The sequence below is a fragment of the Salminus brasiliensis genome, chromosome 4 (genome assembly GCF_030463535.1).
Source record: "Salminus brasiliensis chromosome 4, fSalBra1.hap2, whole genome shotgun sequence".
NCBI classification, from domain to species: Eukaryota; Metazoa; Chordata; class Actinopteri; order Characiformes; family Bryconidae; genus Salminus; species Salminus brasiliensis.
In genome coordinates this window covers 41,290,010-41,361,715 of record NC_132881.1, presented here as the reverse complement: position 1 = coordinate 41,361,715, position 71,706 = coordinate 41,290,010, and the positions used below count along the sequence as shown (strand labels likewise).

The 71,706-nt window shown below is 39.4% G+C and overlaps 4 protein-coding genes and 2 non-coding genes across 6 annotated transcripts; 4 read left to right on the top strand and 2 right to left on the bottom strand.

The window, feature by feature from the left end:
- The first annotated feature begins 16,761 nt into the window (after positions 1–16,761).
- On the top strand, positions 16,762–23,961 carry paip2b (poly(A) binding protein interacting protein 2B). The gene is made up of 4 exons (XM_072677098.1): positions 16,762–16,907; positions 19,695–19,852; positions 20,850–21,023; positions 23,239–23,961. The coding sequence occupies exons 1-4, from the start codon at positions 16,901–16,903 to the stop codon at positions 23,293–23,295; spliced, it is 396 nt and encodes a 131-aa protein (XP_072533199.1). The 5' UTR covers positions 16,762–16,900; the 3' UTR covers positions 23,296–23,961.
- A 4,002-nt stretch (positions 23,962–27,963) lies between these two features.
- dok1a (docking protein 1a) lies at positions 27,964–36,917 on the top strand. Its single transcript, XM_072677097.1, has 5 exons — positions 27,964–28,060; positions 31,540–31,839; positions 32,045–32,117; positions 33,199–33,371; positions 35,945–36,917. The coding sequence occupies exons 1-5, from the start codon at positions 28,004–28,006 to the stop codon at positions 36,713–36,715; spliced, it is 1,374 nt and encodes a 457-aa protein (XP_072533198.1). The 5' UTR covers positions 27,964–28,003; the 3' UTR covers positions 36,716–36,917.
- A 6,973-nt stretch (positions 36,918–43,890) lies between these two features.
- Positions 43,891–53,868, top strand: LOC140554316 (uncharacterized). The gene is made up of 8 exons (XM_072677200.1): positions 43,891–44,362; positions 44,449–44,573; positions 45,654–45,753; positions 45,875–46,800; positions 48,315–48,423; positions 49,570–49,655; positions 49,806–49,899; positions 52,449–53,868. Exons 1-8 carry the CDS (start codon positions 44,059–44,061, stop codon positions 53,378–53,380), a joined length of 2,676 nt encoding a protein of 891 aa, XP_072533301.1. The 5' UTR covers positions 43,891–44,058; the 3' UTR covers positions 53,381–53,868.
- A 510-nt stretch (positions 53,869–54,378) lies between these two features.
- trnak-cuu (transfer RNA lysine (anticodon CUU)) lies at positions 54,379–54,451 on the top strand. The gene has a single exon. It is a non-coding gene; the product is annotated as a tRNA-Lys (tRNA).
- An 828-nt stretch (positions 54,452–55,279) lies between these two features.
- trnae-cuc (transfer RNA glutamic acid (anticodon CUC)) lies at positions 55,280–55,351 on the bottom strand. Its single transcript has one exon. It is a non-coding gene; the product is annotated as a tRNA-Glu (tRNA).
- Positions 55,352–56,989: 1,638 nt separating this feature from the next.
- On the bottom strand, positions 56,990–69,350 carry tmem132a (transmembrane protein 132A). Its single transcript, XM_072677096.1, has 11 exons — positions 69,269–69,350; positions 67,375–67,589; positions 66,118–66,327; positions 63,748–64,259; positions 63,512–63,664; positions 61,405–61,600; positions 60,921–61,064; positions 59,960–60,162; positions 59,322–59,547; positions 57,910–58,101; positions 56,990–57,820 (listed from the first exon to the last, which is right to left on the bottom strand). The coding sequence occupies exons 1-11, from the start codon at positions 69,348–69,350 to the stop codon at positions 56,993–56,995; spliced, it is 2,961 nt and encodes a 986-aa protein (XP_072533197.1). The 3' UTR covers positions 56,990–56,992.
- Between the last annotated feature and the right edge of the window lie 2,356 nt (positions 69,351–71,706).

Here is a 71,706-nt window from a genome sequence, read left to right as displayed (position 1 = left end):
TTATGCTGAAGCGCCTCAGTGCATCCTCAGTAAAGCACCAATCATGTCACTGCCTCAGCCGGGAAATACATAATAACCGCAAATCAGTGCCCACCATCCACACAAGTTAGCTGAGCATGCTAAAATGACACAGTTGTTGGACTCCAGGAGAAGAGGGTATGTTCTACAGTACCTGGTCGATTGGGGGAGACATGGGTTTTGCATTTCTAGCAATCTTATGAGCATCCAGATCTCAACTTGACCTCCACCATTCCTGATAACAGTAATTTCTAAATTACTTTACAAATGGAAGAAACAGCTACCTGAAATGCTTTGTTTTTGGGGGCATGTTTTCTTTTTTATTTTCAGCTAGGTAACTGCTAAGTAGAGGCAGTGGCTGCTGATTGAGGTTTGAGGAGTATTAATAAAGCTTTATAATGAGCAACATCTGGTCTTTCCTTAAACGACAACAAGGAAGCCATAGCCCAGCAAGCTACAAGCTACACTAGTACTAAAACGTAGTTTGTCTGTTCAACCTAAACAATTGCTTGATGTAATAACAATGCAGTAGCAGTTGAACTGAGTTTATTCAACTCAAATAAATACATTGAAAGAACCATGATGTGAGTTAAATAAATCCAGTTCAATTGCATGATATCATTTGGATTCATTTGTTTAAGTTAAATGGGAAAAACACTTTTTACAATCACCTAAGGTCTGAGACCTTAGAGTTCAAATCTCTTCAGTGTGCCAAAACATTTGCATGGTGATCTATTCTTTTTTTTGTACCTAATAAAAATCCTGCTTAATCCTGCTGTACCTTATACTTCTTTAGTTGAACTAGAGTTCTACTTCCTTAAAACCAACAGACATTTTGACTGAGTTGCTCAAACCTTTGCATGCCTCTGTGTATTTATATTAACTGAAAATCAAAAATCATAACACATCTTAATGCATTCACTGTGGCATATTTCCAAGTGAAACACAAAGTCTGTTACAGTCAACCTGAGGCCAGAAACCCTATCCCCAGTACAGTAAAATACACAAGCAACTCAAGGTAGCTTAGTCAACCCTGGCTGATCAACCAACAAACTTAAATATTAAAAAAACTAAAATAAATAAATAAATAGTTTGCATTTAAGCATTTTTTATCTTAACTCAGATTATCTTCAGGAACATAAGAAATTAATTTAATTATTTTACCCATTTGTTTTTAGCAAACTAGCTAAACCATCTATATGATCAATTCTGAGCTGCCACGTTTTCAGTTATGGACATTGATTCTTTGTTAAACTCTTTTTATTTTGTTGATTTTCTCTATAGAATAAGTCGAATAAGTTTCACTGATTGAAGCTTGTTTTTCATTTTGGATTGGCGCATACAATGTGTTTGAGGTTAGATTTAGGAAAACGTTTAAGGTTAATTTAAGAAATTATGAATATAATAGATATTTAGTTGAATTTAAGACTCAGTATTTAATTATATCTTGCAGGAATCCAAATAAAGTGTTAAAAAGCATTTTAATCAAACAGGGTTTCAAATTAGGATGTTTTCTGCATACAACAAAATATCTTGATTTATAGATTTCCTTCATTTGCATATTAAATGCAGCTGCCAGCTAAAATAAAATGATGTGTTATCCAGCCTTCATTTTTACACAGATTAGCTGAGCAAACACAGGTCTGACACCATCCAGGTTTGACATTTGACATTTTTCTAAAAGTTTTCTTTGTTGGAAAATCTGTCTGGTTATAAATATATATGCTGAAACCACATGTCATAATGTAATTAATGTATAATAAATGTATTATGTGGATATTTATAACCTTTGTCATTTATCATGAAAAAAATTGTAATATATGAATTATGATTTTTTTGTGACGTGAATTGGGAGAATGATATATGATATATATATATATATATATATATATATATATATATATATATATATATATATATATGTCGTCACCTGACTTGTGCTACCCTGTAAAAAGTAATTTGTCCATTCAACTTGACAAAAATAACTTTATGTGACAACTAGCAATTGATCTGGGTTTATTCAACAGTTGAAATACTTTGAATGAACCATTTCTTAAATCAAAGTATTTATTTCAGTTGAATAAACCCAGTTCATTTGCTAGTTACCACGTGAACCACTTACAGTTACAGTGCATCGTGCTGTAAATCATGGTTTCCGAAGTTTTCTCTCTTATTTTTTCATAGTGAAAAGTCATTCACACACTGTGCTCCAGTATGAGGAACAGAAAAAGTTATCTTGTAAGACATCTTAGATTAATCATTAGAACAATGGCCAGTGTTCAAAATTGGGAAAGTGAGTTGCAATGCAGACAGATAACACTGGAGCCAAGCAGCCCTCCAAATCATTGTGGAATATTTCATAAATTGAATTGAATATCATTATTGAGGTAAAGATATAACCTTCAAGAGTTAAACATTATCAGTTCATTCCTTCTTTTGTTTCCTTCCTATGTCAGCTTCTCCAATATGGCATCGGCAACACAGACCCCAGAAACAGCTGTGAATTTTTCTCTTGCACCAGTGTCCATCCAAAATGAAACTTTTACTTCTGTCATACTTCAGAACAATGCTTTGGCCGGTCTCTACATAATCAACCTCATTCTGAGTCTACCGTCCAACATGTACGTTGTGTGGCTGATCACAACTGTTTCAGGGAATGGAGTAGCCTCCGAGTTCTTCTCTCTCAACCTCTCAGTGTATGAGATTACTGTCTGCTTCACTTCCTTGTCTTGTATATTATATGTTTTAAGCAATGTTGCTTGTATGAAATGTTTCCTCTATCACACTGTTATATTCTTCTCAGTTCTACTGGATATGGGCCGTCCCCTCTTCCAGTGCTGTGTCTGTGTGGAGCGTTATGTGGCAGTAGTCCATCCTGTCACCTTCCTGAAATACAAACCTTTGAGATACCGACTGGCATTTTCAGCTGTAGCCTGGTTCACACTGCTTGGAGTCTGCATAATGAATATATTAATATTTAAAGACAGTAATTGGTTGTATTATATATTACTGCCATACTACTTAGTTCTGTTCTTCGTTAAAGCTCTTTGCTGTGTCGCAGTGCTTAAGGTCTTAAGGCAGCCTGGTCCAGGATGGGGCATAAGAAATGCAGAGGTCAACCCCATGAAGAAAAAGGCTTTTCGGCTGATGATGGTCCTTTTGGTTACTATAGTAATTAACCGCTGTCCTGCAATGTTTTTAATATTTTTGTTCAGTGTCTTGTCGGAAACACAGAAAGTGAAAGGAGCAGCAATTGTCTCTGCTGCAATGGTGTTGACTGGATTTATGCATCCACTTATGTACTTTCACAGGTCTGGAAAACTCTCTTTTAGCCAACACTAATAATACAGGACTGACACCATAATCAGATATTCCTTTATCACATAACCTTTTATTTAAATACATTAATTTGATCAATCCTGTTTAGGAGTTTGCCACAGTGAACAGAATCAGAGCAATTTTTTCTAAGTTTTCTAACATTGTACATAAGATTTACAAGGCTTCCTTTTATTGTTGTATGCATTGTTGTTTGTTTCTAAGCAAGCATGGAAGAGCACAGAGCGCAGACTGGTAATTGCCAATACAGATACAGTTAAAACATGATTGCAATGTGAAGTGCGTTTCTATTGATGTGTGAGGAATTGCATTGAAGTCTGAAAAAAATGGGGTATTTCTATTTAAACAGTAAAGAGTTGTGATAATGAGTGGAGATAGACAAACAAGACATTGATGGACTTGATGGGACAATTACGTCACTTGTGTCACTGTGTCATGACATCAGGAGTAGACAGGAGTAGAAATTATTTAAAAATTTAGTAAAAGACAGAAACGGCCTTCTTGGACTGTCCAACCTACAAACAGAACACTTTTCTGTAACAATTTCTATTGGAGTTTTGAATGTTTAGTCTCCACAAATATGGCTGAGATTTCCTTTATTCCTTGATATGCATTGTTTAAAGTGTTTTCAATTGATTGCACTTGTGTCTTGTTGATAATCAGTTGTGTTTATGGGTTAAGAGGGTTCAGTGTTTGTTTTGAAATCACTGCTTGCTTTATGAATAAAGGTTTAAACTGATGTGTTTGCTTTTCCCATTAAGAGATACATCTTTGGTCAATTTAGTTTCTTAATTTTCAGGTTTTGAAAAAATAGTGTTATTCTCCTAAGTCAAACTGAGTCAAAAGATAACTGAGAGATTAATTGATCTAAAGTCATGTTTAAAAAATAAAAATGTTTTAATCTTATGTTTGCTTTGTGTTTATCCTTGTCTTCGATGAGCAAAATAATTTCAGTGTAGTTACTGCCTTATAAAGTAAGTATCAGAATCAGAATCAGAATCAGAATCAGAATCTCTTTATTTCACCAAGTATGTTACACATACAAGGAATTTGTCTTGGTGAGAGCAACACGTATGACAAGTAACAAAAAACACAGAACACAGTCTTAAACTAAAGGAAAATGACACTAAACAATAAATAGGGTAGGGGATAAATTAAAAAAGTAAGAAGTACTAAAGGTAATAAAGAGCTGAAAAATATATTTACAGAAAAGAACATCTGTACAGGTGTGCAAATAGTCATAGTGCAAATAGGCAGAGTGCAAAATAGCTGTTCAGTCCGGTTTGGTACAGTTCAGTTTTATGTTTTGAGGTTTACAGTGGGAGGTGACCACTGTGGTTGAGGAGCGCTACAGCTCTGGGGAAGAAGCTGTTAGCATGGCGTGTTGTGCTGGTTTTGATGGATCACAGTCTTCTACCAGAGGGGAGTGTCTGGAAGAGGGGGTGTCCAGGATGTGAGGGGTCAGATGTAATCTTGCCAGCCCGCTTCCTCACCCTGCTGGTGTAGATCTGCTGAAGTGATGGCAGGTTACATCCGATGATCCTCTCTGCTGTCCTGATGATGCGCTGGAGTTTGGTTGTTTCTAGTGAGGTGGAGGAACCAAACCAGACAGTTATGGAGGCTGTGATAATGGACTCGATGATCGCTGTGTAGAACTGGATCATCAGGGTCTGTGGCAGGTTGAATTTCTTGAGCTGTCTCAAGAAGAACATTCTTTGTTGAGTTTTCTTGATGATGGAGATGGTGTTTTTCTCCCATTTCAAGTCTCTGGAGATGGTGGTGCCCAGGAACTTGAGTGACTCCACCATTGATACTGCAGTGTTGTTGATGTAGAGGGGGGGGAGGGTGGGTGGATTGCGTCGGAAGTCCACCACCATCTCTACAGTCTTTTCTGTGTTTAGCAGCAGGTGGTTGTTGCTGCACCAGGACACCAGCTGCTCAATTTCCTTTCTGTAGGCAGACTCATCACCATTGGCTATGAGGCCCACCAGAGTGGAGTCATCTGCAAATTTCAGGATCTTTACAGCTGGATCTTTGGAGACACAGTCATTAGTGTAGAGACTGAAGAGAAGGGGTGAAAGAACACAACCCTGAGGGACTCCAGTACTGAGTGTCCGGAGGTCTGAAGTGTGCTTCCCCAGCCGCACCTGCTGTAGTTATAGTCTCTCTAAAAGTTACTTATAAATATATGGCTCCCTACAGTTAGGGCATACATGGACAATAAATATAATATAACTTGTAATGTTATTTATTTGTTTGTGCTGTGCTGTGTGGGTCGACCTAAGGCAGATGGGTTCCTCGGACTGAGTCTTTCTCCCAAGGTTTCTTCCTCTTACTATAAGGAGTTTTTCCTTGTCACTGTCGCTACGACCTCCACTGTGGTGCTTGCTCATAAGAGGCGTGGACCTGGATCTCTGTAAAGTGCTTCGTGATAACATTTGTTGTGAAAGGCGCCATATAAATATATTTTGAATTTAATTGAATTGATAATATGACAAACTAAACTGGAGAAACTAAGTGAGAATCTTAGGCCCGCAAAAATGATTGTTAAACCCAGTAAGTCTAGAAGTGTGTCAATTGTGAAAGGAAAACCTGTGCCAGAAAATTTCATGATGGATGGAGAAACGATATCTTACATTTACATTTACATTTACATTTAAGGCATTTAGCAGATGCCCTTATCCAGAGCGACTTACAAAAGTGCTTTACTATTTACCCAAGAAAAACCTCAGCGAGTTTAAATAGGCTAAAAATTAAAAGATAATCTCTAAGTTTAGACATTACGAAACACAAGTCAGTAAGGTGACCACTCTACTATTCGCCCAGGTACTCTCTGAAGAGGTGGGTCTTCAGTCTGCATTTGATAACAGTTAGCAACTCTGCCGTTCGGACACCCAGGGGAAGCTCGTTCCACCACTTTGGTGCCAGGACATAAAAAAGCCTGGACACTTGTCTTCCATGGATTTTGAGGGATGGCGGGTCAAGCCGAGACATACCTGAAGATTGAAGGGCTCTTGGTGCGAATCGGCTTTTGACCATTGCCATCAAGTACGGAGGGGCTGGTCCAGCCTTGGCTTTGTAGGCCAGCGTCAGAGTTTTGAATCTGATGCGGGCAGAATTGCAGCATTGAGTGATAAAGAGCATGTTGTAGGGTTTAAGGAGGGAAATAATAGAGGCATTGACAAGTCTTTTCTGCCAGGCAAATTTAAATTGTTGTTTCTGCAGTTTGGTTTGCTGTCTCATGTAAGATGGCCCCTGATGGTTAATGAGATTCCAATTACTGAGGTGCAAAGGCTAGAAAGGGTTATAAATAAGGCTATAGGGAAGTGGCTGGGCATTGGATGCGAGTCGTACCAAGTTTCTACTGGGAGCTAATGGATTTAGGGGGCACATGTAGGTAGCCATGAAGGACTTGTCAGAGGTAAGAGATCTAGTCAGTGGTTCTGGATAAGAAGGGCTAAAGTGGGGTAGGGACTGGGGATTGTGTGACTGAAGGTGTTGTATGATGGGAGTTATAGACTGCAGTGTGCGTTTTCTGTTGGTGTAGCATTCTTGAAGTTGTGAGCAATCTGGCAAAGTCCTGAGAAGTGAGCTTGGAAGAGAGAGAATGGTGTGTGGGTGAAGAAAAGGTATTGGTCCCTCAACATCAGCTCCACAGCCAAGAGAGCCCAGTTGCCTTTACTCCCTGAGGAGTCTGAGAAAAGCTCATCTTCCTCCGCTCACCCTCACCATGTTCACTAGAGGGACCGTGGAGAGCATGCTGAGCAGCTACATGACTGACTGTTTTGAGCTACGTCTCTGTCCCAAGAACATAAATTGAATAGTGAAGACAACTGAAAAGGTCATTATGGTCTCTCTCCCCTCCATCATGGACATTCACACAACACACTCACAGACTCTTTTCACTGCTGCTGTCTGGCAGAAGGTTCCAGAGCAGCATTGCCAGACTCTGCAATAGCTTCTACCCCCAGTCCATCAGACTTCTCAACACACAAGGACTCCTTCTCACCTCATGTGCACTCACACACACTCATAATGCATGCTCACACACACATACTACATAAGCACATCCCCTGTACCTTCATGTCAGATTACTTGTTGCTAAGTACTGTATTCCAAAAGAACTGATCTCTTCTACATCAGTAACTACTGTGTTCAGGTATGTTATTAGCTGATGGTGTATATATACAGTGGGGCAAACAATTATTTAGTCAGCCACTGATTGTGCAAGTTCTCCTACTTAGAAAGATGAGAGAGGTCTGTAATTTCATCATAGGTACACTTCAACAAAATGAGAAAAAAATAAGGCAAGCAGGTCGGTGTAAATAAATCAACTGTGGAAGCAATTGTAAGAAAATGGAAGACATACAAGACTATTGCTAAACTCCCTCGATCTGGGGTCCTACGCAAGATCTCATCCCATAGGGTCAAAATGATCATGAGAATGGTAAACAAAAATCCCAGAACTACACAGAGGGACCTGATAAAGGACCTGCTGAGAGCTGGGACCAAAGTAACAAAGGCTACCATCAGTAACAAACTACGCCGAAAGGGACTCAAACCCTGAAGTGCCAGGCGTGTCCCCCTGCTAAAGCCAGTACATGTCCAGGCCCGTCTGAAGTTTGCCAGAGAGCATATGGATGATCCAGAAGAGGATTGGGAGAATATGATGTGGTCAGATGAAACCAAAATATAACTTTTTGATAAAAACTCAACTCGTCGTATTTGGAGGAAGAGGAATGTTGCATCCCAAGAACACCATACCTCCTGTGAAGCATGGGGGTGGAGATATCATGCTTTGGGGCTGATTTTCTGCAAAGGATACAGGACGACTGATCCGTGTTAAGGTAAGAATGAACAGGGCCATGTATCCTGAGATTTTAAGCCAAAACCTTCTTCTATCAGTGAGAACATTGAAGATGGAATGTGGCTGGGTCTTTCAGCATGACAATGATCCCAAACACACTGCTCAGGCAAAGAAGGAGTGGCTTTGTGAAAAGCATTTCAAGGTCCTGGAGTGGCGTGGCCAGTCTCCAGACCTCAACCCCAGAGAAAATTTGTGGAGGGAGTTGAGAGTCTGTGTTGCCCAGCGACAGCCCCAAAACATCACTGCTCTAGAGGAGATCTGCATGGAGGAATGGGCCAAAATACCAGCTACAGTGTGTGCAAATCTGGTAAGAGACTTACAGAAAAATGTTTGACCCCTGACCTATTTACTGTGTCTAATGTCTGTTGTATTTATCATATTTATTGTATTGTTCTGATTCCATGTTTGCACATTTATATTTGCATGTTATGTTTCTGTGCTGTATTGTTTGCTCCACCATGTACTTGTACTTAGATGGAATGACAATAAAACCTATTGACTAGACTTGTTGATATTCTCCATGTACTGATAGTTGTTTCACTTGTTGTAGCTTGTTTTCCATTTTGACTTTATACAAATGTATTTGAGGTTAAGTTAAGGACAAGGTGATCTTCCTTCATTTGTATATTATATGTCAGCTGAAATAAAATCATGACATACTAATGTGTGTGTTATCCAGCCTTGATTTGTGCACAGGTGAGTTAGACAAAACGCCACTCCAGGTCAGACTTTTTTTTTTGCCCTATGTGTTGAACAAATCTGGTCAGTTCTGGAAATTAATTTTTTTTTATGTTAATTAATTAATTCAGTTTCATCTGACATTGTATTAACTCAAACTGTAAGACTGCATTACCTTAAACTTGTCCACAGTCAATGCGGTCAAGTTAGCTAAATAAGTGAACAAACAGCCAAATAATGTCAGATTGGTAGTGTTGATCCTCTTTGTATTTTGGGAGTAAATTAAAATATGATGTGGAATTCTGGAGTAAAATGTAAAGTCATGGCACAGAAAAAATAAATCCTCTCAAACTCTGATGTGTGTCTTATCCTGCCTTGATTTGTGCCCAGGTGAGTCGGACAAACACGCCACTCCAGGTCTGAATTATAATTTTTTTTTATTGCTTTATGTGTTGGAAAATCTAGACAGTTATGGAGATATTAATTCATTATGTGTGTAGTTGATTTCCGTTCCTTATTTTGCAATACACGTATTAGCTATAGCTCAAGTGTCATCACTGAAGGCTTGATCAAATGTATTCTTTGTAATATCTGTGGTTAACAGTTAGTGGCAATTTGTGCAAAATATCCAATTAATTAGCCCATAGCCAAATCATGATGGTGAGGTAGCAAACTCTTTAAAATTAACACAATTAAATCTAGTTCTTTCAACTTATTAAAAAAAATGTAATTATTAAGGACTAGAACTGGGTATATTTAACTTAAATGCTAAGCTATGCATCACTTTAATGACAACAACTCAAACTCTAAGACTGCATTACCTATTAAACCTGTCCACAGTCAATGCAGTCAAATTAGCTAAATAAGTGAACAAACAGCCAAATAATGTCAGATTGGTAGTGTTGGGCTTCATTGTATTTTGGGAGTTAATGAAAATATGATGTGGAGTTTTAGAGCGAAATGTAGAGTGAAGGCACAGAGGCTTATTTGCTAGTTAGCTCACCAGCAAATAGGTACATTTAACTTAAATGCTAAGCTATGCATTATCACTTTAATTAACATAGTATAGATTAAAGTAATATAATAAATTTAAAAGTACCAAAGAATGCATTTTTTTAATACATTTTGAGAGTATTTTAAGTTCTTTGATGAATAAATAGTAAATATGTGACTTTCTTTGGAGCAAAAAAGTTCAGGTATAATTTAACAAGTCTTTTTACAACCGTGTTTTTGCCTGAAACATGAAACAATGAAACATGATTTTTTTTTTTTTTGTACAGTGGTCCTTTGGAGAAAAAAAACTATTGGCAGCTGCCCACAGGAGCCACATATTATAGCATAGTTTTAACACTAATAAACGAACACTGTAATTATGCCTGAGTCTTACTGGACAGTGTATTAACTCAAACTGTAAGACTGCATCAACCATTAAACCTATCCACAGTCTATGTGATCAAGTTAGCTAAGCAAAGAAATAAACAACTTAATTTCACTGGATTTTGGGAGTAAATGAAAATATGTAGAGCTTTAGAGTAAAACGTAAAGTGATGGCACAGAGGTTAGTTTGCTGGAACACTGGAAGCATTTAACCGAACGTGGTGAACACAAACACACATTTTTTATTTATTTTTTTTAGCTTCTCCAATATGGCATCAGCAACACAGACCCCAGAAACAGCTGTGAATTTTTCTCTTGCACCAGTGTCCATCCAAAATGAAACTTTTACTTCTGTCATACTTCAGAACAATGCTTTGGCCGGTCTCTACATAATCAACCTTATCCTGAGTCTACCGTCCAACATGTACGTTGTGTGGCTGATCACAACTGTTTCAGGGAATGGAGTAGCCTCAGAGTTCTTCACTCTCAACCTCTCAGTGTATGAGATTACTGTCTGCTTCACTTCCTTGTCTTGTATATTATATGTTTTAGGCAATGTTGCTTGTATGAAATGTTTCCTCTATCACACTGTTATATTCTTCTCAGTTCTACTGGATATGGGCCGTCCCCTCTTCCAGTGCTGTGTCTGTGTGGAGCGTTATGTGGCAGTAGTCCATCCTGTCACCTTCCTGAAATACAAACCTTTGAGATACCGACTGGCATTTTCAGCTGTAGCCTGGTTCACACTGCTTGGAGTCTGCATAATGAATATATTAATATTTAAAGACAGTAATTGGTTGTATTATGCATTACTGCCATACTACTTAGTTCTGTTCTTCGTTAAAGCTCTTTGCTGTGTCGCAGTGCTTAAGGTCTTAAGGCAGCCTGGTCCAGGATGGGGTGAGAGAGATGTAGAGGTCAACCCCATGAAGAAAAAGGCTTTCTGGTTGATGATGGTCCTTTTGGTCACTTTAGTTATTAATTGGTGTCCTGCAATGTTTTTAATATTTATGTATAGCGTCTTGTCTGAAGCACAGAGAGTGAAAGGATCAGCAATTGTATTTTCTTCAATGATGTTGACTGGGTTTGTGCATCCACTTATGTACCTTCACAGGTCTGGAAAACTCTCTTTTATCCAACACTAATAATACAGGACTGACACCATAACCATGTATTTATTCATCTTTCATATTATGTTTGTTTAAGGAGACCTACATTAGCTGTATCAAAGCTGTTTGAGTTCTGCATCGTGCATATGATTGTTAGTTATGTTAGCTTTCTGTCTGAGTCTAAGTTTCCTATCACTGAATAAAAGATTTACAATGTTTTTGATCATGTTGGATGCATGTTTTTCTTAGCAAGCATGCTAGTTGGGCTTAATGAGCTCTTATTATTGATAATAGTACTAATTTGACATGACTGTTGTGTGAAGTACTTTTTTTACTGATATGTGAAGAGTTGTGATTGTGATTGTGTCTCAATAAAATGTGATTCAATGGTATTTCTTGTAAAACAAAAATCAAACAGACAAGCATCATCACAACAAATTAAGAACCTCCTGCACAGACATGTAGGAGGCATTCAGATTGGCGTAGGAGTGACATGCCCATCCTTCTCACAGCAAAGTGAGTTTAGTTATTGTCCAGGGACTAGTCGATGTGTAGGTATGTATGTTCAACTTCAAGTTTACTGAGGGCAGTAAGAAGTTGCTGCCTAAAACATTGGTCCGTTCACAGTTGTCAAGAGAAGTATTGATGTTACTTGGGCAGTGGTGGCTCAGTGGTTAGAGCGCCGGGCTATCGATAACAGGTTATGGGTTCGATACCCGGGCTTGGCACTGCTGCCACTGTTGGGCCACTGTGTGTGTGTTCACTACCACAGATGGGTTAAATGTGGAGGTTGTACAGTGACAAATACGTGCACCTTTACCATTAAGCATGATTTACCTGTTCAGCATTACAGCTTGTCCATGCCTTCCATGTCTCCTTTAACACTCCTGTAGTTCAGAGTCCATTGGACGAAGTGTCAGGAGAAGGGGTGTTCCACAGTATCTGTTCAATTGGGAAGGCTATGGTGGGGAGGAACACAGCTGGGTCCCTGAAGGGATATCTTGAATCTAAGTGGATCTTAAATGGCATTGTTCGAAGAACAATTTGAAGACGCTTTATTTATCAGGCACAACATCATCACAGAAAAAAGGAAAACGAACCAAAAGAATAAACAGACCATTTTAATTCATGACAAACTGCATGGATTTGCTGAGTTTAATGACATCATTTAATTCTTTTAAATAATGACTAGAACTGAATGATCTCTCCTTGATCTATATTTGTTTTTCTTCTGAGTGGCTACTTTAAGTTAGGTTGTTGGAAAACACTTCTCAAGTTTATCTTAATCTATCATCAATGCTTGTCATGATGCTCAATCTAAACAGTTTAAAATGAGCTTTTTTCATTTACAAATATTGCTTAAGCAGAGTGTGTATATGTGCATTAAGCCTGTGTGACCAACATGTTTAAACACATCACAGAAAAGATAAATCAGTTTTAGTGGTCGGTTTGCTGTCGGACCCTTCTATGAAACGTTTTAATGTGTGGTGTTGGTGTGGCATTACTAACTTTACAAGTAAATGAGGGAAAAGGGGTGATAGGGGCAGATATCGTACCAATAATAAAACATGACAGTAATCTGTATGAGTGAGCGAATGCATTACTATGACGCTGACAACCGTTCATTTAGCAATGCATTTCATGAATATGGTCTAATATCTAATAACCATTTTACTTACAGCCAAGTTAGATAATAAATTTTTAATAGTCTGTATCATATTAAACTTAGTCTCTCTGTACTTACTGTATTTAGCCAGTTATTATCCTTCCTTCTAATATGACTAAACACAGTTTTTTACCTGGTAAATATTACTGAGTGGTGCATTTTAATGGTAGAGTTTTTCACTACAAACATACAGTATATTATGTTATATTTAATGATATTGCTCCCCTGTTCCACTAATAATCTGTCCATTTGTTTTTCTTCCCAGCCACACAGCACAGCTGGACTGATTGTACTATTAATGCATGAATTTGCCTGTACCATGCAAAGGAGTATACTAAATTTTTTCATGTTGTAAATGTTGTTTTTATTGTCATGAACACTGCATTGGAAAAAGAATGACACCCTGACACGAATGATTATTTACATAATGAATTTATACAACTCCACAGGACAATAGTAGCAGACCCAGAACTCAGCACGATTGGAACTGATACTAGCTTTCTCTCTTCTTGGTCTTGGGTTGACTGGTTAGTGCTTGAATTCAACAATAAGTTAAAAGATGTAAATTGATATTAATCTAAATTTGCTGACTTTGAATTCCTTTCTAATGTGTCTTCTGGTCTGTTTCTCTCAGTGACATTACTGCAGGTGTTACTGTGTGAGGAGATGAATGACTCTTCAAGTTTATCCAGCTATTCAAACTCAACAAGAGGGGAAAGCCAGCCGCCCTACATCTTTACTGCCATATTCGTCGCAAACTTTGCGTTTGGTCTCCCGGCCAACTTCTATGCCCTTTGGCTCAGTGTCAAACAGAGACTACTAAACGAGATTTTCTTTTTCAGCCTGTCACTGAGTGAGATGATCTTTTGCTTCGGCTCTGTTTTGATTCTACTAAATATCTATCTGGGCTTCGAATATTCTAGGCAAGTTACGTTTTTTGGAGAATTACTCCAAGTAGGTCGACCGCTGTTCCAGTGCTGCATCTGTGTGGAGCGCTATGTTGCTGTGGTCCATCCCATCATCTTCCTGAAGTACAAGGCACTGAGATACAAGATTGTGGCCACAGCTGCAGTCTGGGTCTTCATTCTTAGCAACAACATAGTCTTTATGTTCACAAATGATGTATATTTGAATTACTATTTACTTCTAGGACTGTATGTAGTTATATTTCCCCTGAAGGTATTTTGCTGTCTGATGGTGCTCAGGGTTTTGAAGCAGCCTGGGCCAAGTGAGAGAAATAAGGATATGAAAGGCATTCAAAAGTCTAAGGTAAAAGCTTTTAAGATTATTTCCATGGTTTTAATATCTTCACTCCTCACCTATATTCCCACAGTTTCATCTCTAACACTCATAAATATTCTAGATGCTGACAAATTTAAAAGAGCCTGGTGCATTTCACTGTATATCGTAATTATAGCTGGGTTTCTACAGCCTCTTATCTACAGTGCCTCCAAGTAGTATTCAACCCCATTTTGCAAATGTAACAAGTTGCAAATATGTTAGAGGCTTCAAACTTAGAACGGTGGTGGTGTATAAACAGATGCCTAAATATTATAAACAGCAAATATAAGTTATAATATGTTTAATATTTTGTGGAATAACCCTTGTTAATTACAGCTATTAGTCCTTTTTTTGTAAGACCTGATCAGGTTGGCACAGGTCTCTGGAGTAATCTTGGTCCATTCCTCCATGCAGACCATTTTTCTAAGTTGTCCAGGTTCTTTAGGCATCTCTTGTGGACTTTGATCTTTAGCTCTTTCCACAAATGATTAATTAGGTTAAGGGTCAGGAGACTGACTAGGACACTGCAACACATTGATCTTTTCCCCCTTTAACCAAGCCTTGGTTTTCTTGGCCGTGTACTTGGGGTTGTTGTCCTGTTGGAAGATGAACAAAACAGAGAGAACATAAAACACCTTCTACAGAACCGTTACACTGGCTGCCTGTCTCCCTGGATTATTTTCATCCTTGCTCTTTGTGGGTAATATTTAATCTTTAGTAAGTCGTCAGTTCCACTTGGAAACTGCAATTTATACTTTGTAAACTAAAAAAGTGTATATGTTTGTTTCTGCTTCAATGTAATAATTTGAGACTAATTCTCTTATAAACAACAACTCTTAATGTGTCAGTGTCAGTGAAATGGATATCTGAGCCATTCTGTTCTGTTTTTGGTTGTAGTTTGTTTTCAGGAGTGCACCATTTCTGCATGTTTGTCTTATGAGAAATTAAAAATCTAAATATGCAGCAAATTCCTCTTTTGAAAGTTAACAAAAATTTTGCAACAATATATTTCTTAGTTAACCTGTTAGTTAGTTGGTTGGTTACTTTAATGGTTAATTAGTATTAGACTTTAGTATTATACTTTTACATGGTTACCATTCATGAATATTCATTCTCATTCACTGCCTAGAGACCTGAAAAGTGTTTGTGGTTGCAAAAATCACAGACATATACCTACACTCACACTTAACTATAGAAATAAAGTACCTTCAATGTAACATTACAATGTGCAATATTTGTCTATTTCCATTGTGCAATTAATGGTCAATGTGTAAATATTATTGTTCTTCAATTGTTTGACTTTTATTGCTTATATTGTATAAATGTGTTGTATATTTGTAACAGAGTGTCTTGCTACCCATTTGCTGCTGTGACACTGCGAATTCACCCCAATGTGGGAATAATAAAGGATTATCTTATATACATACATACATACACAAACTATATGCACAAAAGTATTGGGACACCTGTTAATTCTTTGTTTATTTCAAAATTTCAAGAGTATTAAAAAGAGTTTCTCCTGCTTTTGTTGGAGTAATCATCTCTACTGTCCAGAGAAGCAGGCTTTCTACTAGATTTCAGAGCATTGCTGTGGGAATTGGACTGCAGTTAGAGACAAAGTCCACCTCATCCCTAACTCTGCAACTCATCCCAAAAGTACTGGATGGATCACCATCATCATTCCAGAGAACACAGTTTCACAGCTCCACAGCTCAAGCCCTCTATCCCACACTTGACACTGGCAGTAGGTCTCTACGAGACTAGCCAAGCTGTGCGTGCATTTACACATCTGTATCAATGGGTGCAACTTAAAGTGGTAGGGTGTCCACAAACATTTAGATGTTTAGTGTATGCGTGTCTGAACTCCTCGTGCCTGTCTGTCTGTCTGTATGTATGTATGTATGTATGTATGTCTGTCTATGTGTATGTCTGTCTGTCTGTCTGTCTGTATGTATGTATGTCTGTCTGTCTATGTGTATGTCTGTCTGTCTGTCTGTATGTATGTCTGTCTGTATGTATGTCTGTATGTATATATATATATATATATATATATGTGTGTATGTATGTATGTATGTCTGTATGTATGTATGTATGTCTGTATGTCTGTATGTATGTATGTCTGTCTGTCTGTATGTATGTCTGTATGTATGTATGTATGTATGTCTGTATATATATATATATATATATATATATGTATGTATGTATGTATGTATGTTTGTATGTATGTATATATATATATATATGTATGTATGTATGTATGTTTGTATGTCTGTATATATATATATATATATATGTATGTCTGTCTGTCTGTCTGTCTGTCTGTCTGTCTGTATGTATGTCTGTCTGTATGTATGTCTGTCTGTCTGTCTGTCTGTCTGTATGTGTCCTGGGCGCTGTTTTACACAGGGCCAGCAGGGGGCGCTCACCCGTTTGTTTGAAAGGCCCCGCACATGAACGGACTGACGTAGTATTGAAATCTGGCCAGGTAACAGTGTTGCTGCAAATAGGCCAAATTTCCTCTATCGCTGGAGTTTTGTTGGAATTATTAAGGAGAGCCGTGTCGTTAAAATGCCTGGTGAGTGAAATTAGACAAACTCGTCCACTGTTTTAGTAGCGCGTCGCTCTGCGAGCCCCTTTGCGTTTGTGCCTAAACCAAGTAACGTGCACTGCTAAGTAGCCATTTTGCTAACGTTAGCCAAGTGGCGAGTGGTAGCGTTAGCGGTCTGCGCAGTCGTTTGAAGACTTTAGTTGATTGTTTTGTGAACCCCGCTAGACTTGTGACCTAAAGCAGAGCGCTAACAGACAGCTCTGGTGCAGAAAATGTTGTTTAATGAGCTGAAAGGCAGTGCAGTGAGGGCCTTGTGTCCCACGACGGCCTGCACGCTTAATGTGGCAGTATCGCAGATCTCCAAGCCATCGCTCACTGCTAATGTGCCTCGTGGATTGTACGCATATCGCTTGTTTTCCTCACAAAGTCTCCGTTACTCAAGCATGCGCCAAATGTTGCCTCGCAGTTTGTTTATTTGACTGCTGGAGCTCTTTAGTATATGTCCCCTTTATTTAAAAGTCTTGCTAACCTCGTGTAAGACTTGCTAAGGTGGCAGTATGAACATGGCGAAGCGTGGTGAAACGTGCGGACAGGCAACGGAACGGAAACGAGCGAAGGCTGTAGCTAGCGCAACTAGCTAATGCTAACTATGCTACCTTTTGTGTTGGGGGCTTTAACGTTAGCCAGTCGTGGGTTTTTCTACGTCTTTTATGAGAACTGTAGACAGAAAAGGCTTCACTATAATCTGGAGCAAATATTTAAAGATATTAGCAGTAATATCAGCCGAGAATTGGAGGGGAATTCCGCTAACTGTATCAAATGCTCAGCGTTGTTGATGTAAACAAAGTCCTCCATAGTGGTTTACTAGAGTTATAGCTACTATAGTTCACTATAAAGAGACCTAATAACCCTAATCACTTCTTTATTGTGGTGGTATTTGGACCCAGGGATCATGATTTTGTTTTATTTATTAAATATGTTTATATAATTTACATTTTTAAGCTTTTACCTCCCCCAGAAGTGAACTGACACGTGTCTTCTGCCCTTTATATGCAGTGTTGATACTAGGCTCAGTTTTGTCTCTGCATGTACTTCCCTCCACCATGTATCATCCACACCAATATTAATCCACACTTATTTCAGCTTTATCTAAAACCTAAACCATAAAAACTAAGTTTCAGGCCCCAGCCAGCATGCGTATTACCAGTTTGTGTGATGTTGTGATGGAGTTGTCTTGATACCCCAGTTATGATTGTATTCATAAGTTCAGAAACACGTTACTCAATATCAGACCATAATATAGCAAAAATGGAAAAATGCCCCATTGTCTGAATATCTAATAACTGTAAATTGCACGATTGAACGTTTTCTGCCTGTATATCTTAGATAATTAACACAAAACTGAATAAGTGGCCAAATGTTTTAAACATGGCTCCTTCAACACGTCCTGACGGGAACATTAACAGAGGAGATGAGAATTGGACTGTAGACTCTTTTAAAGTGTTGGAAGTTTAGGTACTGATGTTGAAATTTTGATTTTGGGCCAATCCAGCTCTGAAAATATATACAAGGAAACTACGCAACTTTTAAAGTGAGCTGTTTAGCAACTTATTTAGGATGAGCTTCTAAAATTAGTTAAAACAAAACAAAAAAAAAAACAGTGCTTTATGGGACCAAATTGTTTCTCCTGTGGCATTATTATTATTATTGACATCTGTTGCAAAAGCATTGACTTTTGTATACACTGTGCAACTCGGATATGTGTTGACAATAGCTAAAAAATTAGTGCCATTTATTAATTTTATTTTTTTAAAATTTTCATTAAGATGTCGATGTTTGCAAACAAAAATGTGAGAGACCCAGTAAGAAACCAAAAGATAGTACTGAGTTTGTAAAGTCTGTTAGTTGGACTTATCATGTTACACATATTAAGTATATACAAGGTCAGAATCTGGTGCATCCCCATGAATGAATATGAGCGAAATAAAGTTGCGATTTTCATTTATAAATAAATAAATAAATAAAAGCCATTCTAACCAGTCTGGCTATTAAGTGGTTTCCGTCTGCAGAACTGCTGCTCACCATTTCCTTTTTTTTCACCCGTCTAGGTAAACCCTAGAACCTGATAAAGGAGCTCTGCAGTTGTAGAAAGTCTAACAGTATAAACTTATAAACTGTGGTTATTGTCTGAATTTACGGTATGATTGTGCAGAAATGCTCCAGAAACATCTGTACTATTAGCCAAGATCTGTCATTGTTTATTTCGGAAGTTTGTAAAGCATATTGACCTCAATTTTTTATTGAGCCCATATCCATGGTCCCATGAGAGAGGACTGGTGTTTAGTGTCTCTGACTGCTTTGCACTTTTGGGTTAAAAATCTTGTACAGTGTCTCTAAAAATTCTGGTCCTGAAGTTGGCCTGTGCTGTATATTTTTTTTTAAGGAAAACAAAGTGTTGTACAACAGCAGGCATCCAGAACTACGGTTAAGTACCTTGAAGGGTTTGCTATACAGCTGATTTTTAACATGGTTTTGTAGTTTGTGACTGACCAACCTCTCAAAAATCAAACCACTGCCACTAGGCTGACTCTAAGACTTTGTGCTTTACTCTTATTGTATTAGCTAGAGTATTTTTCAACTGCCAAGCTTTTCTTTTTAAATGTTTTCACTCCTAATCTCTTAAGCTCTAAAGAGGATTGCATCTGGTTGCATTTGAAAAAGAAGAAACAGTTTTAACTGTACTGCCAAATCTAATCAGGCGCAAAACCTTTCTTCTGTCTGAAAATGTATTAAAACAATGTGTGTGTTTTTCAGAGCCTGCAGATATTAGCAGTCCCGAGGTGGCAAAGACGCCAGGTGGTGGCAGTGGTTCTGGGAAAGATGACAGTGTGGTGAATGGACACAAGGAAGGAGAGTCCAACCCCTTTGCAGAGTACATGTGGATGGAGAACGAGGAAGAGTACAACCGACAGGTTAGTTTAAGCCTCTAGTGCAGGAGTATTCAGTGTTGTTCGCAAAGGGCTGCAGGTTTTTATTGCACCAACCAGGTGCACACATGATGAACTGTACTCCAGCTTATTTGTAATGAAGATATGCAGCCACATGGACCTTAGTGGAGATGATGTTTAGTTCTGTTGCTCTGCACTACACAGCGATCAAGCGTTGTCTCTAGTGCCTTTTCAAAGAACGTCCTGACTAGGGTTGCAACAACAAATTGATAAAATCGATAATAATCGGTTCTTAAGTGTTCTTAACAAATGTCATTATCGATTGTGTTGCACGATTTATCTGTTACTCACCTTGTCATATCCGCTTATGTCACCTGCGGCACTTTGTCTACGCTGGAAAAAAAATAAATGGAGCGAGTTGAACAAACTGAGCCGGAGCGGAGGGGTAATCTTCTAAGTTTAACATCAAGAAGTAAATGCATTCCAAAAAATGGAACATGACCTACACAGGAAAGAAGGTTCAGCTTAAATCCTTAAAAGTGTGGAGCACAGTCACTACAATATCCCGAGTTTGTTCGTTTTGAAGTGAGAAAATGTAACGGTGTGCTCACACTATGTGAACCAGCACATCACAGCACTTGCTGTTTTTTGCTTGTTAACTGGACAGTGATTGAGTATGTATGTGTGTTACTTCTGTTATCAGTTTAATTTGCTTAAGCAGTGTTTAAATGTGCATTATAAAAACATGTAACTTGTACAAAATGGTGGTAATTAATGATTAAGCTTCAAGTTTTAACTGTGTGAAGACACTTCATACAAACTAAAGGCAATTCATTCTGCCTCACTCCAATACAGTGCAGTGTTTGCATCAGCAATGCACTTATTTTTCTTGATCATTCTTATTATTATTATTAGTTATTTTATTTTTGGACACACACTGGCTACAAGTGTTTATGCTCTTCATGTAATTGGCAGTTCATTGTGAATGAAAGTGTATGTGTGGTGTTTTTAAAATTCACAGGTGGAAGAAGAGCTTTTGGAGCAGGAGTTTCTGGAGCGCTGTTTCCAGGAAATGTTGGAGGAGGAGGATCAGGATTGGTTCATTCCTGCAAGGGACCTGCCGCCTGGGGTTGGGCAAATTCAGCAGCAGCTCAGTGGGCTGTCGGTCAGTGACGGAAACGCCGAAGACATTGCAGTAAGTTGTTTGACCTGAAACACAATAGTACGGACCAGAACTGGGTCACAATTTAGTGGACCACTGAAAACATGGCCTGCTATTATTACATTTTGAGTATAAGTTTGAATCTTTACATTATAAAGATTAAGATCTAATTTAGACTTCATTTGATTTGTTTTAAAGGGTACATTGCCCTCCATAATTATTGGCACCCCTGGTTAAGATGTGTTCTTTAGCTTCTAATAAATTGAGTTTTTTTTTTCTAAATAATATAGGACCACGATGGAAAAAAAGAGTAAAATCCAACCTTTAACTCAAGTGAATTTATTCAGTAGGAAAAAAATCCCACATTAAGAAATAGTTGTTTAACATCAAATCATGTGTGCCACAATTATTGGCACCCCTGATGTTAATACTTTGTACAACCCCCTTTTGCCAACAAAACAGCACCTAATCGTCTCTTATAATGTTTCACAAGATGGGAGAATACAGATAGAGGGATCTTTGACCATTCCTTTGCACAATTTCTCTAAATCATCCAGCGACCTGGGTCCTCTCCTCTGCACTCTCCTCTTCAGCTCACCCAACAGGTTTTCAAGGTCTGGGGACTGAGATGGCCATGGGAGGAGCTTGATTCTGTGTGTGGTGAACCATTTCTGTGTAGATTTGGCCATATGTTTTGGGTCATTATCTTGCTGAAAGACCCAGTGATGACCCATCTTCAGCTTTTGGGCAGAAGCCACCAGATTGTGTTTTAAAATGTCCTGGTATTTCAAAGCATTCATGATGCCATGCACCCTAACAAGGTTCCCAGGGCCTTTGGAAGAGAAACAGGCCCACAGCATCACTGATCCTCCCCCATATTTCACAGTGGGCATGAGGTGCTTTTCTGCATACTCAGCTCTTGTGCCCACTTGGAGCATTTGTTGCCAAAAAGCTTTATCTTAGTTTCATCTGACCAAAGCACACATTCCCAGTTGAAGTTCCAGTACTGCTTAGTAAACTCCAAACGTTTGCGTTTATGATTGTGAGTGAGAAGTTTTTTTCCGTGCATGCCTCCCAAACAGCTTGTTGGCATGCAGATAGCGCCTGATGGTTGTTTTGGAGACTTTGTGACCCCAATAAGCTACCTTACTTGAATGGTATGTTCCTTTTTCTTTCCCATGTTGAAGAGAAATGGCCTCTGTGTCACGTCATATTTATACCCCAGGGAAACAGGAAGTTGTGAATTACTAATTAAATGTTCCTACATACTCTGATCAACTTCATAAACTACTGTCGAATTGACAGAAATACTTTAATTACATTTATTTCCTAAGAAATGTTAGGGGTGCCAGTAATTGTGGAACAGGTGATTTTATGAAGAATAATTATTTCTTAGTCAGGGATTTTTTTTTTTTCCCCCTTAAAATTCACTTGAGTTAAAGGTTGGATTTTTTTTTTTTTTTTTTTTTTTTTTTTTTTTTTTTTTTTTTTTATTTTCCTATATTATTTAGAAAAAAAACTTGATTTATTAGAAGCTTAAGAACACATCTTAACCAGGGGTGCCAATAATTATGGAGGGCACTGTAAATGGCAAATGCACGCTTTAGCTTCTCACTAGTCTTACTCAATGTTGAGACACTACTGAAACTCAGTGTGGAGCTAAACTAGATGGCTAAGACGAGTATAAGATAAACCAAGTCTGAACACAGCCTACCTCATCCTGGCTCATGAAATGATTGTGAGGTGGAAAAAGCAGTACCACTCTACTTAAGTAAAAGTTTGGGCGCTTTCAAAATCTTACTTGAGGAAAGATGGTAGTTTGGAAGGGGGACAAACTTTTACTTAAGTAAAAATAAAGTCTTAATTTAAACATTTTCATGTATATTTGTATATTTTATTACATATAGTATAATAATAACTTTATGTTTATTTATATAAATATAAAATGTATTTTAATTTATATTTATTTGTTACTCTATATATAGTAACAAATTAAAGTTTAGTGGTGTGTGGTGCGGTGGGTAATAGTGGTACTAGTCTTCACACACACTATCGTTGTGGACTATTCAATGTAATGCTGAGTTTGGCTGGTTTTAAAAACAAAACCAATTCAAATGCACAGGAGTGTAACTGGTTGGCATGCTTGAAATCCTATTCTCTGAGGTTTGTAATGAATACTTTTAAGGCTTTAATGGAAATGTAGAATAATACTTGCAAATAATTGTCTCCCTCTCTTCTTCCTCAACAGCGCAAGAGCAGTTTGAACCCAGAGGCGAAGGAGTTTGTGCCAGGAGTGAAATACTAGGGACCTACCAAATATGGGCTCCCTTATAGAGACTCTATGTGACCTGCTGATGGTCAGCGGTCACCCTCACTCATGTCTTACTTGAAAGTGAGGCGTGTGTGGGGTTGGTGGGTTGGGCTCATGGGTGGGGGCGGGGAGGGGGGAGTTGGATGCTCTTCTATAAGCTTTTTATTTTCGTCTGTCTTATGTAATCTGGGCAGGGTGCTGGGGTGGGCAGGGTATTCGGTGTAATACTGCCATTGGACCGCTTCAGAGTGTGACTAGCTATCCAGGAAGTTGTCTGTGTTTCAATCTGAGAGGCAATGTGATCTCCACTATTGTGATAGTGACTAGCAGTTTGTTCCTGGACATTGTTAAAAAAAACACAAAAAAAACAACCTTTTTTCCGTTCTTTCTTTTCTTTTTTCCCTTTCTGAAGGGAGTTTAGCAGGGAGAAAACGTGTTGAGGGGGAGGGGAAATGGGGTGGGGTGAAGAAAGACTGATGGAGCAGAACTTTGGCAGGTGGACCAGTTCAGGATGTTTGGAGTTGATGGCAGTTGATTACCTGTGAGGGATTTCAGCACATTTTTTTTTCTCAGTCGAAGTCCTGTCACTGTGCGACTTGCATTAACAAAAATGAAGAAAAAAAAAAGTATATTGAAATAAAAAGAGCAGGTTCCCTCTTTCATGTTTTTGTCCTGGTGCATGACTCCTACACTACACATTGCTTTTCTGATGAGTCTTTTTATTCATGCTTTTTATTTATGCTGTGTTTTGAGAGATTTACCAATGAAGTTTTAATTAGAAGTGGGGAAGCTTGGTGTTGGGCTTGAAGGAATCGTTCACTCAAATGACCAAAGATGGTTGAAGATAAATCTGTGAACAAAGAAAGCAAGAGATTTGGAGAGTTTGTGTATTTTGACCATAGCAAAGCTGTTTTGGTATTCCGAAAACATGTTCAGGTATTGAGCTCATGGGCAGACTTTGGGCTGCAGAGGTAATAGTCCCAGTGGATCTTTTCCCAGACCACTAGGGGGCCTAATCTTCATAAAAATTGAGCTCTCTAGACCCATGCATATCGCAACATATTAAGAGAACGTGAGAAATGGAGATCAATTGTCATTGTACTGTCGAAAAAAACATTTGGACTTTTGGAAAACAAATATGCAAGATGCTTCAATATTTATAGCTAGATATTTAAATTTAAGCAAATTTGTGACCCCATTTTAAGACGTTTGTAAGAAAAAGGTCAAATGTTCGGTCATGGTACACTAAGCAAAAAGCTGCTGTATAGATGTTTACCAGATTTTGTGGCGTGCCCCAGGGTTCTATCTTGGGGCCTATGAAAGTGATGTAAATTATAAATCCAGTAGTGTTGGCCTACATACTACAGGGCTTAAAGGGGTTAAGCATTGTCATAGTTCACATTGGGCCTTTGCCTTTACTAAAGAACCCTCTCTTGTAAGAGTGAAGGATTGAAAAAGGATGAGTAAGTCAGTATGAACGGCTTGCATGAATGCTTTTTTTTTTAATGAATTTTTTTTTAAACATGCTTGTTTTTTGAAACTGCCAGAGTGCGTCACAGCGCTGGTTTATGTAGTATCCAGGAACATTTGCAATAAACTACTCAAGTGTAAAATGTTTTACTGATGGGGATACGGTTTATGACTGGCAAAGCATAAGCGAATGATGACTGCTTCTATGTGATGGTGTGTTTTGCAAAATGTGGTTTAGCATTTGCACTTTGTGAAACAGCATGGTTGGTTGCGTTTAATGTTGGTTTAGCTCCGAGAAATGAACCTCAGCACCCGAAAGCTGTGAATACTGTAAGTCACTTAAATGTGCTATACCAGTGTCAAACATGCCAAGATCTTCTCCATAGAGTCCTATTCTGTTGGTAGTACTTCTCTACATGGACGTGACAGTCTTTGTAAAGGTGTGTGTGTGTGCATTTGTGCATCTGTGTCAGCAAAGCATGCAATGTAAGGTAGCTGAATGCATTCATTTAAAGGAGTGTCCACAAACATTTAGACATAGTGTGTATTGATTAGAAGTATACCCACCCTGTAAATGCACTGTGGGAATGCTGGACAAGTGATAGAACTGTCTGCAGACTTTTGCTTAGTGGAGTTGTTGTATTTTCATAACTCCAGCTGTTGGTGCTCACTTTGTCAAACAGCAGGCCTAAGCATAGTGCTAAAATATGCAGGTATATACATACTCCAGTATTGAAGTTGAGAGCCCTGGTCTCTGTTCTGCTCATATGTGTGATTCATTACTTGATTTCAGCTTGTTGCTTGAATTTTCAGACATGAGGAGAACACCTGAATCATTATAAAGGGGTTAAAAAGCAGGTCTACCCATTGCAACAAAACATTAAGTGGTTAAACGACTGATCAGACTATACACCATATGGACAAAAGTATTGGGACACCTAAAGCTTTTATGATCTCCCATTCTTAATCCAGAGGCATTAATATGGAGCGTGGAGCTCTGTAGTTACTGAATCAGCAAAACGGAGACCTGTTTGCTCTATACACTGAGCTCAGCACTCGGCCCTGACCCCGCTCTGTAACTTTACGCTAAATTAATGTATTAAGTTGAATGAATGTGTATTAGACATGACCAGGGGCGGATCTAGAACAATATTAATGGTGTGGTGAAATGGGAATAGGAATTTTTGAAGAGTAATCACAGTTTGATGAGAGCTTTTACAAATGTAATCTCATCAGTGTGTTGTATTTAAGGTTTCATGTGAAACAGCTCCTATTAGAAATAAGTGACCATACAATAAGATCTCACTTAATAGGAGACAGAAGTATGGTAACACTACTGTAGGTGGGTATTATCAAAGGAAAAGCATTACGGTAAGACATGTGATGAGTGGTAGATGTGTGAGAGGGAAAATAAACAGTTTCTGACTGTGTCAGACTGGCAGCGCTGCAGGCAGCATTTATACAAGAAGAAATCTTCCAAAGAAAATCTTAATCATGAAGATCTGTGGACTGATCTGAACTAAAGTGAGCATAAATACACTGTGGAAATAAATGGGTCATGGCTCTTAAACAAGGTGCTGGACATCACTTTTACTGTTTCCTCAGAACACACATTCTCTCCATTTTTCCCTCAGTAGCTTGAACAGATATGTACTGTTATACAGACACACACACACACACACACACACACACACACACACACACATATATATATATATATATATATATATACTGTATTTACAAAAGAAGAGACCTTAAAAACAACAATAACCTTCTCTTCTCTCTCCTTAAATCCCTTCTCTCTCATTCCAACTCATCTTCACCTTTTACCTTACTCAGTTGTTCTCATTTTCTATGTCTCTCTGCTTTCTTTTTGGTGAGAAAACATGGCTAAGGCTACCTTTCCTCTTCTTTTCTATAAGATTTAAAGTTACTTTAGCTACAATGTTTTCCCTGACAGGTGTTGAAATGAGCTTTTATAGTCTACTTACACATGAGTAACATCAGACCTAGCTAACATTACATGTATAGTTAGCAAAATAATGTTCTTCAACCTGACTTTTATCATCTCAACGTCAGCTTCGCATCTGTACTAGCACTGTGCTTTCATTCGAATTTTATTTTTATAACGATAGTTAATTAGTTTGAACCTTTTTCCCTCTTGTGTCTCCTTTCCTCACAACTCCTGGCTCCCTCACTTCACGCCACAATAGAAATCAGTCTTGACGCTCTGTCGTTTTCTGCTGAAACCTTCACACCAAGCAGCTTCTACGCTCTGTAAATGGTGCTAGAAACTCCATAGCTTTCATATTCTGTCTTTTTCTCTGCTCCCTGTCCTCTTTGGCCCTCTTTAATTTCCCTCCTTCACACAAGTGCTCATTTATGTACAACAGACTAGGATGCACCTACACACAAAATGACTAAGATTACGTCCCCAGCCATATACTGGCATTTATTTTCTGTAAAACTAAAAAAAATAGAGCAGGCTCCCATTGAAAAATTCACACAGCATCTCCTCCGTCAGTTTTGGACTTAGTTTGAAAGACATCATTAATATGAGTGTGTTTTTTTTTTTTTTTTAATGAACTGGTTTTGATTAGATCGCCACTGTAAAGTCTTCTTTCTTTGTGTGAAGCAAAGTAATTTCATTACATTGTGAAAGTCATGAAGAGTGTAAACAGTGTTGACTTTTGATTCACATATGGAGCTGGATAATCTACTCTATAAGGGTAAAAAGTCCACTGTTGTAAATACATACAAGGTTTAATAGCTCTGAAGCACCTGCCATACCACAACTACTGTATCTGACTCTGTAAGGACTGAATTATGATTATTATTTACAATGATAATAATAATGTGTATATATAAATAAAATATCAATGATTGTGATATTTACAAGAGTGGAAGTTAGAAATAAATGGCGAAACTGAAGCTGAACATGGATGCTTTGAGCTGCATGACTCAAAATATGTGCAAAAAGTGTTGCTTTGATGTGTCATTTCTACATACAGAACTTCAGCCAAGCCCTAAGTCTGACGTGAAGTGATGTCATTTGTGTGATGACATAATCTCACTATAGGCGGAGAGATCAAATATGCCCTGCTGATAGGCTCTAGGCTGGGCGGAAAGAGGCGATAGTTAAAAGAGCTCAGTGGTTCAGGCTTCAGTACATTTCAACAGGACGTGTCACAGAGAAACCCTCTTCTGAGTTCATCAGCTTGGCTCTATTGGAATGGACACCTTTGTGAAACGAGGAGAAGTTCATTTACAACACCACAAACATAAGGAGGTAGGATACAGTTTACAGTTTTATCTGCCTGTCTTTAAATCAGCATGGTAATAAAATTACAAAGATTTCAAAACTCAAGAATTCAGAAGAGAAAATGTACGATTAGAAGTTAAGGATAGAAAAGGTACTACTCATATATTTAATGTTTACCCCGTTAAAGATATACATATATGTGTGTAATGTAAGTGTTTTTGAGTCTTCTGAATACCGACACTGACATTCACCGTTCCTTTTTGCCCAGACAAGACTTTCGGGTCACAGCCTCAGGTGTAAAGTTATGCGCTGGTATGAGAGTGATAAAGCAGGTTGTGTTTCTACATGTCAAAGCAGAACACACATTTCTCTGCTGGTTTCACAATGACGCTGACACATACTTGGGCACACACATTCTGTGGCATACCTCTGCCAGAACCCAACCCTTATAAACACACTCAAACACACGCAGGAAAGAGAGCTAATTTATAAGCTGTCAATAGGCTTGCATTCATAAAGAAATTATAAATAATTTCGGGCGTGTATGATACCATTATAACCATTAAAGATTTGACAAGGGGTTTTTCAAGGGTTCTTTATTAAGAGCAAGAATTCTAACAACAACTCAAGAACCCCTTGAACATTTACATGATTTGTCACAATGAGAAATACTATCTAATGTATTCGTTCTAAAATAAAGCCTACTGGTCAAGATGTAATCTAGTATACAGATTATGTAAAGATGGCTATTTTCACTAATGCATATCTGCTACAGCCCTGGCCAATGAAAAACATGTACGGTGAAAAACAAAATGGTGACTTTACAGAAGAAGGCAAAAATGCTTTGAAAAAAAGAGCTTTGAATGGAAGTCAATGTAAAAGTTTTACTTTACACAAGTAATTTAGAACATTTCTATTGGGCCCATTCATTCATTACACAGTGTACAGAGCATCTACAGGGTTCAAACCATGGGGAAAAATAAAAACTGACAAAAATGAAGATACACATTTTTCATTGGACAGCAGCGATATGTACAGCTTGTTATGGCTATGACTTATTGACAGTCATTGTTAGGAAACAATGAGGTGATGCAAATTTCAAAGCTTTATTAATACAGATTCCTCAAACCTTGTCCTAACAATCAACAGCTATTTGTACCTCTAATCAACTGTCTAGCATTGTGAACATATCTGATGCCCACAAAGTAGGAGAATTCTACAAAAAGATAGCAAAGCTTTTTTTAGGTAGACTTCGAAAGAGCTGTGCATGTCAGCTGGTTCTAGTTCAGACAGAATTAGAAACCTTCTACGAAGAAGAGTTGGTGAAAGTTCCCCAAAATGAGAACCGAAAAAGTCTTTGCTAGCTACAAAAAGGGTTGGTAACACTTTACTTGGGTGACCAATTGTAGATGCGTCATAGATGCTCATCTGACATTCAGCGAACATTTAACTAAATGTCGAATCTAAGCTGAATGTAAATGATTGTCTATTCAATATAACCCTACCTGAAATCTTTAATCTAACCTTAAACATAACCCTAACTTCAACCTTAACCTTTTAGGGTTCGTTAAAGTTAAGGATTAGATCATTTACTTTGAATAGATTTTCAGTTGAATGTTAGTTGAATGTTAGGTGAGCATCTACAATGGACCATCCAAGTAAAGTGAGACAAAAATGTGTTTACTTGCCAAATGGGATGTTGCTGACTATAGTACTCACTATGCAGGGTTCCCAAACTTAATTTGGGTCTTTTCCCCTTTTTGTTATTTTGAAATTATGAAAGATGGAGATTAAAAAAAGTAATCTTGCCTAAAATATTAAACAGTAACAGATATTTTGACCAGGGGTGCCCAAACTTTTGCATGCCACTGTACACATCTCGTAGTGATTAATGAAATTCACTAAATTGGACTAAGATTGTCACGAGCTGTTTTTATTCATAATTAGATTCACTTAATAATCCATAAAAAGAGTTTCAGTACCGTGGCAGTAACAAACAACTGGACTGGACAGTTTGCCAAAGGCTTTGTAGCATTAAGAGCATCCTAACTGGTTTAGTGTGATCAAATCAAATCAAATCAAATCACTTTTATTGTCACACCACATTACACAGGTGTAAAGGTGAGTGAAAGACTGTGTGCCTCATCCCTCACAGTAGTACAAAAAAACATGTTTTTTACATGCTCTACTATTTCTACTATTTTTGGTAAACCCTTGTCGGCGCACACTAAACACGAAAAAGCAGAATTTGTCTCCTGTTCTGCTTTTGAAACCAGTTGTCAGAGAACATCACAAGTGTGCTGCCTTTATTTAGTTATAGTGAATCTATTGTACTTTATCTAATGTTTAGATTTTCTTTATTTACAATTTGTACTTTCAGTCCACCAGTTTAGACATTTGTGCCTTTATCTTTATTTTAAGTTTAATCAACTCATTTGGAGGCTAAACACCAGCACAGTTCTCAATTGATTTAGTGGTTTGATTAACCTTAACGTATGGTTACCTTTCTCAATTAAAGTACTGAATAAATCCCCAAACTGATTATTCTAGAGTTAACGTTTTGTGTATTTCTTTAAAGTATCATCATGTTTCAGCTGCTATTTATTCAGTCAAAGAGTATAACTTTACATGGTCACATAGTTCAAATCAAGTAATTTTATGCAACATTATATCACCCATCTTTCACCAAAACCTCCTACATAGACATGAGCACCCACCACTTTCCTTCAGCTTTCAGACTTCAAAAATACCAAACACCTGGTGATACCTGATATTTTTGGTTTAACTAAAGACAAAAAGAGGAGAGATGTAGGATTGTTAAAATATATCCCCACATGTTTATCTTGGCTATTGAAGCTTGTTTAACCCTTTAACACACCAGTAATACACACAAAGGTGTATTACTCTGTAACTACAGGGACTATGTGGTAATAGAAACTTAGGACTACTTTTACTTGAGTAATATTTTACCAAGCTCCGCCTTTATCTAGGCCCAGACTGGGCAAGCATACTATGCTATACCAATAAGAGTCCTTAGACAAGACAAGTCTTAACACTACACTCTCCCGCCTTTGTAAGATAACTAAACTGTAAGTTGAGCATAATCTAAAATACTGCTAATGAAAAGGTTAACCATTTGTCATACAGCTCTAGTGTATGGAGTGTGCTGTGCAATTAAACTTGCCTTGCCTTGCTTTGCAAGCAACTGACTGTCTTTTTGGTGAAGTGGGTTTGTCTAATGTACAAAGAAAATGGTGACTAATGGTTCAAAAGGGCCTTCAAATTGATGGGTGGAGTGCAGAGACATGTCAGAGGGGTGTTTCTGCAGTTTCTGCTTTGATCAGCAATGGAAAAATAAGTCCTGTAAGTGAGTAGGACTTATTGTACATATTAGGCATTAGTGTCAAAAGCATTCTTCTGTTTTCACTCAAGCTTGTTCCATCCTGCCCCTCTCTCTCTCTCTCTTTTTCCTCTGTGTATTTCTCCCTCCTTCCCTCCATGGCTAGAAGTGGAAGCGGTACTGGCTAAACCTTTACCCAGGCAGCCGAAATGGCGTGGCTAGGCTGGAGCTTACAGAAACATGCTCAGATCGGTCACCAGTGATGGTTCTGAGGCAGCCAGACCGCAAAGTGGTCAGGTTATCTGAATGCATCAGTGTAGTTAGGCTGCCCCCACATGCAGAGGCCCACCCTGGAGACAACATGGCTGCCTTCTGTGTAGAGACAGATGAGAAGAGAATGGTGTTTGCAGTGGAGAAAGAAGGATGTGGAGAGTGGGTGGAGAAGATCTGCGACACTGCCTTTCAGGTGAGGATTTACATCCCACAGATCAGAAATACCACATTTTGTGCTTGGATTTTTCTCAAGAAAAAATGTAAGAAACTTCTGAGGAAAATATTGGTGAATGAGGCCCAGTGAGTCTAAAGAATTTGTTCACCTTATTACCTTCTTCTTCATCCCTTGTTGATATCTTTGTCAGTCTTTTGCATCCTTGTTACTCTGTTCTTTACAGAAGGGAAGCAGTAATGTGCCACGGCAGGCTCTACAAATGGAGGACAATGAGATCTATGCTTCCAGAGAAGAAGGTTTGTGCATGTAGGATACCTTAAACTTACGCTATAAGGTTTTTCATTAACCAGCTTAGATCAGCCTGTTATTACACTGGTGGTGAAAAGAAATTACTCAGCTGTTTAGCATCTGTTTTGCATGTGTAAAGAATCTCTTGTTGGTGAAGAATCACAAAAAAAAAAAAAAAAAAAAAACCGACTTCTGCTAACTGAAGCCAATAAGACAATGTAAGATTTCACACCACTCATCAAGTGGTGAAGTGGGTTGGTTGTGAGGAAGTTCATGGTTAATGAATGGACAACACAATCAGCATATGCAAATCCCATTGAGAGTCTGCAGGACTGTGTTAGGAATCTTTTGGAGATGTTTGGAGGTGTGTGGACAACAGCGAAGGATGTGTGGGATGCAATTCAAGAAGATCTGGGGTACCCAATCCTGGTCAGCTGAATGTAGCCCAAACCCTTATCCAACACACCTGATCCAAGTTTTGAATATCTTGAGTAGCATCTGGATATTGCAGCCAGGTGTGCTGGATGTGGAACTCTCCAGGACCAAGATTGGGCAGTCCTGTTTTTCCAAAAAATGAAAGACAACCTAATGAAAATTTATTAAAGCTGTATAAAGAAGTAAGCAAGGCCACAGTAGGTCCTATGCAATAATGAGAACCCCTCTTGGAGCAGTGCCATAAACTACCTACTTATTCCCAAAAGAACGCTGAAATGACATTGTGAAGAACATGTTTAAAAAACATTCACATAATGTAAAGATCCTTTATAAGTTAACGGTTGGTCCTAGAGCTGCATGTACAACTCAAGAGCCATTTCGTAACCATTTCCGTTACTTTTAAAGGGTGTACTCAATTGACTATCACTATTATACAGTCTGCTGTTAATTCCTTTCATAACTCATCATCTACGATGAAAGTTCATTTACGCAGAAATAGAACAGTACAGTACACATTCATAACTTCCCCATTAACAGAACTGCTAGCCACAGAACAGAACTTGTATTCTGCGTCACCAGAAAGTTGCAAAACTTTAAACCATCTTCCTCCCGAACCGGACAGCATGTTGAACCTCAACGTTTCTTTCTTTTTAGTGTCTGACTTTTGGGTGACTCTGCAAGATTCTGAGGCAGCGGTGCAATGTGGCCTGCGGGGGGATTATTGGCTGCAGGCTGGTGAAGATGCCCTGACACTCCAGGACACTGAATGCAGGCAGCGCGTAATGGAATGGCCGTACAAGCTGCTGCGCCGTTTTGGACGAGACAAGGTCAGTTAACAGTAACTGTGGATACTGTCCAAGGAGGCCAAGCCAGAAAGGCATGGAGAGTAGGTAGACACCCACACTTGCCCCAAATTTCAGCTCAGCTTTACTACTTTAGGTAGAAATTCATGTTCATAACTGACTCTGGTGGGACCCTGGTGGGCATCCATGTGGCCAACATGGAACCCATGGACGTGTTCTGGTTCCCAGTTGGTTCCCAGTTCCATGGGACCTATCCATGAACTAAGTTTTGTTTTAGCAATCTTGGAAAGACCTAACCACTTTTGCTATATTGTGGAACTGGTGCTGGTTTAGGCAGTTGACTATTTACTGTCTCAAGCCTAAAACCAATATGTCTTGATGCAGGAATGAGCCACACTTATGCCCACTTACTATTCAACTATTTGGGATTACTGTAGGTGAAATGACTCACCTGAAACATGAATTTTAGATACAGAATTCATTTTAGTCATGACAGACTGTCAGAGAGTGAGGATTATCACTGGATGCGAGATTAAAAAATAGAGAATAAGAACAATAAAACATTGAAATTGAACAAGACTATTCCTTTTTTATTATTTAAGTTCATCTGACAACGACTTTTATTGAATGCATGCTTGTGCTTGTGTTTAACAACAGGCTGGAAAAAGTTTATAGAAAGGTTTTCAGGTCTAGCATGCAACGCCCACACTATGGTTGTGTTATGACTAATGAGATATTTACCAATTGCTCATGAATTCCTGTTTGAATCTCTGTCTCATTTCTTACATTTAAGTGCCTTACTGATGATACGCTAGGTACGATTTAGGTACTTGTTGATACGCTACCAGTGCTGTGCTGATACTACAGAACCAATGGTTAAACTGGGATTTCTGAGGTAGGGGAGCGCAGTGGATGTATTGTTTAATTTATGTGGCATTATTTAGCATTCTCAGCACTGAATAAACCTAATAATAATAAACTATTCATTTGATTCATTTCAGCAAATGTATTTAAACTAAAATTACATCAAAGCTTTTAAACTAGCAAAGTGGTCTCCAGCCCTCCTCCTGGAGAGCTACCTTCCTGCAGGTTTAACTCCAACCTAAATCTAACAAAGTACAAAGTTCTGTAGCAGAACCGAAGCCCTGAATTAAGTAGGAGTAAATGTTTACAGACCCCAGGATTTGCTGTAGCACTTTTATGATTTTAGGGTCTGGCCACAGTGAGCCAGACTTGACCTCTTACTCCAGAGATTTCTAATGGCTGTAATTAATTTGACCAGGTGGGGTGAATTAGGGGGGATCCTGGGATCAAAAAAGTATTTCTGATTCTGATTCTGATCCAAAGTCTGCAGATATGTAGCTCTCCAGTAGCAGGGTTTAAGACTGTTCCAAACAAGGAAGCCACCCTTCTTACACCCATATTGCACCACGAGACTGCTGGTATTAATACAATGCCGTTTATCCAGAAAACTAGCAGAATGGCCCAACTGTGTGCCATATTTTCAGCATGTGCAGTTTGTGTAATACCATACAAACAGATTTGGGACAGGGGTGCGCAAATGCTTAGATGATATGTCAGCAAGGAAGCAAGTTATATTTCCATCAGATTACATTAGATCAGCTCTGTTTGCCCTTTACACAAAAGGTACAAAAAAGTACTTGTACACTATTCAAAAACACCAGACAGACACAATAGAAACCATAGAAATTTGACATGATCACTTTCTCCTTTCTGATACGATTGTATTGAAATCGAACAGATATTTGACATATACATACATAGAATAGGGTGAACATTTATTATTACCATCACACCACCACCCAGCCCATCAAACAAACCCTCACATACCTTCCCTCCACCCCTATTACCATCTAAAGCTGCCTTTAGGTTAATATATTTAATCATTATAAAATGAGGAAAATAAATATCATTAAAACACTGTGGACAGTATTAATCAGCTGCTCCTAATGTGTTATTAAAATTATTTTTGCACTTATCTCACGTTATCTAAAGTGATAGTATAAATATTTTTTGGTTCACCCTCTAAGTTAAAAAATAATCATTTCTAATTTAAGAAATAGTAAGAGGTCACTGAGCCAGTGTGAAACCTTAGGTGAGTATGCTGATTTTCAACCCAGCAAAATTCCTCTCTGTGCCAGGAAAGTGGCCAAAGGCCATCTCTCTTGCGCTGAAGCACCACTTTCTGGAATCCCTAAAATAGTCATTTCAAAGCTAGGCTGCACATTGGGCATCTAAAAGTAGGCCATTGTGCTCAAACTTCTCAAACACTCTCTTACCCCACAGGAAGAGACGCAACTAACAACATCACATCATGCAGTGTGGGTTCAGGCTAGATTCCATATAGGATCAGATTGGATTGGATCTTATCCAGCATTTTCTGCTACTGGCAGACAGTTCCTCACCAATACCATTATGCCATCTATAATTTAGATGGTCCAAAATGATTTTGGATCAAATATTATTAAATTCACTTACAGCAAAGATATGAACGCTTTCCTTCTCTTACAAAGTTATATTCTGAACTTCTGGTTACGGTAAATATATTGAGTTGCATTTAATCTGTCATTTTCCAGACAATGTTCACAATCGAGGCGGGCAGACGCTGCGAATCTGGCCCTGGCATCTTTATCTTTGAAACCAAGCAAAGTGATGAGATTCTCCGTCGGGTGGAGCTGGCCATTCACCTGCAGAAAAGCCTGAGCATCCCTGCAGGTAGCTGCTCTCCCCGCTCCCCTTTGCCCAGACGACCCATCTTTGCCCCACCGTTCGACACCCAGGCCAACAGCAGCAGCTCTGACAACTCTAGACATTGTGGTGAACCTGTGTATTCAACTCCCATTGATGATATTGCTCTCAGATCACAACAGACTGTTAAAAACAGTAGGCCTATTCATCCCCAGGGCGAGAATACAGAGCCAGTATACGCTGACCCTGTTGATGCCCTCCGGCCTAACCCTAACGTCCGCAAGTGTGTCTGGTCCAATATTCCTGACACAGTCATACACCCCACCGCCTTGGAAACATCTCTGCATAGCACTCTGCCTGACCCAGTGTACTCTGAGGTGCTTAATGTCATACCAAACTCAGCACAGAAACCAGGAGGCCTGGCTCAGGATAAGGAAGAACCCATTTATAGTTTACCAATTCTTAATACAGCTCACAAGACATATGAGGATGTTCACACTGCATCAGAAAGCAGGTCAGACATGGAAAACAAGAAGATGGATGAGAACACTGTCATTTACAGTCAAGTCAACAAAGCGGGCAAATCCACAAAACCTCAGGCCAAGACTACAGCTCACACAGTGTTAGACGTTATCTCTGAACCCCTTGGGTTGATTTAAAGGAGATGTTTATATGACTCAGTTATGTATTGTTGGTCATTAGAAATGATAACCAAAAGTGTTTGCTGGTTCCCACTCTCATCAAAAGATCTTCTCGGGTACTAATTTCAATTTTAATTCTCTTTCTTCCGCAGTCCTACACAGTTTCTGTCCTTGCCTTTTCAGGGTCTTCAGCAAAACCTGCTTCCCAAGTCTACAATTTCTACCAGTGTTTATTTACTTGAACAAGTCACTGACGAAAAATGATCATTTTGTGTGTATGTAATTTATACTGAATTTATACCGTTGTGTTGTGTATAGTGCATTATTTTCATTGACCTGCCACTTCATTAAAACCCCCTCCTTATTTATACACTTATTGTCCTATTTTTATCAGCTCCACTTACCACATAGGAACACTTCAGCAGCTCCACTGATCCACTAGTCTGATCCAATCATACCAGTGCAACAACTACTAGCATGCCACCACCATATCAGTGTCACTGCAGATACTGAGAATGACGCACCACCCAAGTAATACCCGATCTGCGGTGGTCCTGTGGGGTCCTGATCATTGAAGAACAGAGTGAGAGGAGGCTAACAGAGAATGCAGAGAAACAGATGGACTACAGACTGTAATTATACAACTACAAAGTCCTCCTATGTAGTAAGTGGAGCTGATATATTGGACAGTGACTGTAGAAACAACGAGGTGGTTTTAATGAAGAGGCCTGTAGGTGTATAGTGCAGTATGGCAGTGCTTTTGTCACTTCCATGTTGAGAGAGGAGAGATCATAATGATGACTTATATGAGCAAAACCTGCATCTAATCTTTATTTATTTATGAGCATAACAATTGCTTGGGCCTGTTTGGATTCCCTGCACTCTTAAGCTCTATATAACTGTATAATAGATGTAATAACTGTATAGTTTATAGTAAACTGTATGGATTCAAATACAAGCAGTGAGCATGTACAGTTAATTGCTGTATTACTTTAGTTTATTGTTAAGGTTTTTATGCTGTATGTGATTAAAGAGTGTCTTAATAAAGATATTCACTTGTTTCATATGCAAAAATTCTGTCAGTATCATCTTAAACAATGCATATATACTGAGAGTGCATGACAAAGCTGCAATGCCACCTAGTGGTAATAACAAGCAATGTGTGAATGTGAAAGAATTTCAGTATGTCTTGTCACGTGTCTTACAAACTACTCTATCTGATGTTCTTAGAAGCTTCACCTAAATTGCATGTGGTGTTGGCAGTGTTTCAGGTGTATACTGGCTTTTTCAATGCAGCATTAAAGAACTAGCTAGTTTGCTATATATTTGGATTAGAATACAACCTATGCGTGTACATTATGATCTACCTAATAGTGGGAATAACCACCCTTGGCTTGGATCACTCCAGTGAGACATCTGTATGGACTGTATAAGGTATATAAGGTATCATTATAGAGGTTAGCTGTTCCACAGTGGCATGTCATTTACTCTGCACAACTCCAAGTGGGGTACCACTGTTATGCTGTTGGGAGTCACTCAATGTCCATTCAAAGTCCATTCTCACCTTTACTACAGCAGCTCTAGAACAACCCACAAAGTTAGTGTTTTTTTCTCAAGATCCAATACTTTTGGGATGAGCTGGGGAGTTGGGGATAAGGTACGGTGGAGATCATCCAACATCCTGACCTCACTAATGCTCTTGTTGCTGAAAGCAATCAAATCCTCACAGCAATCCTCGCTCCAAAATCGTAGTAGAAAAAAAAAATAGTAGAAAGCCTTTTTCTCTGGACAGTAGAGACAGTTACTCCAACAAAAGCAGGGTAATTAACTCCTGTTAATACCCTTGATTTTGGAAGAAACAATGAATAAGCAGGTGTCCCAATACTTTTGTCCACATCTGGACCACAAAAATACATCGGGCATCATATGTGATTTGAGATTTTACACAGAAAAGTCAGAATCCAGTGAACATCATGAAGCAAATGACGTGTGATTGATTATGAATACAGCCTCCAACAGATTTGGAGATTTTACCCACATTGTCCAAACAGTACTCACCACCACATATTACATAGCTTCCAGCATTAAAAATACCCAGGAATCTAGCTGATCCCACACAAACCAAGCCTAATCGCTAAAACACGAGCCCAGCAAGATAATCCAGTCTCATAACATCAAGCTCAAATTGCAGTCAATGTGTAATCACACACATTCCACTCCTTCTCAAAAGCCTGTTTCAACAGCAATTTCCCTTGATGACCAAGATATCATCTAGTCAGAACCACCATATATCAGAAAAATGTTCACTCCGTCTGTTTAGCACCGGGGTGGCTTGGCCCTTCTTTGGGCCTGTGTTGCAGCCAGTATCATGGGGAACATTTCACTGGTAGAGAGAAGACTAGACTCGTTTAATTACCTGTCAATTTATGATCAATGTAAATGAATAATAAGCACATATTTAACACAGGTAAAGCTAAAATACGTTCAGTCTGATGTCCCAGACATCTGTATAAAATGTAGAATAAACTTTATTACACTGTGTGTGGAAATGTGAAGTTTTGCAAAGATCTGGGATTGAAGTTGTTGGTGCAATCTCCAAAATTATTGACATGGAAATTTTATTGTGTGCTAAGCATATTTGGTCCCTGAAACACTGTCATTAAAAAGTTATGAATTCAAAGTAGTGAAATTCTGTTTATTACAGACACAACGTTTGATCGCCATGCTCTGGAAGAATGTATCCCACCCAGTCTTGAGTTTGTGGATCAAAGGATTTCAAGAAGGTCTTCATGTTTGACACATATTTTAGAAAAAGGCACTTAATCTTGACCTAACTCTGATTGACCTGGATGCTCTTTAGCTTAGAGTCTGATTTTGTGAATAAGAATGTATTGGTATCTATATATTTCTGCTGTACTGACTACATTATTTCCCTTTTAAAATTCTATTTAATTCCTTTCTTTATTTCCATTTCCATACAAATGCCTGAAGGTGGCAACAAGATTGTGAATATGTGTCTTGATCTGTATTTATTTCATGTTACAGCCGGCCCGTAGAAGACTGCAACATACTGTATAAAAGGGAAAACCACACAAAAGCAGATACAGATACAATTTACTTTATTGAGGGTTATTAAACAGTTTTAAAAGTCAGATGTCTAGAGGGTTTAAGGATCAACACTCCTGATCCAAGGTAATCTAGGGTCTTCAAGTTCTGCAACAGATACCATAGAAAAGAGAGAGAAAACAGACCCTCCTAGAAATATTAAGATAACCTGGCCAGATGGTCAATAGTACAACAACATAGGAAATATCCTAGAGGCCAAGATCTAACAACACTCCTGGGAGTCTACCCTGGATCTGAGTGAGCACACCACTACTGGTCTCGAGTCCCTTATAAACTAGCAGGTCCCAATTTACCGTAGGTGCATCCCCTAGTCACTGCACCTCCAACACCTATTCGACACACACAGGGTCATAACATTTGTTTTAAAATAGATACTATTTGTCTGGATCAAACAGCATCAACACAAAAGTATGCAGCATTTATACCCTAAATAACAGCTTCACAATCATTGTGATGCTCCACTGACTGTAATAGGGAAAGTAGGGTCTCTATCATTGATACTCCAGACTCAGCACGCCAGATACCACACTATGTAACTCTGAAGAAGCAGGCAGGAAAACGCTGCATAGCCCAGATCATTTTCTCACTTCACATGCTCCTTAAAGTTGGCTCAAAGCTCGAATTCCACTTCTCAACTGTAGACGAAGCCCAGATGTAACCTCAACAGTGCTCATACTGAAAGCTGTGGTAGCACGGCAGATAGCACACTATGTAACTCTGATGAAGCAGGCAGGAAACTGCTGCATAACCCGAGTCATTTTTGTGTAAAATCCTGTATTTTACTCCACCACCTCACCTCACATGCTGCTTTCTCTCAGAGGTCCAGAAACGCATGTGAAAAGCATGTCCATTAAAGCTGACTCAAAGCTCGAATTCCACTTCTCAACTGTAGGGGGAGTCCACAGGCAAGCATAGCATAATGCTGCATAATTTTTGCATAATGCTGCTTTAAATATCTCACTCAAACCACAGAATGAAGAGAAGTTATGATAAGAAGACTTTTATTGCACAGTTCCATCTGCGGGTGTGTTATTGGTATCGCTGAAGATCACTGAGCCTTAACAGTGCTCATACAGAAAGCTGTGGTTGTGATTCTTGAATGAGTGTTTTCTAAACGAGTCACTGCCGGTAAAGAATGAACCTCTGTCTGCCTGACCAGGAAACTGACGACCTGCTCGACAGAACATCACAGGCTTCTCAAAACATCCTCCAGAAACACATTCTTTCTTCCACTCGACTTCTTTCTTACTCACTTTTTCCAGCTAGTTAGGTAATTCTGGGAAGATGATGTCATTTCCACTGTATTCGCTAATGTATTGGTAACGTTACATTTAGTGTATTCTGACAAGATCTGATTGGATGCAATTTGCCTCCAAAGCAAGTGGCTTTTAGGGGCACAGGCACAGTGTTTTTATTGGTCAAATTGCAGTGGCCTGAGTGTTCATTTTCTTGGACGTCACAAATTGATATAGTGAGCAGTTCAGTGAAAGCAACAAACCTTCATTGCTTGTGTCATCTAGGCAGCACTAAAAACAGTACAACTGGAGCAAAGTGAGCTGATAACGAGACAAGCTCAGCAAGTATCAGCAAGCTCAGCACATAACCTGACTGTAACAAGCTGCAGTCCTATTATTACAGCCTCCACCTTTGCATATAACCAACCATGCTATATGGACAAAAATATTGGGACACCTGCTCATTCATTGTTTTTTCTGAAATCAAGGGTATTAAAAAGAGTTGATCCTGCTTTTGTTGGAGGAACTGTCTCTACCATTCAGGAAAGAACGCTTTCAACTAGATTTTGGAGTGAGCACTGCTGTGAAGATTTGATTGCATTCAGCGACAAGACCGTTAGTGAGATCAGGATGTTGGATGATCACCACACCACACCACACCACCACACCTCACCTTCAATTCCTTACCTCATCCCAAAAGTATCATCATAATTCTAGAGAACACAGCTCCGCCGCTCCACAGCTCAATGTTGAGGGGATATACCCCTCTAGCCCGCGCCCGGCATTAGGCATGGTGGGTTCTATTCTTTTGGCAGCACTTCTCTACAAGATTATTAAGTTATGATTTATATTCATTTCTGCTTGTGTAATTTCCTTTTGGCACATGTAGTCACACGTTTCTCACATGATGTGACGTTTCCTTTAAAAACTTCACATGTAATAACAAGTGAAACACATGTGACTTCGCTATAAATGATGATGTAGTTATCAACATGGAGGTTTGGGAGAGCCTTCATACCAGAGAAAAGACAGAAACAGTCAAACTAAATCACAGCACTGGTCTAGATGTTCTCTTTCTGTCCTGTTGTGTTGTGTTCAGATCTTAAAGCAGATTTTACAAAGCATAATTTAACAAATCAGGCCATGCTATAAACAATGTAATGAAACCATATTAAACAATATAAAACAAATTCATGTATAATTGACAGCAATAATTAAGTAATATTTGGATGTGATATTTAGGGCACATACAGTACATGCATACATAAGCACATGTCAGTTTCTCTTACTTTTCTTTTACTTTTTCATTTTTGTAATTTTATCTAAATATTATAGTTTAGACAAGGAGAAGATCTTAGGAGAAGAGTTTAGAAAAAAGGAAGATATTTTTTAAGCTCATATTTATTAATATAACATTTAAGTAATCAAAAAGTACTTGTTTAATGGCAAAAAAAACCTTATTAACAAAACAAACCCAAAAATAATAACTATAATAATAATAATTACTATTATTTTTACTATTCTTTTATTATTAATATTAGTATTGACGTTGTCCTAACAACAAGCAACACAAGCAGCAACAACAAACCCAAACACTAGCATAATCAGAACTTTCAGTGGTATAATCACTATAAAACACTCCTGCTAGTGTACAAGTCATGCTGGACCATGGATATTGGCACTGGAGTGCTGATCTATTTGGCCTTCAACTGGTGCCTACGACCACGTCATACCTGTGCCAAAGATTTATGATGGAGCACAACCGTGAGTGTATTATTATACAGATTACGACAGAACATTAACAACAAGTTGGCTGGATAAATAAAAACCTTTAATACATGGAGAAGCACTGTAAATATTATTAACATTTGATAAATATTGTATAAATACACAATTAAATAATAATTAAGGAATAGATTAATTGTTTGTGTATTTATGCAATATTTATCAAATGTTTGCAATATTTACAGTGCTTCTCAAAGATCTCTTTCACAGATCTTTATTTCCGTCTCATTGTATCTCTCTTCTATTTTGCCTTCTCTCACACTTGGTCTCTTTTTAAAATTTTTAATCATATTTTAAATATTTATCTTGCGCTTGGATTTTTTTTTTTTACTCTTAAAATTAGATACTGCTTTTAATATTGGTTCTGTGTTGTATTTCTAATTTTTATTTATTTATTTTATTTTTTGGTTGTTTGCCCTAAAAGCTGCTTATAAATTATTATTATTATTATTATTATTATTATTATTATTATTATTATATAAACAAATAAACACAAGATATCAAATAATATCAAACAATATTTACAGAAACATATCACAATAATATCAAACAATATTTACAGAAAACGTTTTTTGTTGTGTACCCTAAAAGTTGCCTATTAATTATTATTATTATTATTATAGAATAGGATAAAACAAACAATAAAAAATCGCAATAATATCAAACTATATTTATACAAACTGTTTTTTGTTGTTTACCCTAAAAGCTGCTTATTAATTATTATTATTATTATTATTATTATTATTATTATTATTACTATTACTATTATTATTATAGAATAGGATAAAAAGAAACAATAAAAAATCGCAATAATATCAAACTATATTTATACAAACTGTTTTTTTGTTGTTTACCCTAAAAGCTGCTTATTAATTATTATTATTATTATTATTATTATTATTATTATTATTATTATTACTGTTACTATTATTATTATAGAATAGGATAAAAAGAAACAATAAAAATCACAATAATATCTATATTTATAGAAACTGTTTACCAAAGAAATATATCGCCCCCTACGTCACAACTCCGGGACAACCGGAAGTGCTCACGACATCAACAGCACACGGCAACAATACGGCGCTGTTTCTTCCCCAGCATTACATCCTTTCTCTCCTCGGTCTGTTTTCCTCTTCTCTCTGGTCCCCAAGAACACAGATCTAGCGGGACAGTAGCAGTTCAGCCGCCGTGTGCATCACCTCTGTGGGCGCTATGTCGAACCGTCTCGCCTTCCAGACCCAGCTGGCCTCCATTATGGAGGTTTTGGCGAACGCGGCGGTCGCGGAGATCTGCAAACTGGTGGACGACGATTACGCGGTGATGAGTCTGCAGATGTCCCAGTGCCAGCGCGAAAACAAGGCGCTGAAGAGAAAGCTGCATCTGCTGGAGTTGCGGATGGCCCGCGGGTACGCGGAGAGGAGGATCCGGGAGAGCTCCCTGAACCGCTCCAGTCGAGTGCAAGTGAATGCTAGCCTGCCGGAGAAGTACCGGGACTACAGCAGGGCTCCTGCGGGGGGTGCGTAGCGTATCTGCTGATCTGCATCGATTTACTCCACAGTCGTGTCTGATGACCACCTTCCCAACGTGTCCTGTGTCTTTTAGATATGTTCCCAGGGCGAGATGAGCTGTACGGGAGGCAGCTGAACGAGGATCTGTGGAGAGAGAGGGAGCCTTCTGCTCCAGACGTGGCGATTGATCGTCCAGTGCCTAAGGAGAACGAGACAGTGGCAAGTATTAGTTCAGCCCAACTGGTCATTTCACAGCTTCTTAAACCTGTTCCTGAGGACTCTGTACACTTCCAGATGCCACAACACTGCTGATCCAACACATCCCTTACAAAAAAAAAAAAAAAAAAAAAATCACAGTGTTCACCTGTGATAAATCTAGTGTGTTTTGTCTGTTGTCACATTTATTTATCCCCACATGTGCACTTTTCCTATTTGTATTTTCCATTTGTGATTGTCTCACATGATGTGTAGGTTTGTGGTGTTTCCAATGTCACATGATGTCACATGGGGTCATACATCATTCACATGTGATCGGTTTCATCATTCACATTGTGATTGTTTTGGAAAAGCTACATACAATTATTTTTTTCACATATAAAAAAAAAAAACGGCAGCAAATGTGTCTATCTTTCTATCAATGTAATGTCTGTGCTGATCGGCCATAACATTAGTTTAGTACCAATGATGGGTGCGGTGAAAGGCACTGATTATCTTATTATCTACAGTGGCATCGGTCAAAGAGTGGTATATGCTCTTTAGGCAGCAAGTGAACAGTCACTTCTCGAAGGTGATGTTTGTGTTTAAAGCAGGACAAATGGGCAAGCATAAGTATTTAAACCACTTTGACAAGAGCCAAATTGTGATGACCACATTACTGGGTCAGAACATCTACAAAACAACAAGCAGGTCTTGTAGGTCGTTACCAGAATGTAATGGATAGTGTACACCTAAAGTGATTGAAGAAAGGAACGCTCTGTGAATTGGCTAAAGGTTCATGGATATCTAAGGCTCATTGATGCTCAGGGAAGCCCCACCTCACAACTTGCAAGATAACATCTTGATACCAGATACCACAGAATGCCTTCAGAGGTTATGTGGAGTCCATACCTCAAATGGTCTGATCTGTTGGGGGATATATTCAATATAAGACAGGTGGTGCTGAAGTTATAGCTGTATAGCACCAAATGTGCTGCTAATAGTCCTCAGGAGCAGAGTTAAGAAGCCCTGTTAAAAACAATAACACCATTCATCTCCTGTTGAACCTCCCGGGTACAAACTTCCTGTCTCCTCCTCCCAAAGGCTGTAGATGCTGGTATGACTGGACCAGAAGCTGTGCTGGTGAAGGCTGAGACAACTGAGGAAGGCCACAAGCAACAGGAGCTGTTCATCCGAGAAGATGGTGAGTGCATGTGTGAAAGTGGGGAGGGTGCTTGAAGGCAGAACTGCTCATCTTAACAGCCCTTCTGATTATTGTAGCCAACTGTGCCTAGCTCATGCCTATCTCCCCTCCCTTTTCTCAGGAGTGGCAGAAGCTGTGTCTGAGGGTGGGGAGACAGGCTACGGAGCTGCTCAGCTGGAAAAAGCAGATGGTCACCACTCCAGGACACGCCGGCAGGCTTTGGAGGTCAGTGGATCCGAAAAAGTGCTTAAATCTGAACCACAGTTTGAGAACGCTGAGCGGTTATCCCAAGAGCCCTTGGGACAAGAGTCAGAGGCAGGATTTGGTGTAAGTGGGGAGTGCGGCCCTTTGGGGGAGCTTTTTGTGCAAGGGTGTGACAATGCGGACCCACAGCATCCAGCTTGCTCGTACATGATGACTGGCAGTACAACGGAGAGCCAGTCTGAGCATCCCCCACAGAAATCCGAAATCATAGAGGTTGAGTCTGCGGAAGAAGGTGATGAGCCCTCTGTCTGGGACAGCAGTGATTTACCTGGAAGACACCACACCTTGCAACGATATGGTAATGACGGCACAGTCGAACATTTTAACAATGTCAGCTTGCCCACATCCAGTCAATCGCAGTTGACCGGTGACTTTCCAGCAGTGGCGTCAACTTCTTCAGTTGTACAAGGCATGGAAAACTGGCAGCATGCCAAAGCCATCAGTCTATACCAACCAAGGACTGGGTGGCCAAGGAACGAAAGAGTCCCGCACGAGAAACTCTTTAGCTGCAAGTACTGCGGGAAAGCTTTTAACCGTCCTAAGAAGGTAGAGATCCACCAACGAATCCATACAGGTGAGAAACCATTCAGGTGTATGACGTGTGGGAAGTTCTTCGCGGAGGCCGGAAACCTGAAGAAACACCAGAAGGTCCATACTGGGGAGCGGCCATATAGCTGCACCCACTGCGGCAAGACGTTCGCCTGGATTAGGAACCTCAAAACCCACCAGCAGAAGTACCACCCAGATGTGTTGATAGCAGAGGAATTACTGTCCCTAGGGGCAGTCAAAAACTGACCCAGTTCTTCTCAAAGTGAATGGGTGGACATGTAAATGGACCCGGTGTGCATGTAGCTAAAGGATTTTATAGTATACTGTAAGAAACAGACGTTTGAGTTCTGTTTTGTGCACTGCTTGGCGTCAGTGGACTTGCACATGGATTTACTTGATCTAACCTGAAATGTGGAAAGACATTTGGAACCATAATCACTGTCATGCCAAAGTAGTTCTTTTTCATTGGCAGCTGTGTGGAATTGTATGACTCAAGACAATAAACATTGACTTATCAGTGCCTTTGTTTGCTCTTTTGAGAGAAAAAATTGTTCTCTGTTAGTTAGTGAAATATCTGGCTCTTCGAACATTTAGTATAGAGATTTTTTGTCTTCTTTACCAGCACTTTACCAGTTTGACCAGTCTGTAAGTATTTCACAAAATGGGAGATGATCTCGGTTGCCTATATAACTTCAGCTGAGTTCAAGACTAGGAGAAGAGGTAAGGGATGAGTGTTCACTGGAGATTACCTTGCTGTCCAGCTGAGAAATCCTGCTTTGTGAAATACCTCTTAGTCAAAGTAAACGTACATAGTCTTTAGTCACAAAGTGCTAAAACAGGCACTTGCTTTCATTCATGCCCATTAAAAAGCCTTGCCTGTATAAGTGCCCGAGCGGAGATTGCACAGGTTTCTACAAGTTTGTTTTGCACAGACTGGATTAAGTGCTATGATTATGATGACTGTCTGCTTAAATATGGAGCATACAAGCTTTGGGCCCAGAGATAATTACATATAAAAAAGTGCTTGTGTAAAAACAAAGGGATTTACAGTTGCTGAGCTGTACTTAAACATATATGTGTACTTGAATGCAGAAAGAAAAGGCAGTGTGGCCAAAGCCACATTAATCTACTTGAGGTAAAATAATGCATTTTAAAAATATAACAAACTCTGATAAAAATATAAAGAACTCTAAGAAACCATATATGCAAAAATCAGAGGTAATACACAATCCGCTGCAGTCTAAACATTTTAAGCATGTTGTGTTTTATTGCCTTTTTAAATGATATAATTAAGAATTACAAAGCTGTTTCTAACATGTTAATATACCTTTTGACAAGTAACCATTAATACAGTGCAGTCCTGTATTAATTTATTGAAATTTTAACTATTTGGACTCAAGCCAAACTATTTATCGCACATCTGCATATTACTATAGCACGCTATAGTTTATAGTGATTTACATAAAATGTACAATATTAAGTGTTCAGCACCTCCAGACCTCCATACTGTAAAAAGTGAAACAGGCAGTTGGTATGGACTGTTTTGAGGTTTTTAAACATATAGCTTCTATTCTTCTAACCTGATCATTTTTGCCTTCCTTGGTTTCCCTCAGAGTATTGCTTTGGGTTGAATGAAACCACCTTAATTGCTTGTTATGAAATGAAGTCATGTTTGGGTAGAACTGACAAAACATTTTCCCAGTAGATAGTAATGTAATACTCTGGTCTGGTCTCTGTCTGTCCTACAGCTTCAGAAGACTGAAGATGAAGAGCCAGATGTGCTGTTCATCAAAGAGGAGCATACAGAGCAGGAAAGAAGAGACAGCCAGACACATGGAGGCATGAGCGTGCAAGATGGTGAGTCGAGGTGGGAGGGGGAAGGAGAAAAAAGGTAGAGATCTGTAGTATATGAGACTATGCTTATATTCAGTAGCCTAAAGCAGGGGTTGGATTCCCTTTTCTCTAGAGGTCTAGTTGTGCTTTTGTGAAATATAATATTTTCTCTTAGAACAGTATTCATAAACCTGAGGAGGATTGGCCTCTGATGGAGGAGAAAAACAAAAGCACAAAGGCAGGAAAAGGTGAACAGTGTACAGTAAACAGGATGGTGTTAAGTTGAGATTTGAGAGATGAAAGGGTACAAAGGCATGGAGAGACTGCAGCAGAAAGCTTCAGGTTTTGGGTAAAAAACCTGGGTGTGATGTAGGTTAACTTCCTTCAGTGCTGATATCTAAATATACAGGTAAATAGAGCAGTATCGCTGAAGCTAATCCTCATATCGTCTTCAAGTTACGTTTATCAGTTGCACGTTATGCTATGACTTCACTGACTAGTCACATTGATGAGCCCTATTCAGGTGGGATTTAGTATACATGGGATTTTCCAAGCAGATGTTGCCTCACGTTGGGAGGGAAAAAGGTTTTTGGCCACTGCTGTGTGACACATTTAGTCTCTAAAATCTCTAAGTGCTCTAGGATATTAGTCAGTAGATATTAAACTTAGCAAAAACCAAACTTTCTGAATCAACAAATTGTCGTTGAAGGCTTTGACCTCCAGTGCAGTTACATCTACATTATCCCTTTGTTATTTATTACACACAGTAGATTACATTAGAGTTTAATTACTTTAAAAAAAACATACATTTAGTCTAAAGTCTAAACCTGCCATCATCACATACTGTTCAGGGAAAACTGGAAATTCTGGGTGCAGCATAATTCATCTTGAAAATTGCATACACAACTGATTCAGAGGTATTGGTAATCGGTAAAGAGCCCATATCTCTCACCATATTTCCTTTATAAGTGCCAACAGTTATTTCCCACATTTCTTACATGAATATTTTGTAACATACTATGTCTGACTCTTATTTCCAAAATCAGGGAAACTTGCACATAATATTGACCCTAAAAAATGAGCACTATATAAATGTAATATGTTAATGCATAGGTTAATGAATTATTATTCAGGTGAATATAATTTAAAATTGTCCTGTCTGCTTTTCAGGATTTGTGGAGTCCAGCACTGATATTTGTGGAAGCAGAGTATCTTCCTCACCTGCGCAAATCACAATAGCCCTGGGAGCTGAGGAGGTTAGTTTGGATGCTACATAGGAAACTGTTGGCTTCTGCACTGCCAAGCATCATCAATAGACAGATGATATCCAATTCATGTTTCTGCTATTTTATTAACTAATGCATATCAAACCAAAAATACCTACACTGCTATTGTGTCCTTTCCAGTCTGAAGAATTGGACTCATCACTTATGAAGGAACCTCCAGCAGAACAGGAAAAGAAGACCAATCAGTCTGCAGGAGTGCAGATTACCATACAGAGTGAGTGAGACAGCTGTAGTGATCAGGGACAATAAACAGTTTACAGCAGACTCTAAAAAAACACCAGTTTATAGCTGGGTTGAACAGTTTAGGGAAAATCTAATTAGCATGATTGATCATTGATGCATTGTGATCATTGTGATCAACCACAACATGATTTGTTTCTGATGCATGCTTCTTTAGTTTACAACAGGAGATGCTAAGGTAATGTTGCTAACAAACACTAATGTTGGACTGTTGCACCAATCTCATCACAGTAAACACATACTGTTATCAGCCTAGACATCGACTGAGTCACATGGCTGGAAAACCTCACAAGTCCCACAGGCACACACACAGTCCACAATGTCCAGGTCAATGTGATAAGTGTCTTTATTTCTACATTGTGCCGCACACCACAAAGCCAAAAGATAAAACCCCCAATCCAGCTCCAAGTTCTTTGGTCCATTTAAGGCATTTAGCAGAAGCTCTTATCCAGAGCAGCTTACAAAAGTGCTTTCCTGTTTACTCAGGGATAAAAAACAGCTAATTTGTAAAGGCTGGGATCCACTAAAGAGGGAGACCACTAAATACAAAAGCCAGTATGGAGACCACAATACTCGACACTACCTTTCACCAAAGAGGTGTGTCTTCAGTCGCCGTTTGAAGACAGCGAGCGACTCTGCATTTTGGACACCCAGGGGAAGTTCGCCTGGGTGCGTCTCTTGTCCAGGCAGCTCCTCCCTAATCAGTTGCATCTGACTGTGATGAGGTGAGGGCTCCTAACACCAGCTGGTGGGAAAAACACATTGGCTGTGGCTCTTAATCTTAATTTCTTTGCTTGAAATCTGTAGAAAGTAAAGTCCACTATTTTATTATTAGTAGCAGCAGCATTAGTATTTAGTAAAACAGCATGGGTAGATTTTATTTATACATTTAAGCTAAGATTAAAACAGTTCATCAGTATGGCTGCCTACCATTCAGCACTGCAGAACAATGTATTGTTTGCTTTTATAAACTAAAGTAAACCATGCTTTGTTCTAAACCACATTTGTTTGTCTACAGGAAGCAAATACGAATACGGATGCATTTTGAGCAGGTTAAGGGACTTTTTGGATTCACTTGTATTCACTGAAATGAGATTGGTGACTGTTGGTCTACTGTTCTAAATCAAAGAAGCAGACTTAAGATACTAAACGTGTCTTGGTGGATCGAAAGCTCAAAATCATGTTCATTAGGTTTTTCACTGAACTATTCCTGGATATGTTAGGCAGTTTAGCTGTAACATAATTATGGATATTGATAGGCCTGTCACGATAATTACATTTCCAACATTTCTTACAATATATGGATGTGGCCTCAATAATTTTTGCTGACCTCCGTATTGCCTATTGTCTTTACTTGCTATTTTTTGTGATCGTCACCAATATTTTAGCCAGTTGCAGTATGACTAATGCATCATTAAATGCGCCTCCATACACACAGAGAGGTGAATATGCATTTTGTTTTATGCTGCAAGCTTCTGACAGGCAGTACAAAATTACAAAACAAACAAACATCAACCAAACTATTATTAATTAAAAGGTCATTGCTTTTTACAAGGGTGTTAATTGCATTATTATGCTATTATATTATCATTATTTGCAGTGGCAAAAAAAAATGTGTCTTTTAAAGGTGTGTTAGATTTTAATCCTGTTTTGCTTTGTGTTCATACTGACATATTGGCAATGAAGGCAAAAGGAAAAAAGGTGACATGATGCACATATGACAGAAGATCTGCATGCAGAGGTCTGCAAAATGCATACGTGTCCACGGGTCCTGAATAATCTACTGGGGGGGATTGATTCTAACCTTGAACCTTAAACCTGCCATATTAAACCATGTTGTCTTGATATCTGTATGAAACCACATTTTTAATTATGTGCACATGATCATTTGTTTATGGGACAACAAACCTTAAAGCTGTCAAATTTGTCAAATGTTACAGTGGCTGCACCCAACAAATGAATGCTTTTCTGAAGGCTAATTTTCAAAAACTGTAGTAGTGTGGTAGTGTGGTTTGGGACACAGCCCTGCTAGACTAGAGCATCAGAGAAAATAAGTGAAAACACAGAAATGTGGGCAGGTCTGCACAGAGAGCATTGCCCATGATGAAACGGGCAGATGTGGATGGCGTGACGTTGGTGGCGCAAGCGGACAGGGTTGCTGACGAGTATAAAAACACCCTAAATTATCATTATATCATTTATTTCAGTAATGTCTTGGACAATGTTTATTGTGACAGGCCTAATGATAAAAAACTGCCCTTTATAAAAATCCCAGCAACACTGCTGAGCCTGATGCACTCATACTAGTGAAACACACCATCATGACTATACAATGCTGCAATCACCCAAATAATAGCAGCTGTGACCCCATGTTAGCCCTTGGGGGGGCTGATAATGGATGGGCTAGAGCCACTAATGTAGAAGAATATGGAAGGCATTCACTCACTCACTCCACAGCTATTTAAAGGATGTTTCCGGTTTGAAGATGGACATAATTAAAGATGCCTTCTTTCTGATTTCCAGATGTGGTAGGTGCTCAGACTTCTGCTTCTCTACATTCTCGTGATCCTGTTCTCCCACACAGAGGTGGACCAGCAGCAGCAGCAGCACAGATAGGAGTGAAAGTCTGGGATCTCCCCAGCACTGAGTCACAGCTCCAGGGTGGAGGGGAGAGCATCTCCAACCCACTTTCCAGCCAGAGCACCCAGCGAAGAAAAATGCCGATGTCTGTTGATGTCCTGGGGGCGAATAACACCCTGTATGAGAGACCCGCAGAGGTGGAGGCTCTGTTTACACGGTGGACTGCAAATAATTCCTCCCCCAGCCAGCCGTCTTGTTCTTACGTTGTGGACGAGGACCAAGACCAGGACTGTGTGCTGGTCCAGCCGGGAGCTCTGTCAGTCCGGGGCATTCAGGAAGGCATGGATGGAGTGTCCTCTAACAGACTTCAGGACACCAGAGGGCCTCTTGGAGTAGAAGCGGAGTGGACCTCAGCTGCCATTTCACAGCAAACTCAGCAGTTGAGTCACTACAGCAGGACAGAGGGGGTTCGGTTAGAGGCATCGAATAGAGCAAATGTCTCTCAGTCTATCCCGAAGGTCACCATGAACTCTCAAATGCTGACGAACTTTACCCAGCCTGGGTTTACTCTCGCTGGAATACAGTTTCCCAAGCGCATGGAGAAGGGTAAGCGGAAGAGCTACATCTGTAAGTACTGCGGGAAGGCTTTCACCGGGCTGTCTAATGTGGAGGCTCACCAGCGGGTCCACACTGGAGAGAAGCCTTTTAAGTGCGAGACCTGTGGGAAGCTCTTCGCAGAGGCTGGGAACCTGAAGAAGCACCAGAGGGTTCACACAGGAGAGAAACCGTTTACGTGTACCCGCTGTGGGAAACGCTTTGCTTGGATTTGCAACCTCAGGACTCATCAGCAGTCGGCCTCCTGCGGAGGGGTTTGAAGTAGTTCGTAGTTTTTTTTTTTTGTTTTTTTGTTTTTTTTACGTGTTCGACTGAAATCTTTGTTGTTGGTAGGAATTACAAGAAAAGCAAGAGGTAGAGGAAAGTCTTGCTGATAGAAAATGGCTGTGTTTGACCAGAGTTTTGCTGTTTTTATCGTTACATGGTGCTTCTCTAAATCTTAAGTTGGTGCCTTATATTTTAATGACCCCTACCTTTGAGTAATGCTGTCAGACAAGGAACAACCCTTCCACAACTCTACTGTTTACCTCATTGACCGCTCCACTGGCCCTGAACTTCAGCTGTGAACTTCTCAGAAATAACTCTTCCGTTCTACCTCCTGACCTTTTTTGTAGACAAAAACGAAGCAATATATGAAAGAATAGTCACAAGCAGTGACCGCAGTGTTGCAGGCAATCTTCTCACAGTACTATAAACGTGGACAGCAGTGTTAAACTATCTGCAAATGTACATTTTCTCAGAGTAAAGAGTGGGAAAACGATTAATCCAGTTCTGGTTTGTGTTTTGTTTTATGTATTTCATACTTTGACCTGCATCTTTAGGAAAATGTCATTTTTTGCATTTCTATTGGTCAGCATGGTCGCTGGGATTGTCTGACCGCAGATCTGAAGGAGGATTCAACAAATCAAAAAAGGCATATCAGTAGAAGGTGAGGTTTTATCACTTGTTTAATCAAATTATCAAAAAATATGAATAGATTTTTTGTATATTGAATCTAAACTTTAGGTGCATACTGTTAGATGTTCACCCAGGGGAGAACTATACCAAAAGTAATCTCTTTAGACCAGTAAGACACGTTCTGAGTCATTTTGCCCTATTGTGGGAAGTGCAGTGGCAGGACAGGGCTGTGTTTTTCTGGGGACACTAACATGATGAAACGGGTGTTTCTAACGATGACCGCCAGGGGTCAGTAGTATGTGAAAAGGTCATCTGCACATTTCTACTCCTTTTGAGCCATGTGGTAGAGCCAGCTCTCACAGCCCGGCTAGCTCAGTCGGTAGAGCATGAGACTCTTAATCTCAGGGTCGTGGGTTCGAGCCCCACGTTGGGCGCACAATGTTTTTATCGTCTCCATATTAAACATTAGTCTGCTTAACCATTAATTACACGTTTTATTAATTATTCTGAAAATGAGTCTAAAATCAATCTTGTAAAAACCTATTAATGTTATAATCGCAGACTTTCATGATGTATTTATGTATTTTTACATTTTATTTTTATTCAGCAGAGCAATGTTTTAAGACACTCTTGCTCCATCGAGTCGAAGTGCAGTTTAAAGTAAGCGCACATTGTAAACACTTGCATTTCGCTGATACCCAGCAGGTGGCGTAATACGAATGTCTACAATGTTACAATGTTTTTTCCATCTAATTTAATGAGCTGAAAAAGGTTCCACGATGTGTGTGATGTTATTTCAGACTATTTGCGCAAGACTGGAATGATGTGGGATGGGGTGGAAAAACAGTTAGCAGAGGATGGTTTCGATCCATCGACCTCTGGGTTATGGGCCCAGCACGCTTCCGCTGCGCCACTCTGCTGTCGGCTGATGAAAGGAGACGGGGCGGTATTAGAAGCTGTCATGCAGCGAATTTGCGTCACATGTTTTTAACTAGTAATTAGATATTTGCAATATAATTGGTGTTTAGACTATATTTAGCCTGTGAATCGTTTAGCTAATAGGCGTGTTCCATCTTTATATAGTAATAATTTGTTTACACAAAGCCCGGTTGTAGCTTTAAATAGTGACCTTGTGCTTACGATTCCCAAAACTCGTGAGCACATGTGAGCGGTAGTGCTAGCTATTAACTAGCTCTGTGGAAACACAGTGCCGTAAAACGAAGACGTGAACGTTGAATAAACGTGTATAAAAAAAACGCTTGTTCCCTGACCGGGAATCGAACCCGGGCCGCGGCGGTGAGAGCGCCGAATCCTAACCACTAGACCACCAGGGAGCGATGTACAGCCCGTCCACTCCGCTGTACTTATGTGTACCATACATTGTACGTACTAATATATCTAACGTTGGTTTATAGTTGCTTAAAGTTGCTTTAATGGTATTTAATGGCTATTTTAAATCTTTAGGCTGCTCTAATCCACAGGTCAAGAACAAAACTCACTTAACTGTAAATCATCGGACTTAATTTCCTTCCAAATTAACCTTAGTGAACGCATTTGAGGAAAGTTCAGCTAAGAAGTAGCTAGCTAGCTAACAAATTACCTTTATTTTTATGCTGGTTTAGCTGAATGTACCCAGCACACTCAGGTGTTGACCTAACACGGGTAAACTGACCGTGTACTTCACGGAGAAGCTGCCACGTACGACACCCACATGCTAAAGCTAAGCCTACTTTGCCAAACACAGCTATCTTTTATATTTTATAGACAGACTGTAGTTAAATTGGTGCTAAACCCTAGACGATGCGTGCTACCCTCGATCTTCTACCCCTAAACGCTGCTGAGATGCGAGGCGATGTGCAGGGTCAGGTCACAGTCTACAGAGGGCACCCTCCTGTTCATAAGGGTGAGCTTTCTTCTTCTCAAACTTACTCCAACCTACTCACTTAGACCACAGCTGCTGTGTGGTCTGGTCCTCACTCTCTTCTCAAAGCTTTGGACGTACTACAGTTCTACATCAGAGGATCAAATACCACAGCTGAGGCTGTTTGTGACGCAACAATGGAGACTTATGAAGTCACAATAGTGACCGGGATTTCAGAGCAGCGCGAGCTAAAAGGGGCCTGTAGTTGTTTGGTATTTGTGCAGTAGAATAACACTTATTTGTGCTAATGTCAGTTTACGTTCATTAGTATTCACATGTGCATTCAATAATAGCAAATATCTGGTACTGTTGGGCTAAGAGGAAATTTAAAATTTACATTTCAATTATTCCAGATATTATTACAACATATTAATTAGTAAATAACTGAAAACAGGATTTCTGCATAAAAAAATGAGATCATAGAAAAATAAGTTACAGTATGCATCACTGGTGGCATTTTAAGATAAAATGCCAAATATAAAATAAGCTAAAATTGCCAAATAAATTGATAAATATCACAAATTACAATACCCACATTTAGCACATCATATGGATATTAATATCAAGCACAGGAAAACACTGCCACACAAATACATCAGTGTTAGTTTACTGATGTATTTGTGTGGCAGTGTTTTCCCATGTTTGATATGAATATCAATAGCTTTAAGGGGTTAAATTGATCAATAGACCTAAGAATGACCAAACGATTAAGAGCAATAAAAATCAAACAAATCAAACAAATAAAAAACATTTTATTTACATTTTATTTATACATTTCAGGTAACATGGGATGTTCTAGGATACAGCTTTTCTCATTTTTTCTGCAGTTTTGTAAAAATTGTAGATGAAAAATCACAATGACTGATTAACTTTTTCAAGTTGTGATTAAACTTACACTACCATTTCTAAGATTCATCAAGTGTTGATAAGGTATAAGATAAGAATATTGTATTCTCCTCTGAGGCAGATGACAAACACTCTGTGGGAAAGATTCAAAGTATGGAAGGTGTTCAGCAGGTGGTTAAATGGTGTTTTTCTGAGTATGTTCAAAGTGTCAAACCTGTGATTTGACACAGTTAATCTCTCCGTTCTCATCATCAAACATTACCATCTCCTGTCTTCTCTGTAAAGTCTTTTCTTGCTCTTCATGTTCCTCAGTACAGTCCTCCTCTCCATCTATCTCCTGTTCCATTTGTCTCTTATGATCCCTCAGTGCACATGGCAGGCAGTTGACGAGAAACAGGAGGGAGGAGAGACACAGAAGAGAGAGAACAGCTCCAACTCCTACTTCCAACTCTCGACTGGTAGTTTTTCCTTCCGTACTTTCCTTCTCCACCCCAGGAGAAAAATAAACCGCACTTTCCTCGTGGTTGGGTGTCAATACCGCCCTCTCCAAGTCATTCCTGGCCATGTCGATCACCCCGTTCCCAGCATAGACATCATAGACTTGAGTGGAGTTTAGTGTTCTTTGCTCTTCCTCAGAATTACCATACACTTCCTTGTCTGACTCCACAAGCATGTCAGATGCATCGATCATCTCAAAGTCCTCAACTTCGCTCCCTAGAGGCCAGATGTCTGCATCCAAATTCACTCTTATCCATCCAGAGCCTTTAGCCAGTCTCCGAGTCCCACCTCCCTCCCTGTCCCCATCCATCTCAATGCGGTTAGACACAAGCTCACATGTGGAGACCAGAAGCTCCGCTTTCACAAGAGGCCCTCCACCATCTCCTTGTGCTAGGATGCGCTGTGATGGAGAAGGTGTCACAACAACCACTGATTCAGCCAATGAGGACAGGCGCAGGGAGAAAGGGACACCGCTGAAAGCAGAGGCCAGTATGGCTGTGTCATCAGCAAACTGTAGCCAGACACTCACAGACGCTTCCTGAGAAACAAGGGCCAAAACATCATCAAGAATAGAGAGGAACTGCTGGAAAGATGTAGTACAGTTATGATGCTATCAGGATTGCTTACCTGCCCATGGTTATAGAGCGTGTTGTGCGAGGTCACTGTCGCTGTGACGACAGAGGGATGAGAAGGGTTCGGATTAATTGACAGACCAAGCCCACCTACTAACTGCACAGAGAGGTCACCGGGGTCCACTGGTTCAGACGTCACGAAGACATCAACACTGCCAAGCACACCATCCCACTGACTTGATATCACCTGAAGAAAGAAGAATAAAAGGAAAATTACTGAACAATCCGCACACAGCCATTTAGCTCCCTATATGCATGGAACGCCGCCCGGTCCATGCATATCCACATCTGCATCAGACCACCTGCCACCTACCAGTCCGACCATCAGGCCCCCACCCACCACCACCCACACCAGACCAGCGGCACACCCTCCTACCACTGCTACCTGTTTAATGACCATGTTAAAACCTAAATGGACTCGTAACTATCTGCCACTATTAATATCACCACTATTAACTATCTGTTGTATCTGGTTTGGTCATTTTTATCATTAATGTTTAAATAGTCTGGCCAGAGGAGGATGGGTCCCCCTTGTGAGTCTTGGTTCCTCCCAGTTTTTCTTCCTCCAGCTCTGAGGGAGTTTTTCCTTGCCACTGTCGCCGTTGGCTGCTCACTGGGGGTCTTTGATCCTTTATGTCTTACGTTACTTCTTTTTTGTTTCTGTCTTTTACGAATGACTAATTATGTAAAGCTGCTTTGTGACGACAACAGTTGTAAAAAGCTAAACAAATAAATTTGACTTGACTTGACACCTGACAGAAATGATATTTTACATCTTATGGTGTTTAAACATTAACAGGACAAGTTTAGTCGTCTTAAGGCATTTAAAATTTTTGCTACCACTTTATTAGAAACCTAAACATGACCACATGAGGGACGTCTAATGCTCCTCACACAAGCATACACAGTTTTAGTCCTCCTGGGAGTGCAGTAGCTCAAGAGTGAAATATGGAGTGACAGCATTATGTTATGGGGATGGTCCAAAATACAGAGAGATCCTTTAGGACAACCTGCTTCAGTCTGCTAAAAATCTAAAGCTTTGGAGAAGCGTCCAGAGTCCAGATCTCAAACCAGTCCACAATCTGTGGCACTATTTGGAAATTGCTGTCCACAAACATCATCCAACCAACAGTGAGCAGAGCTAGTGGAAACTTACTCCAACTTAAAATGTTTAGTACTATTGTATTAATGGTAGCCATCAAATGGAAGGCTGTGGGTTCAAATAACAGCCAACTAACCTGTTTAATATTTTGTAAATTTCCCTTGTGAATGGATCAAGTATAGCGTAAATAAACACCTACTATGCAGTAAAATGGCTTTCTAAATATAGCATTCTTAGGTGCTTTTGCAAAGTACTGGTATGGATTTCAGTGCAGCACATTTCTGAGAGGATGTTCAGATACTAACATGCAGAGAAGTTAAACCAGGCTCCAATCCGATTAGGTGGTTTTGATTATCAAGAGCCGCAACACGTGGGTTGTCAATCCTCAGCCAATCACGGACCAAGTTTGTTACATCTACAAACCAATCAGGCGATCCAAGCATGTAGGTTGGCTGACCACCTGGACCCACTGGTTGAGCACTAAATTGTGCAAGGATCTGAATGGTGGACCGCTGGTAGACTGGGCTGCATCTGTAAGAGGAGAGATGGAAGAGAGGAAAACAGTCAGACAGAGAAAAAATGCAGAGAGATGATTTTTAAATACCACAAATTCCCTCATTTCCACAGTCACAACTAGATGGAAGTCACTGATGAAATTTGAAAAGGATGGCCTTGATTTTTGGATAACCTCATTGAACTCATTCTAAATTACGTAAACCGCTGTATGTCTAACAGTGTGTTAATGGTCCTCTGAGAGTGGGGGGTGGAGGTGGGAAAAAAAAATGAAAAAGTCAAGGCCAAGAATATTCTGCTTATTCTGTTTAGTCCAAGCATTTAAATGCTGTCAACAGAGTCTTTTTCACTCTGAATTCACTGGTGAATTTTCGTCCAACAGAACAAGAAAGAGTCATTGTTTTGTAAAAGGCCAAAGAGTAGAGTGTACCCGCTCTCTGTGTAGTAGCTCCAGCCACTGATGGGACTCAGGACAGAATCAGAGAGGGAGATGCGGAGAGGAACCATAGGAGCCCATACAGCCATGCATAAAGAGCCTCTGAGCGTACCCAGGGAAAATTCCACTTCCACACAGGTACTTCCCATCCCAGACTCACTCCCATCCACAAAAAGGGCCGTACAATCATTTGACACCTGTCAGAAAAAATAAAAAATAAACAAAAATACATGTGCATTTGATCTAATTTATAAATCTGAATATAAGTAAGTAATATATATGGTAATATATAAGGTTTTTATTTTGTTTTCTTTTTTATCTGATATCTATCTCTCCATGCATCCATCTAGCTATCTAGCTAAATACGGTTCCTGAGGGGCCGGTCCAGGACTGCCCTGATTAACCCTTAGGGCCTCCCGAAAGCCTCAAAATTGACTCAAAACTCTTGGGGATGCCTAAATATTTACTTAGATTAGAATATAAGAATATGTTATTACATTATATTTATCTATTCATCCATTAAAAAGACTCTCAGATATGAATACAAAACATGTATTGGTTATAGTGTTTTATTTTAGCTTGCTTCACCCTCAAAATGGCACATTCCTGTAACTAAAGCTGTAGCACTGCTCTGCCACTAGGTGGCGTTGCAGCTAACCGAGGCACTCAGCCAAACATCAGCTTTCCAATCATAACTGGGGTTGTTGTGTGGTCTCGTGTTTTGTCTCGACTCGTGTTTTAATCTACTAAAGTTCAATTCTAAAATAATTGGACCCTCATAGGGTATTTCACACCCTGACACTGAGTACACTGGGTACTACCCAACAAGCACCAACATTCTAATCAGGAAAAGGACTAATAATACATGAGATCACGAGGACCTGCCATGCCTTTATATCATCAGCAGTTTACAATGAATCTGAGTGGATCCACTCATCATCAAAAGATTGACTACCTTGACAATATCTTCGTTGGTTGATCTGCACTTTACTGCTGCAGTAATATCTGATACTTTCCCATCATGCCCCACCCCCAGTACAATGACAGGGAGGGAAACTGGTTGGCTCGTCAAGATGGCCGTGTTGATGATCGTGTTGCTCTGTTAAGAAAAATAAAGAGTGAGACCTTTCCAGTCTTTCATAAGCAAAAATTAGTGTGAGCTTTAGTAAAGTGTAATGATCTTATTTCACCAGTCCACTGAAAGCCTAATCAGGAATCACTGCACTTGGAAAGGTTTGTCTGCTGAAACAGTGATGTTAAAGTGCTACAAAAGCGCACTCTAAAATGTGCAGCAATTATAGTTTCTCTATTCTTGTTATTTCTGGAGGGCATCTGTGCTACTGTCTCACTTGTGGCCTGATTTCAGTTTCAGCCTAATTCAGGCTTTAAGGAAATAAGCACTGGCCCATTTGCATCAGCATCAAACTGTGGTGACTCACCTCTGTGATGGGGGCGATGCCCACTATCTCTCGATCTGTGAAAGACAGGAAGCTCATCACTGCCCCGTGTGGTGACACCAAGCTAGTGCGCATGGAGAACTCCACCCACCAGCTGACTGCAACTGTCATGGCGACTCCAAAGCTCCTTCGTAAACCTTCTACTGAGAGACAGACCATCTGCCTCAGAGCTGCAGAACTGAAGGAGAGAAATATAGGAGAGATATGATGGTAAATGAATGGGTATGATGGTTAACATTGACAGGGTTGTGGGTTTGATACCCTGTCTTGGCAAGATGCTACTGTTGGGTCCTTAAGCAAGACCCTTGACCCTCTCTGCTCCCCGGGTACCGTAGCGATGACTACTCACTGCTCTGGGCACTTGGGCTCACTGTCACGGTGTGTCTCTGATCAATAGTGTATGTGTGTGTGTGTGTGTGTGTTTAATGCATGAATGGGTTAAAGGCGGAGACCAAATTCCAGCTGTGTCCAACACTAATGATGAATATGATAGAATAATTTTTACCCATTTAACCCAGATTGTACAACATACAACTGCAAAATGCTGTCTCCAGAGCAAACAGCCATGTCAGTGTCACAAACCAATGAACTAATCATTTGTGGCTCTCTTCAATAAAAGCATTGTATGCTGGCAATCAGAAAACACCAGCACACACCAAAAAAGGAGACAGCTAAAGCCCTTTTCGGAAGGGATTAGTTTTACCTGGGGAGGTGAAGTAATGTAGTTGTATATGGGAGTGCCTACTAGATGTAAACACTGCTGTCACCTCTAACATGCGTAAGATGTGGTTTTCACCAACCAAAAATATCCAGCCAACAGCATTCTGTGACCACTGATAGCAATGATGAAATTTTGAGTTTTAACATGATCAGCTTTATCTTTATAAAACCTCTGATGAGTCATCAGGCTCAAGGTTTGCCACAGACTTGAACAACCCGAGGTATCTGTGCCATTCACAACAAAACTACATGCCTCCTTGAGCTCCTCTATACCCGACAAATGCTGCGAAAAAATCCTTTCCACCCGGATATGACAGAATATTTACTCAAGTGTAGATTCTGGTGGGATTAATATAATCGGAGGTAAATTTTACAGCTTGTTTTACAGAAAGTAAAAGGCGCCGGAATCTTTTGTGATACGGGAGCGTGCAATCCGTAAAAAATGACTGGCGGCACATTCGGATTGGACTCTACATTATTACCCACCTCCCCAAGTAAAACTAATCCTAATCCAAATCACGATAAATCCAAATAGATTTAAAGATTTTCTTACAATAATATAAATAAACAGAATAAACCCCATACATTCTCCACTGCTTTCCTCCCAGAGTGGTCAGGGTTTTCTTCTCCATATATTTCTCAACACAGTCCCACAAGATCTCAGTGATGTCTAATTCTGGTTATTGTGTTGCCAGGACATCCCCAAAATTTCCTCCCTTCCCAGCCCTCCTGTAGGATCTTGTTGGCATTGTCTTGTTGGCAGCTCAAGTCACTTTCTCTGGTTCTCCACCTCGAACAAAGAGATCAATATCTTTAAACACATCCAAAACTGTTGCTAAACGTCTGTCGATGATAAGCTCCCAGAGAAAAATTTGGTCACATCCTTTCTTTTCTAATACTTGATTATGTGTCTCATTGCTATAATGACGGGTCAGTCCTGTCAGGTAGAAATTTCCAGGAGTTCCTGTCTATTTATGCCCACTACTAAAGTCTAGAGTGCTCAGGTCCAAATCTGTGGGGGACTTGTTCAGCAGAACCTGATAAAAAACTTAGATTGGTCAGGAGAATCACCAGACTTCAGTCGGGTTTTGATTCAGTTTGGGACAGCCAAAACAGGCACTATGAACTCAAGTTGAAATATGTGCACTCAATATTTGGACACATCATCAAGTACTAGAAGAGAATAAGTCAGTGTACATCTGAGCAGTTCTTTTTAACTGCTATTTAGGGGCATTCCTGTCTTACAACCAATGATTCCAGGTAGGCTCTGGACCCACTGCGACCCTGACCAGGAAGAAGCAGATAATAAAATGGATGGATTTAGAATTTCTTTCTCAGCAACGTTTCAGTCACACTGTTTTTAACTTACCCATGAGTGTCCTGAACAGCACCAGTTCTATGTGAGATTACAGAAATTGTTTCATGCTTGGAGCCTGATGTCCTCTCCACTTTGACCGTCCAGAGGTCAGAGTTAATGGCAGGTTGAGCTTGCAGTGACAGTAACCCTTTCTTCACTTTAAATCTAAAACAAAAGAGATAGTGGCATAGAGTTCACTGTGTATTTTCCAAGAGTTATAATGTTTGACTGTAAAGAGTATATCATACCTCACAATAACAGATTCACCACTAAAATTCGACCGTAGGTTTATCGATATTCCAACTGGTCGTCCAGCTCGCACAGGACCCTTATAATGGCGAATAAGCACATCTGAATTCAGCCACAGCTCCTCTTCTTCAAAGCTGTCTATGCAGGAAAAGCCCTGCTTTGTCTTGTTACTTTTGATTGCTTTGTCCTCAAGAGTCACAGGTCCAATGTAGAACAGCGTTCTCTGCGACTGCTGCACTTTGTCCTCCACACATCTAGGTGGCGATGACTTAAAGTTGGTCACAGTGCCAAAGAAAGAGTAGTAGAGCTGGACCATTTGAGTAAGGGCTCCAGGTTTGGCCCTGAGGGCTGCTGAGAAGATTTGCTGTCGCCGGCTGTGGTTATGAGCTCGGACTCTGTGTGGGTGGCGCTGCCGGAAGGTTTGGCTGCTCTGGTGCAGATGAACTGTCTGGTCAGGCTCAAACCAGTCCTTGGGAAACGTCATGGTGACCACACACAGTCCAAGAGGAGGCTATGAGATAAGTACAGAGGTCAGGGGTTAGAAAAGAAGAGGAATAGATACCAAGACAGCTATCTATGCTATTTCTACATCAAAGAAAGTGTTTATTGTATATATATATTCTGTTATGTACTTAACATTTTGCAACTGCAGCCACTTAACACTTTATTTGATGTAGAAATAGCATAGATAGCTGCTTATGATCTATAGCAAGAGTACAGTTTCGATATTTAAGAGATATTTGGTTCTATACAGAACCATTGTTTTTACTAATGAACCCTTGGGGTTTTAACGATATAGATGATCAGATTGTGAGCAAACTTTGGTGAAATGTATGTTTCGGTTTAGGGTCAAAATTATGGTTAGATTTAGGGCTATTTTAAGCTTTACATTTTATAGCACCTATTACATTCAAATTAGAGTTCATTTGTAGTTTAAAATATATAGAACAGAAAACATACTTTTGAGTTAATGTACATAGTTGTATGTTATTTAAAAGCAAGCAAAGCATTAATAGGCTCCCTGAGTGTTCTGATCATAAGGGGCCAGCACAAAGAACAGGTGTGAACAGGATACAATGCGTCTCAAGGTCGCACTGTCATTCATTCACACAAACCACGTCAGGAGGTGGTCAGAGACGCATGATGTCCCTCACAGCGAAGTACCGCCCGAATCATCCATGTTGCTGCCCCAGCCGTCCACTGTCCACACAAGATTGCTGAGCATGCCACAATACAACTTTTCACGTGGTCATTTCATGTGTTTTGAGACTCAGGGTTATAACTGGATATGATATTTTCATATAGAAGATGTGACTGCCCCCAAGAGGCATGTAAAACTGATGTAAATCTGATCACCCAAACAGGACTTCCTGGACGGCCACCACTTAGCAGGAATCATCCGGACAATTTCTAGCATGTTTTTCTCCTCTGAGTTTAAGTAGGTAGCCTACACTGTTAAAAGTATAAGACCCTTGAGGAACGTTTGGGGGTTCTTTATTTAGAAAATATATGGAGTATTTAATGTGCTTTAAGGAACCTTCAAGGAGTTTTTCAGAAGAAAAAGATTCCTGGAACATTCCTTAAAGCACCTCAAGAGGTTCCTCCACAGTTTATGTAGCCCCACTGGTGACATACCCCATAAATGAAAGTTGTGGCAACGGCTTAGTAAATCGTGGGAACAAGATCCTTAGCCGTGACTATGACTATGAGTTGTGGGATATTACCAGTGGGGCTCCATAAGAGGAATGTGTGTGAGCTAGCTTAAATAAAGTGTCATTATTAAAGCAAGCAGCTAATTAGAATTGTAAACACTGACTGCTGGTATAAGGCGATTAATCACACTGTGTGAAAATGTAATTTTCAACACAGCAACTATCTTTTGAGGACAAGAAACACAGGTAACTAGTAGTTCTGTATGAGTGGCTGGGTTATGGACTACATAGCAAAATGATTTTATTTAGAATAACAACAGAAAGTGTGAGTGTAAATACATGTGGTTATTTTTTATTCCATGTTGCAAACCATGTATTTGTTTGCAACCATGTGACCAGATTTAAACGGGGTCTTAGTTCCCTTCTGCTGAAAAAAAAGATTAGCACCTAAATGCACACATTCACACTATACATATATGCCAGTAGAGGGCCCTATAGAGGCCCCCTGGACACAAGCCCAGTTTCTAATAATTTCCTGCACATGAGGACGAGAAAGATGTTCAGGAAAACAATCCTATAGGCTATTTACTTACAGTAATCCGTTCTATAAATAGTAAGGCTATGACTGCACATGCCTGATGTGATCTTGTCTACTGTTCGTCTTGGAATGCTGTGAAACCAGTTATGTAGATCTAAATTCTGAACATTCGGCAGTACCTGAGTGATGCAGGATGCTTTCTGCTCCTCTGTCTGTTTGAAAGCATGAAGAATCACACACGTCCCTCTGTTTGTGTCACCCCTCATGTGGAACAACACCCTGACCTTTAACCTCTCCCCTCGACCAGCCTCTCGCTCTCGCACAACCGTTTTGGAAAGGAGATATGCCACAAGAGGAGCAGAGAGAGGAGCAATGGGTTCAGAAACGAGCTGAAGGGGAGAAAATGAGTAACTATGAGATTAAGCGGTTTGACTCAGAGTAGCAATCACACATATTAATTAATAAAATTAACCCATAAAATTGGACCCTAGATTTGAAGACCTTGACATAGTTACGTACAATCAGTACATGGAAGTGACATAGAGTAAATCACAGCAAACCTAAACAGAGCTGTAAACAATCCTAAACGATCCAATTCCAAAAGCCCAAAACTGTTATGTAACAATTTTGACAGAATGTTATGGCCTATGTGGCCATAAAATGTACATGAACCAGCCCACTAGTGAAAACCCTACTATCCCTAGTCAAAGCAGTAAAACAAAAGGGCAACTTCTGAGAAATATGGTGTCTATCTTTCCTCAGCTGCCTATCAAACTTTTTTTCAGATAAGACTTGAGAAAGCCAAATCTAAAGGAAAAGCAAATGGCTAAAAGATAATCCGGCTATAATCTCTTCAGTTTGCTAACAGCACATCATGCTGAGAGGACACAGAGAGGACGTCAACACTAAGACTCCAGTATCCGGTAATTAATTACAAGGAAATAGTTACAGTGTTTCTGTGACAGTATTAAAAGCTACAGTATGACATTACCGTAAACCAGGGAATAGAAGCAGAGATTATAGTTTTTAGTTAAATCTTCGCTTAAGTAAGCATTCCTCTACAGTAGCCTAAATAATATATCCTGTAATAAAATTTTGTTGTTGCCTAAATAAGTTACATTTTAAACACATCATCCTCAAATAAAATACCTTAGGATACTAGTTTCTGTCTAGTTATAGTATTTATTCTAAAATGGCATACACATCTGAATCTATCACGTTGCATGCATATGTTAAGTGTACATATTGGATTCAAGAAATTAAATTATTTATAATTGTAACTGAGGTTAGGATAAATAACTGGTATTATTTTATATACCTTAATATACCTTAAAAGGCTTAATATTTGTGCTGTTTAAGAGATCAGTGGAAAATGTATATGTACTGTAAATACTGTAGTGTATTGGAGGTAATAGCTACTTAAATGACGGAAATACCTGAGTGACAGAGTAAGGCCCGAATGCAGCACGCAGGCCCGGCTTGGAGGCAGCTCCTAGAGGAGGCATGAGCAGCAGGGACTGTGTGAAGGAGAATGGGCTGGAGTTGGTGAAGAGGAGGCCCAGGTCAGCCTGAGAGAGAGGGAGAGAATGCCATGGAGGGGAGACGGTGATTCGTGCTGGGAGGGAGAGAGAGAGTGGAGGCTGGGTCTGGGCTTGAGTTTAAGGAGATGGAGGTAATGGAAAGAATAGAGATTATGTTGTGTAACACTCTTAAATGTTATACAGCTCCCCTCAAAGTAATCTGATTAGTCTGGATTACAAATGACTCTTAAACTTGTGTTTTTATTTTAAAGGACTGACTCTCAAAATGTGTTATTAATGGTGATGGTTTTATGTAAGAAAACATACTGTGACAAAACTACTGAAAAAGCTGTTTGCCCAACCCTTGTGCTGTGGATACTCTAAATGTACACAGATGAAAGATATTGCCCTAAGAAGGACACAGTTGGTTCACAATTGGCCTATACCTGTAAATCAGTACAAGTTCACATTTTCAAATACAATTGGTCAAACTTTCAATCTGAGGAAAAACTTTTAACAATTAAGACAGAATACTGTTCTAGGAAAGTAGAGATAGGTCTAAATATAACCAAGAGAAAGAAAGGACTCTGTTGGATTAATTTTGAGGAAATAGAAGCTGCAGTACACCTTCCAGGCACTGCCTAGAGAAGGCCATCCCTCAAAACTCTGCATCAAAGCAAGAAGGGAGGGAAAGCTGTAAAGAGGCCAACAATCACTTCGAAGGATTTACAGAGCTCAGTGACTGAGACTGGAGTGAAAGTGCATTAGTCAATGATATAAACAGCTCTGGTGTGAATGGGAAGAAATTTTTTGAAGAAAAAATACATCAAAGCATGCAAAGAAATTACAGTTTTACCAGGTTACAATAATAGGAAATTACAATAAAAATGCTGTGTGATGCAAACCCAGTACCGCCTATTCCTCAACAAATATCATACAAGAAGTTAAGTATGCTGGTGGCAGCATCATGCTGTGGGGAGGCCTTTCCTCAGTGGGGATGGGCATCTTGTTAAAATTGAATGACGGACATATTGGGACAAGATACAGGGAGATACTGCAAGACAACATTCTTTAGTCTGCTAAAAACTAAAGCTTAGGAGAAATGTAATCTTTCAGTATTACAGTGATCCCAGGAAGAATGTGAAAATCACAAAAGCCCAATCAGTGTGCAGAGCCGATAGAAACGTACCCCAAGACTTGTAAGTTATTGCAGCAAAATGTGGTTTCACCAAGCACTAGTCTGAAGAGCTAGATACTTGTGCAAGCAGCAGTTTTATTAATTTGTATAATTGCCATGCATTCTGTGTTTGAAGAATTCCTTTAAGGGCTGATTGCTTTGCAATAAAAACACTGACTGGAACATTTTTGTGCCATTTGTAATCCAAACCAATCTAATGATTTTTAAGGGGGTTCATTTCCTTGGCAAGGTAATGTATACAGTAAGACTCTCCTTAACAATAGAGATATAGGTATATCATCATGTTGCCAGCTGTGTGTTTCTTCCAGTGGGGTAGTAGGGAGAGTAGTTTGCGCAGTATACTTAATTTACAGCTTAGTACTTCAAAAACAAAATACTGGCACTGGATTTGTGGATCTGGATCAGGCATGTTAATATTTCTCCAGATTAATTTTTTTCTGTACTGTGATAATTCAAAGAAGAATAGAAAGTATTACACAGTTTAAATAAAGAAAATGCTTCTTGGATTAGCTGTCAGCCTAGGGTTTTAGGAAACGTAAAAATATGGCCCTTTAGAGATCAGGATAGAAATATTGGTGAGAATTTGACAGGATTAAAATGGTTCAGACTTACAGAGCACCAGAGACCAGCAGAGGATTATCAGCTTCATAGTGAAAGAGCTACATCTCACACTGAAGAGCCCGATCACACCCATAACTTCATCCCTAAAACACAACACCAAAATGATCATCATCCCAGCCCAGCTAGTGCTGCACTGCTAAATAGAAAAGTGCCAAAAGTGGTTCTTTGTAAGAGGCTCTATATGGAGCCCTTCTAATGGATGTTTTTTAGAGAACTGATTTTGTAATTGAGATGTGAGTATGAAGAACCTAAAGTTTATGGTAGTTCTACATCATGTAAAGGATAAAATCAGTAAAGGACCTTTACATTCTCTGAACCTACTTCTGAAGGTTCTTTATGTTTTCTTTGTAAAAAGAAGTAGAAAGAAGTATTACATCATCTTGTCTTATCCCAGTTATGCTTCTTTACATAATAAAGTTCAAATCAGTCATGAAGTTTGACTTCTTCACCCTAAATAAAGGTTCACCTTTAACTTCAACGGACTGCAGAGTTTATGTAAGGTTTGTTTTATGTCTTCTTACCTCTTTCGTCTGGCCTCCCATGGATGTCACGCTGAAAGTAGATGTTTCTCTGCTCTCTCCTCAGGCATCTCCACTTGTTTTAAAGCATTTTCTCCGTGACAGTTTTCTCATTGGACATAAGTCCATCTTCAGACACTGTGAGCTTAAAAGCTAAGAGTCTTGACCTCCACTCCACTAAGATTTCTGGCTTAGATGCAGGAAGAGAGTTTGTGATGGGAAATAGTCGTCTTCTCCACATTTATGTCAGATTTATTTAAAAAAAGCTTTTTTTTTTCTTCTGATCTGTAGCTCTTTTACTTCAATGGCTGCCGCATCTCTCTCTCTCTCTCTCCCTCTTTTGCTGTTGTGCCAGATTCACACAATACGGATTTATTCATTTAAAATGGTAAATAATCCTCTCTCTCTCTCTCTCTCTCTCTCTCTCTCTCTCTCTATCTCTCTCTCTATCTCTCTCTCTTTCTCTTTCCCCTTCAATTTGCTGTCATCCCTCCCCTCTCTTTTGATCTCCTTGTTTAGTTTTTTTTCCCCAATCAATCCAAAAAAAAACCCAAAAAAAAAAACCCGGTGACTCTAGATGGATAACACTCCCAGTAAATCAGGGCTGAACCTTTTACCTTTTATTATGATTCCCTTAACTATTAGGGTGGGTTATATATAAGCTCATGTATTCAGCAATTAAGCTGTTAATACTTCGTTTGGAGCTTAGTATAGTGACTAAAAATTAGAAACATGAAAATACTGAAGAAGGCATTATTATCCTGTTGTTAGTGTGTGGGCTTTTACATTTAAAATACATATTTTCTACACAGTAAAAAAAAAACATAAAAACTTTAAAAAACAATGGGTGCCAAACAAGAACTGAAAAAGTAAAGTAAAACATCCTTATCAAAATTCAGTGAAAAAACAATACATTTACAGAAATTGTTTTGCAGTGAAACACTGTTATGTTACAGACTTTTCCTAAATTATGACATTTAGTTGACGCCCTTATCCAGAGAGACTTATAGGGTTACTCATGTTACAGAGGTGGGACAATGTAGTGTGTAAGGAGTCTTGCTCATACATACAAACACACACACACACACACACACACACACACACACACACACACACACACAAACACAAACACACACACACACATGCAAATACATACATATATATACTGGGGTATAAAGCTCCCCAGTATTAGGCTGTGGAGCAGTGGAACTCTGTTCTCTGGGATGATGGTGCTCACTAATGCTCTTGTGACTGAATGCAATCAAATACTCACAGCAATGCACCAGAATCTAGTAGGAAACCTTCTAGACAGTGACTCCAACAAAAGCTGGATAAGCAGTTTTTAATGCCCTTGATATTAGAAGAAACCATAAATGAATGTTGCTTAAGTATTAGTTTTAACAGTTATTGTCTACTTAACTATGTACACATACTGTACAGTACTACACTAAATACACTGCACTTATAATTTACATGAAAATGAAAGTTTGAATAGTTGAACTACCTTAACTAAAAGGCAGTTGCATTGGATGTAATTCTTCTTAAGAAACTCATGCATAAGATGTGTGTACCTGACCAAATTCAGTGTGAGGAGGACGAGACAGGATGAGTAAAGAAACAAAAGAAAGCTAAGTGTGGTTGTGTGTGTGAGTGTGTGGAGGGATTGAGGGAGGGGGTGTATCAGAGGAAGTCAGAATATTCCATTAAATCTGTGTTTATCTGACGTTCTCTGACACACTTCAGCACACTAATAGTTGTAATAGCAGAAGGAGCTTAGAGACGATGTCTGCAGCACAAAGAGCTTAGGCTAAACCTATAGCATTAAATTGCACAAAGCATCTCGCCACTAATATTACAATCACCCACCCACCATCTCTCTCTCTCTCTCTCTCTCTCACACACACACACACA

What these genes read in the sequence shown, in the direction of transcription:
- paip2b (XM_072677098.1), top strand. An exon ending in AGGAAGAGTACAACCGACAG is followed by an intron (nt 19,853 to 20,849) that starts GTTAGTTTAAGC and finishes TAAAATTCACAG; the next exon opens with GTGGAAGAAGAGCTTTTGGA. An exon ending in GAAACGCCGAAGACATTGCA is followed by an intron (nt 21,024 to 23,238) that starts GTAAGTTGTTTG and finishes CTTCCTCAACAG; the next exon opens with CGCAAGAGCAGTTTGAACCC.
- dok1a (XM_072677097.1), top strand. Translation starts at nt 28,004, where the DNA reads ATGGACACCTTTGTGAAACGAGGAGAAGTTCATTTACAACACCACAAA. An exon ending in TCTGCGACACTGCCTTTCAG is followed by an intron (nt 31,840 to 32,044) that starts GTGAGGATTTAC and finishes TGTTCTTTACAG; the next exon opens with AAGGGAAGCAGTAATGTGCC. An exon ending in CTATGCTTCCAGAGAAGAAG is followed by an intron (nt 32,118 to 33,198) that starts GTTTGTGCATGT and finishes CTTTCTTTTTAG; the next exon opens with TGTCTGACTTTTGGGTGACT.
- LOC140554316 (XM_072677200.1), top strand. Translation starts at nt 44,059, where the DNA reads ATGTCGAACCGTCTCGCCTTCCAGACCCAGCTGGCCTCCATTATGGAG. An exon ending in GCTGTTCATCCGAGAAGATG is followed by an intron (nt 45,754 to 45,874) that starts GTGAGTGCATGT and finishes CCCTTTTCTCAG; the next exon opens with GAGTGGCAGAAGCTGTGTCT. An exon ending in TAGCCCTGGGAGCTGAGGAG is followed by an intron (nt 49,656 to 49,805) that starts GTTAGTTTGGAT and finishes TGTCCTTTCCAG; the next exon opens with TCTGAAGAATTGGACTCATC.
- tmem132a (XM_072677096.1), bottom strand. Translation starts at nt 69,350, where the DNA reads ATGGGTGTGATCGGGCTCTTCAGTGTGAGATGTAGCTCTTTCACTATG. An exon ending in GGTGAATCTGTTATTGTGAG is followed by an intron (nt 63,665 to 63,747) that starts GTATGATATACT and finishes CTTTTGTTTTAG; the next exon opens with ATTTAAAGTGAAGAAAGGGT. An exon ending in AGCTACTACACAGAGAGCGG is followed by an intron (nt 59,548 to 59,959) that starts GTACACTCTACT and finishes CTCCTCTTACAG; the next exon opens with ATGCAGCCCAGTCTACCAGC.